Source organism: Stegastes partitus, unplaced genomic scaffold (genome assembly GCF_000690725.1).
Source record: "Stegastes partitus isolate 25-593 unplaced genomic scaffold, Stegastes_partitus-1.0.2 Scaffold621, whole genome shotgun sequence".
Lineage (NCBI taxonomy): Eukaryota > Metazoa > Chordata > Actinopteri > Pomacentridae > Stegastes > Stegastes partitus.
This window is the reverse complement of record NW_007578352.1, coordinates 82195-154283: the sequence shown is the minus strand read 5'-3', so window position 1 is coordinate 154283 and position 72089 is coordinate 82195. Positions and strand designations below refer to the sequence as shown.

At 40.2% G+C, this 72089-nt stretch overlaps 3 protein-coding genes across 4 annotated transcripts in view; 1 reads left to right on the top strand and 2 right to left on the bottom strand.

The window, feature by feature from the left end:
• LOC103362993 (serine/threonine-protein kinase pdik1l) overlaps window positions 1–4522 on the bottom strand; it is a 12399-nt gene extending 7877 nt beyond the window's left edge. The window contains exons 1-2 of the mRNA XM_008289558.1: window positions 4420–4522; window positions 2107–2866 (exon numbers count right to left, since the gene is read on the bottom strand). Of these exons, the coding sequence (XP_008287780.1) occupies window positions 2107–2838 (732 nt within the window). The 5' untranslated portion in view covers window positions 2839–2866; window positions 4420–4522. The remainder of the gene's footprint in view (window positions 1–2106; window positions 2867–4419) is intronic.
• A 23914-nt stretch (window positions 4523–28436) lies between these two features.
• pnocb (prepronociceptin b) lies at window positions 28437–37229 on the top strand. Its single transcript, XM_008289556.1, has 2 exons — window positions 28437–28574; window positions 36354–37229. The coding sequence occupies exons 1-2, from the start codon at window positions 28437–28439 to the stop codon at window positions 36966–36968; spliced, it is 753 nt and encodes a 250-aa protein (XP_008287778.1). The 3' UTR covers window positions 36969–37229.
• A 2308-nt stretch (window positions 37230–39537) lies between these two features.
• znf395b (zinc finger protein 395b) lies at window positions 39538–55416 on the bottom strand. Of its 2 annotated transcripts, none has more exons than XM_008289554.1 (10): window positions 55207–55416; window positions 51929–52101; window positions 51186–51340; window positions 50996–51108; window positions 49142–49341; window positions 48884–48984; window positions 47115–47409; window positions 42054–42149; window positions 41425–41531; window positions 39538–40423 (listed from the first exon to the last, which is right to left on the bottom strand). In XM_008289554.1, the coding sequence occupies exons 2-10, from the start codon at window positions 52052–52054 to the stop codon at window positions 40312–40314; spliced, it is 1305 nt and encodes a 434-aa protein (XP_008287776.1). In that variant the 5' UTR covers window positions 52055–52101; window positions 55207–55416; the 3' UTR covers window positions 39538–40311. The 2 variants fall into 2 exon arrangements, with proteins under 2 accessions (XP_008287776.1, XP_008287777.1); XM_008289555.1 differs by having other exon boundaries at window positions 47115–47406.
• Window positions 55417–72089: the final 16673 nt, after the last annotated feature.

The window sequence follows — 72089 nt, the reverse complement described above, 5'->3', positions numbered from 1 at the left end:
TATTGCCCAAAAATGAAGCATGAGAGTTTTTCAGCGTGCGGTTTGCTGGGAGCAGAGCTGGGCTTCATTTACACAAGCACAACAGACACTTTTGTTTAGCAAATATGAAGAAATCCATAGATTTTTGTTAAATAAGGGAACATTGCCTTTACTCAGTTTGCACACGGATCGATCACGCTTACTGCCGTGTGTAGTCACCCAACTAAAAGCATATTCTCAGCCAAGAAAAACCACAATATCAATATGCGGGAAACACAGTAAAGCTGAAAGAATTTGTGAATCAAAAAGTCAGCTGGCAGTAAATTAATCAGTGGTTATTTGATGGTTTTTCTTAAACTCAACACACAAACAAGTGACAAATTAAAGAAAAAAACTGCATGAACGAGTGCAGAAACAATAAATGCAGATGTGGCTAATGTAGAAATACTGACCAGACCCAGCTCATTCTGATTCTGCCTCAAGATGGTAAGAGGAAAAGATCTAAGTGACTTCAGAAGAGGGTTTGTTGTTGGGGAAGCGATAACAGGGGCTTACGACACAAAGACTGACTAGTGTTTCAACAGGAAACGTGACTAAACTGACATCTGCATCTCGATCTCCGGTAAAGACGTGAGTAAATGGGGTCAGAAATTGCGGTTCGCGGCACACGTTCGGTGATTGTGGCGCTTGAGAATCAATGAGAAAAACAGAAACAGCAAATCATTCTCAGGTGAGTGAGAATGTCAACACAAGATGTGATCAGACTGTCAACAGAGGAACAATCCGGGAAGGTGGCAGTGCAAACCTTTCATTACAAACATGAACGCAGAATTACTGAGAGTTCAGTGGTGCCAAAATCACTGGGGCCACAGAAATATAGGAAGAAAAAAAAAAGTGATAATGGCCAGATGAGTCATCCTGCAGATGCTGGGGGGGGGCGTTTTACTGGCACTGCTCGGTCCAGTTGTCCCCTTAGAGGGAAGCGTCACTGCCAAATAATGCAAAGTTATTCAAAGGGATCACCTTAAGCTATGATGGAAATCCTGACGAGGGTAGTTTCTTACAGGCTGACAGCGCCTCCGTTCACAGTGCACGAGGGGTCACTGAATGATTTGATGAGGACATAAATGACGTGAATCCTGTGTTATGGTCCTCACAGTCACCAGAGACCTGTAGAGGAGTGTGGTGGTCCAGCTACTTATTAAGACACTTGACGTAGTTTTTTTCCATTTAATTTGTCACCCATCTGTTTGTCAACTTGGTTTTTGTGCATTTAATAGATTAACAAATTAAAGAAAACATTAAAAAGATTACTGAATGACAGAAACAGTCCTTAGTTGCAGCCCTATCACACATATTTTGTGAATTTGACACAGCAGGACTCCTTTTTTAAGCATACCACTACTAAAACTAGATTAGCATAAGAAAAAAACAAAGAAATGGAGTTTGGTGTCATTAATTGACTATAAATTTCCAGGTTTAAGTGCTTAGAGTTGCAACAACTGGTCAGCTGAGTAGAACTTAATCTGTATTCCCAATGTATTTATTGTGAGATATTTTCTTTTTGAGTTTTTGTTGCAAAAACATTGTAGCTCAAGTGTCAAAACCTGCAACACAGCAGATTGTGTCTCTTTGGGTTTGACAATCTACTTTCTGACATTTTCCAGATAAAATGCCTTTGTAAGTGTTCACTGTGACGACTAAGATGAATGCTTGCGTAGGCAAATGTACATTTGGTGTATTTTTGTATTTAGCCGCTTAACTACAAGATTTACGTAAACACCACGCATGAGGACTTCTTGCTTCTTGACGACAGTGTTGTGACAGATATTTTCTCCACAGCTGCTCTGTGCTTTGAGTAATCAGAGCAACCATATGTTAATAGTTCAGATACACAGGGATAAACACAGCATTTTCTTTTTTCAATTGCTTTTTCATATTTCACTCTATTATAATGTTTATTGTGTCTCAGGCTCACTGCTGCTGTGAAAGCTAAACGCCTCCTGAGAGAATAAAATAACTATCAATTACTGGTGTGTCTTCAGACTCCAACAGTGTGAGTTTTCCATCAAGTTTGGTGCCGTCTGATGTGAGATAAACAATGACACATCATAACAAGCTGCCTACCTTGACAACAGGGCCCTTTGGCGTCACACAGACCAGCACATTGTCAGGCTTTAGGTCTCGGTGGGTGATGCCGAGGCTGTGCAGGAAGGAAACTGCGCTGCAGAGCTGTCGTACCACGCTGTGGTTACGCTGGCCATCTGGGGGCCTGGAGAGCAGATACTGATTTAAATCACCTCCATCGCAGTATTCCATCACCAGCCACAGGGCCAAGCAGCGCAGAGGTCCGGGCTGCTCTTCCTCGCTCTGCGCTGGTCTCTTCCTGGCTCTGTTTGAAGGTCTTTGTGGGGTTGTGGAGTCAGAATTTGATTTCTCCTGAAGCTTTGCTCTGGCCTGGACAGTGTTGGTCCTGTCCTGAAGTCTAGAGGCAGAATTAGTCCTCCTCTTGGTGTCAGACTGGACATTATTTGTTTCCTCGCTTTGTGGTGCTCTAACCACACTGCCCTTCAGCACACTCTCAACCAGACGCAGAGGCAGTTTTCCAGGTTTTAGGGGCTTCAGGCTCCGAGGTCCTGTCTGCTGGAGGCAGCTGTGGAGTGCAATGACATTAACATGGTTCTTGGCTGTGGCTCTCATGGCCCACAGCTCCTGCAGGTAGAGCTCAATGCACTCCGGGTTGCTGCAGGGGAGGCGCTTGATAGCCACCTTCTGTCCTGTTTTGGCCATACGGCCCTCAAACACCACACCGTAACTGCCTCGTCCCACCTCCCTCTCCAAGGTGTAGAGCTCCTCCATCTCTCAAAGGAGCGGGAGCCTGATGTGACTGCAAACAAAAATAAAATGATTACTGTTGGCACAATAAAAACGACATGTAGCGCAGTCACATACAGGATACAATAGAAGTGAGTGTGCAATATCACTTAAATGTCAAAAATTCTATCACCTTATAGTAACTGAATTACTTTAAAAATAAACGTAAGGAATTTGTTCTTGTAAAAAATTAAAAACTAACAGTTTAAACATACTATATTGAAAATGCAGGCCATGCAGTAGGGACAGTGTTACTTTTATTACTGAGATTCAAATCTTGTATTTTTCATTACTTTGTATGTCCCCCTTTATTTTGGATGCCATTGATGTTCTATTGGATGTAATATAGGCAACATATTCAACCAGGTCAGTGTGCTTTGAATCCCCAACACGCTGGAATATTTCTCTTCCGCATTTCAGTTTATCCACGTACTTCATGGTGCATTTATAAGTGTCATCACCTGTTGCACTCATGTAGTCCCATATTACCACACCTCCACCTCTGTGCTCCACAACTGGGACTATGTATTCACTGTGGTAGTCCTGACTAGGTTCACGCCAAACATGCTGGATGCAATCAGAGCCAAACAAATAAACCTTGGTCTCATCTGACTAAAGAATATGCTACTTCTCAGGCCTCTTTTCATGCATTTTAGCACAGTTTAATGTTTCAGTTTGGTGCCTGAGAGCAAGCAAGGGTTTTTTTTCCCCTTGTCTTGCATGCCGTCTATAGAGGTTTGCATTATGCAATGTCTGTCTGAGCTGTCACAGAAACACTGATTTTTATTGACAACCCCTGCACTATGTCTGAAGCACTCGCTCGTTTGTTTGTCAAAGTTAAATTGTGCAAGAACTGAGCTGTCCTTGTTATCATTTTAGGAGTACGACCACTGCAGCTGTGATTAATGACACTGTGCCTCATTGTTTAGCTCCTGATTGCAGCTGCAACTGTGTTTTGACTGATATTTACTTGGTAGCCAATCATCCTGTAGTCTTTTGCAGCTTTGTAAAGTTTCACAGTATCATTTTTTTCGTTCTTCTGGTACTTCTTTTGCATGTGGAGCCAAGATGCAGGCATACAAATAGTGTGTGAAGAAGTCTGTTTACTTTTAAGGCATTGAATTTCTACTTTGGGGCCTATATATTTTCAATACATCCCTTCTAAGGAATATGTTTTGATCGTTAATAAGATCAAATACTCTAATAGTCAGCTTAGAGACAGTGTAATTACTAAGAGGTGATGTAATTTTGAATTATTTGCCATTCGAGTGTCAGGAGAGCTCAGCTGGGATTTGCAACAGGAACGTTGCACAACCTACACTGAATGTGCTAAAACTGACTTTTTGCTAACGTGTGTAGCTGTCACTGCACATAACAATGAAGCTGACATACACATATGTTGCATACACACAGTTTAGAGTACAAACAATGACTTAAATGTTCAAACTGACTCTCGACAATGCATGAACTTAGATAACCCACTGAGCGTCCGTAACATGGCGCTGCCTGTCGTTTAAAAAAGGAAGCGAAACACAAAGCGAAACGTTATTCTTATTTCCAACTTACCTACAAGACTTCAGGTTATATTACCAGCCACAGCTCGACTTGAATCTATATGACTGACAAATCGCGTCGCCCCATATTCAACGAATCAAGCTTCTTTTTTTTTTTTGAAAAATTGTCGACCAAACAACTGAGGGGAAACTGGGGGCAGAGGGGGCAGACTTCCGTGTCTACATTCGGAACGTCCCGCTTTGTTCTTACGTGCATCGTGATTGGCTGCGAAAGTTCAGCCGCGCGTTGTAATTGGTCGAGAGCAGAGCGTGTAACGTGATTCGAATTGTCCAAGCTAATAACAGTTAGCACCAAGCGAGCACAAGCAGACTAAGGAAGTTGATTCAAACCAGCCATTAGTGTCAAAACAAGGTACGGAAAAGGAAGAGTAGTTTCGGGGGGATGAAAACAATCGACGAAACGTTTATTAATATATTTCAGCACCAGAAAGTCACATTAATGATAAAATACAATGCTAAATGACGCAGTTATTAAACAAGTTTCAAAATAACCAAAACATTAGGGGCTTAGTTCAGCAGCCTTTGCAGATATTTGCTCCATTTTCACGTTAGTTTACAAAAATAATATTATTAAACGTAAGCGACTGTGCTCTATAAGCATTGTAAAGCCATATCACTTTATTTTGATGCCTAACCCACGTTAATATCACAGTGAGTGTAAACTAGCTAGAACAGTAGTTCTCAATCTGTGTGTTTTAGGATTAGTCCTATTTACAATTATTCACACAAATACAATCATTTGTAAAGCTGGGCCTCAGAAACACTGGTTTTAATACGTTTTATTTTATAATAACTTGGATGCCCAGTCTGTTAAACAGGCCAGGAGAGGAGATGCAGGTGCTGCTGAGGAGGAAAAGTTCACCTATAAAGTCCCATATCACAATACTCTAAGTTATAAACTAACAATAATAAAACAACACCTTCCATCTGTGTTGCTGAGAAAAACAAATCTACCCATAGTAAAATGACAACTATAGCAGCATTCAATATATCAGTAAAATGTTTTTTTATTTTTTTATTGCTACTCAGCAACCTGTTGCCCTATTTTTTAGAGATTAGAGAGATAATGATCTTTATATAGTTATATGGGAAACATCTATGCACACGATAATATCACTTCTGCAAACACACTGCTGCAAGACTGAAACTGAGAAGTGTCTGTGGTAAAACACGTGACATGACAGACTTAGGTAAACAAATCAGACTTTTATGAACAGTAAAATAATATCCCACTGTTTGGATTAACTGTACTAACAACACCACTGATAATAACCATGAAAGCAGACTTTTATTCCCCCTGTAGGGGGGAATAAAAGTTTAAATTGATTTGATATAGAAAGAATACCTTATTGCAGGTGTCTTTTTTGGTAGTCCTCCTTTTTCAGTACCAACAAGCAAAACAAAAGGTTTTTTTGGCTATATTGAGAAGAACTATCAGTCATTTTGACCCTGAAATATTAAAATTTTGGTGAAAATTAGGGGCTGCAAGTTGGCACAGTTGGTTAGCACTGTTGCCTCACAGCAAGAAGGTCGCTGGTTTGTGTCCCGGTGGGGGCACCGGGATCTTTCTGTGTGAAGTTTGTATGTTCTCCCCGTGCAGCGTGGGTCTCTCTGTGCAGTCTCTCCGGGTTCCTCCCACAGTCCACAGACATGTTGAGGTTAATTGGTGATTCTAAATTGTCCGTAGGTGTGAATGTGAGTGTGCTTGGTTGTCTGTCTCTAAGTGTAGCCCTGTGATAGACTGGCGACCTGTCCAGGGTGTCCCCTGCCTTCACCCTGAGTCAGCTGGGATAGGCTCCAGCCCCCCGTGACCCTAGTGAGGACTAAGCGGTGTATAGATAATGGATGGATGGTAAAAATTGATCTGATAACAATAAAAACTAAAAAAAAAAGACTGCCTCATTTTGCAGTCCTAACTTGTATGAATAAGATTTTTTTTCAGAAAACAGTATAGAAGTGCTGAGAATATATTTTTAAACTGATAAAATCTTTCATTGGGTTAATATTCACTTTTACTGATTAAATCCACGACTGAATTATGCCGTTTTTAAGCAGCAAGGTTCATAATAGTCTTGAAAACATTGACTTTTTTTTATCCCTGCAGTTACAAATAGCCAAGTAAGTTTGTGAAATTTCTCGTATTTGTATTTAAAATAGATGTCACAGAACAAAACTTTATATTTTTGTCATGTTTTTGCCAAATATCAGGCCCCTTTGGCTTCGTAGATTCGGCCTTTAACTTTGGATTAAATTGATCTGAAAAGGAAAGAAAACCTGCCCGGAAGTGTTTTGTCTTTTTTGCTGGTCCTCGCTTTTCGGGGCCGGCAAACATTTTGTGAAAAACAAGCTAAAAGTGCTGAGAATACATTACTTTTTTTTTTTTTTCAAAGCAAAAAAAATGAAATTGTAATGTATTTTCAATACTTCTACCATGAATGCCTCACTTTTTTTGTGTGAATCTGAATAAGTATTCTATCACCGGCTGTGACACCTTTGTACGAGCTATTTAATGTGACAAAAAAAGCACCAAAAGTACAAAAAAAACACACCACACCAAACGTCCCCTTTTTGCTGCAGTCCCATTTAATCACAAAAGACCCTGTGAACAAAACACACACCTATACACACCGACACAATGAGTGGGTGCTGCATCAGTATCGACTGTTTTTCGGTGGAGGAACGGCAACGGTGGTGATGACAGATAACAGCATTCGTGTGTTTGTTCTTCTGAGGGAATATAATAGGAAACATGGTGATTCATTGCACTGAAGCACACAGTGAAAGAAAAGAGCTGCTTTGAAACGTGTGCTTATGTGATCCATAGCTTTTTTTTTTTTTTTTTTTTTAATCAACGGTGCCAATCAAGAGCATTCTTCATTACTTGAAGGAAGATGGAGTCAGTCACACTTCACTTGTTTTTATCTTGGTGCGAATGCCCTTTATTCTATTATCATATGTCACTTGCGTTGACAGATATTTGGATGCAAGAGTTGTGGTTGAAGAATTTACTAGGTGGTGTTACGTTGGACAAAAGAACCCGAATTGAATTTCCCGACAAATTCAATAAAGCTTTCCAGGCCCCCCAAAAAGATGTTAATGAGTCCAATAAGAATTATAGTTTTAATCACCTCTGTTTTCATACTAATGGTGTTTCGGTGGTGCTAATTAAGGAGTCCACCAACAGGAGGGGCAAGAGTAATTATTTTCTTGATTGAGGTCAGAACCCTTGCATTTAATCCCGAGGTCTATCCCGAGCTTCCCCACACACACACACAGAGTAAACATCTTCTCCGCATCCCGTACTCAATTTCACAGCAGTCACTCTAACAAATGATTTTCTTCCTCAGTAAATCCACCTTTTCATTGGAAACACTGCCGCCCGTCCTCATGTCTTTGTTGTCTTTACATATAAAGACACGTGGGACACATTTCATGGTGTCCATTCTCTACAGGTTTTATGAGAAATAAAGCGCCTCTCTGGCTTCTAAAACCTCCTCTAGTGACACTGAAAAGAAAATATCTGACGGGGAGTTACGCAACAAGATCGATATACAAACGCATGACATACTGCTGCATGTCTCGCCGAATGCTTACACCCCGAAATAAAAGTTTTCCAGCGTGTTTTGGTGCTTGACGCTGCAGATTTTTCCGAGCTAAGGTGTAATTTTTCTTCTTCTGCGCAAAATTAAGGGGGCTTTTGGGATGGAAATGTAATTCTTTTCCAGGCAAAAATTCATCTTCAGGCGCAATGTTAATAACAATCAGTTGTGTCTTGACAGGTGGAAGCAGCAAGCCGCCATAAAGCACCGCCGAGTGCCCCTCGGTTTCACATCATTGGGTTTCATTGTGCGGGAGGACGGTAAAACACCTCAGCTGGATGAGATGGAGAGCTCGGCTTGGAATGAGCAGCGGACTTCAGCCAGACGCCGGTCAGTTTTTTTGGTTGCAGCTATCTGTGAGAGTTAGACGAACTCTTTTGGCAAGGAGAACATGAGACATCAGTCAGCAATTTTTTCATCCCTAAAAACCACTTTGAGCTATAAAATCAAATCATTAGTGCAGGAAGTAAGAATATAAGTTGGTGTCCCAGCCATTAAATCAAGAAATGACACACTTTATATGCAGATTTAAGTATTTAGGCATTTTAAAAAATTGGGGAAAATACGACCAAGTGATGATTTCTTGATATTGGAAAACAGAGTTCATTATCAGGGGCTCCTTTGAGACACATAATGCATAGATAAGCTCTGCTTTTATGTCAGCTATGATTTCTCTAATACCTCATAAAAGGTGTTGTTTCTTTCTTATTAAAGCATTTATTCATCATTCTCTGTTTCATGGTCAAAAAATGAATATTATCGATTGTTTATCACGTCTCCATTGATACAAATCAATTCATTTTCATCACAACAAATTAACCCTCATTGGACTATTCACTGCGATGCTCTCTATAGCTTTAACATTGTAATATGGCTGTTTTTCCAAACCAATTATACATTTCTATAGAGGGTTATTTATGTAGCTAATCCTAGTGGAGTACTATTGAGTGATGAAAGCAGTGTTTGTTCAGTACTGGAGCTGGTTTGGCTTGTATCCAATGCAGAAGTATTTTTTCCATATTTACAAAAGCAACAATATTATCCTCTGTAAAAAGTGGTACTAGAAACCATTTTGTTTGTCATATAATAATAATAATATTAATTTATAGAGATCTTTTCAAAGCTACAAAATAAAACAGACAGGTCATTTAATTTGTAGATGCATTTGAAGACATGCTTTCCATAAAACACTTCAGAAATTACACCATTTATCAGAGCCAGAACCTGTATAAACAAAATGACTCAACTTTCCTTGAACCACTCATCTGTGACACGTCATCCCATCTGGAAACTTAACCAAATCTAAGTTTAGAATTGTGATATTTCATCTACGTTTATTCAATGTTTGTCATGTAAAAACTGCCCAAAATAACCTGTTTGTACAAGATTTTGTACTAAGGAGATACTTCTTTGCTCCATAGCACAACCGTGAAGCCACAAACTGACTCAGCTGTGAACAAAAGTAGCGTGACAAAAATTATTTTTGGCCAAACTGTTGGAGAGCAGGTTGGAGATAAGTATGGAAACAAATCCAAAATGGAAGTCGTAAAATATCTCTAATGTGTCACCATTTTTTTTACTTGTGTTGGTAACACTTGGAAAAATGTTGCTGATTTCAGGTTTTTATATTTTTGTAAGTTAAATCTTTCAAATTTAGTTTAGTTTCTTCTGATTTATGGCTCTACGGCTTTGTTATACTGCGCTGAAGACATTTCTGAGTTCTCTGTACTTCTAATCGTTGTTATGCTGTTCCCATAGATGTACACGACTTTACATTGCAAAAAAAATGAGCCCACAGTGAGTAAAAATGTGACACGTGCAAAACAAGTGCTTGGGGTTCAGAGATTTAAAGATACAACATAAAAACACAGGCTGTTGCATAAAAAACCCATACAGTGTCATAAAGGCGAAAGCATTATTAAGATAAATAACTGACAGTTTAAAGAAAATTGAAAGGCTCTCTGATAAATGTATATTTAAAGAAGGGACTCAAAACAGACATAAGACCTTTCTTGAGGAACTCAAAGTATATAGTAAGAGGTCAAAAAGATATAGCTAGACAAGAGGCCATAGCAGGACTTAAAAGTAATCAGTAAAATCTTAGAATCTATCCTAAAACATGCTAGGACCCAGTTTGAAGAGGCTTAAACAGGCATGATGTGATTATCCCTATTGGTTTTGGCTAACAGTCTGGCAACTGAGTTCTGTACTGAGGGAAGTCAATCAATGGATTTTTAGTTCACACATGTATAAAGACCGTTGCATCAATCCAGGTGTGATGAGATAAGAGCATGTAAAATGGTCTCTGTGTCTTTAAAAGTTAAGATAGATCACTGTTTTCAAACATTTTTAAGAATGTTGTGCTGCTCAAAACTTAGATTATTGTCAAATCAGACATTAAAATAAAGATTGATATGATCCAAAAGGGAACCAGCTGGTGGCTTCGATCCAGCTATGGCAGTGTGTGTTTTGTAATGTGAATGGCAAAACGCAAAACAACAGCATGAAAACAGCTTCTGAAAATGAAATGCTGTACGTGAGAAGACATATGAAGTGGCTCTTATCTGATGAATCCTTCACATCTCCATTTTTTTTATGAACATGAAATTATTATATTCAGCTGATTTTATTGGCCTCATTTAAAAACAACAACAACAACAAGGTTTTAATGCATTCTGGTGCCGAGTTGAGCGTGACCCTTTTTGTCATCGAGGTAATCGCCGCCTCTCGGCCACCAGAGGAGGCATTTATGTGAACTGGACAGCCGGTGGATAGCGACGATATCAATGACAGACAGGCCTCGCAACGGCTGCTTGTTCTTCTGGGCTCCTTATCTCGGCCCCACCGAGGGCTCCGTCTATGGACCCAATTCATCCATCACTATCAGGCCTCACACAGGTTCAGGGCCAGCGTTCGCTCTTTCACGGCGAGCTGAGGGTAGCAGCGGCTGATGAGAGGGGAGTTGAACTTGAAGTGTTGAACTTTAAGACTGAAAAAAGCGGGTTTCAGCTACGGCTTCTGTTGTTATCAGAGACATAACCATTGGGGAAATTGGTGGTCGCCATTAAACGTAAGTGTGCAGCTGATCTGAAATATCTCAGCAATCATAGGATCAGTTGCCTTCAAGGTTTTGTTCCTTGTCCACAGAGGATGAATCCTAATGGAAGAGCTTCAGATTTTTAATCAGGGCTATTAGTGAATATCTTGACAACTATCGCATAGATACAGAAATCCTGCTGACTTTGGTTGGGCTGGACTCTAAAAAAAACAGTCAAAGGGCCCATGTTAATAGATAATAATTCAAATGTTGAAGTTACAAACATTATTTGGATGGTAGAGTTGACATAATAATCTTGGTAATTGCATCAACATAACATTATGTGTAATTTAAACTTCTACATTAGCTAATTCAAAACTACATTCTAGTTGAAGTAACTTCATGACATGAAGTAGAAAGCAAAAAAAAAAAGAAATGAGAGGTGAAAAACCTTCAAGAACCCAAAATAGAAGTCCAGGATAGGATAGCAGTGACCTGGATGACTGAGAATCTACACAGACTTAATGATATTGACTTGGTAACCTAATTATTTTTCATCTTGAGTTCAGGATTTAAAGTCTCCTAAAAAGCACTGGAGTAAGTTAATGTGTTAAATTTATCAGCCTGTAATCTTGTTCATGATTATAGTAATTAAGTACTTAAATATCCTTTTAAATACTGTGAAAATATGAGTTGGAAAAGGTGCTTTTTTTTTTTAAAGTAACCAACCTAAAGCTTGCGTTTATGCTGCCAATCATTTTTGATTGTGGAGGAAAAGCTAATCCCCCCTTGAACATACTTTGATTAGAAGTTGTCATAATTTAGAAAAATAAAATAAAAAAAGAAGAATTCCGCTTACAGTTGAGTTTCTTTTTTTCTTGACCCTAAACATACTTTAGAACTTAGTCTCCAGGTCAGCTGTTTAGTCAGTATGCTCTTATTTGACCTAATTCTCTAATGGCTTAGATGGAACTGCACACTGTCGATTTCTTTAGAATGCACAGATTTATGAAGTCCTCATCTTCTGCATGCATCCTTCCCTCCTCGCTGCAGCTCGAGCACACCAGCTCACCTGTGACTCTGCTCAGACTTTGTAAAGCTACTCTTGTAATGCTCCAGTAATTTAGTTTCCAACCATGTTGGAATCAGAAAGTGATTCTGAAGAACAGTGACATGGAAAGCTCCACATTTTTAAGCTGACGAAATCACTCCTTTATGTTCATGTCAGAATCTGAATCTGTGTTTCTGAGGCTGTCGTTGGTACGCAGCGGTTTCAATGCTATTACCTGGTTTTCGCACTCATGACAAGTCTTCTAGCATATAAAAGCACATATAGACACGTTGATAAGGTAAAACCAACGTACATTTTCCCCAGAGGATGTGTTTACATCAGTGACTTCATCCACAGTTGCGGCCCCCTGTGCTGTTTCTAATACGGGGCTATTTTCCGCTCTGAATCCCTCCTTAGTGTTTACATTCTGTTATTCGTCACACATCCTCTGCCTCTTATCAGCCTCTTTTTCATTTTCCCGCATGTTCCTCCTTCTTGTTCCATCACCATCACCTTAATCAAACACTCAACATGTGCTTTTAGATTGTCGCCTACAAGTGGAAACCCCCCCAGTAGCTCAGGACAGGTCCAGCTGTCCATCCCCCAAATCTGCTGCATGACTCATACTAACCTGTCTGCAGACGCAGGCTGGCTGCAGCTCCGTCCATTGACTGCACTGCTTTACATTGTTCATTGTTTCATTAACAAGCATAATAAAGTCCCCTAATCAGGTGTGCCCTCACTACCAACAACAAAAGGTTTGTTTTTTTACCCTTTTCTGGCACCAAACAACCTTATCGACCCCTGATCATCTCCATGGTGCTGTATTTTTTTTCACACTTGTGCCCAACTTGCATTTCTGAAGTAAACATCTGAGTCAAAGTGCCATTGTCTCCTTGACGTTGGTGGCGGGTCGGCGTCGAGGTTGCGGGTTTGGACACCTCAGACACGGGGCTTTCTGAATCAATCCCACGGTGGATGATGCGTATTTTTAGAGCCCCATTAGTTGGCTCAACGAAGACGAAATCGGTGGCGTAGGCAATGCCTCCTACGTCAGCGCGGGCCGGCGGTTTGTGTGTCTGCCCGGGGTTGGTGCGTAACCGAATGGGGGAATCCACCCCTCTCTCTCTCTTCTCTATGGCGATGTGAATGGTGATATACAGGGGAAGGGAGGGGGGGAGAGAACTGGAGGGTTGAGCCAGGAGGGAAGGGGTGTGCCATTATAAGAAGCCTCAGAGGAGTGCATGTGTTCAGTTGTTGAAACCCTGAGCCTAAGGATACGAGCCGAGACTCCAAACTCCCCTGTAGCCACAGAAGGAAGGACTCTGAGAGATTTCTATACGTCACGCTCACAGGTAAGGAAGTTTTTTTATCATGTGAATGTGAGCTTACCTGTGCAGGGAGATTCTGCTGTTTGCTTGGAATTAATAGGATGGAAAAAAGACACTTATTTAAAGATGAGAAAATAGTTAATTAAGGAAGGACTTGTTGTCTCTAGTATGCACAATCCACTGACTAATAAATCCAAAGGGAATAGTGTTGTTTAAGTACAACTACTGTAAGGATTTTTGGCTCTTTAATTCTCCTTTTTTATCTGTCATTTCTGCTTTATCTCTGTCTGGCTGTGTGTGATTTTGGATTTTGACCCCAGAGGTAATTCTGTAAATAACCTTCCTCACCTGGAGTGATCTTTTTTTTTTTTTTCCATCACTCTGTTTGTGTCCCTGCGGCTCTGAAGGCACCACAGTCGCCGTCAGCACCTGATTACTACTTAATTAACAAGACAGAAAGTCCCAGATCCTGCTGAGGAAGCAGTTAGTCACTCAGCTGCACTTTGTATTGGGCTAAAATGTACCTGACATTATTTTACACAGCTAGAACACATGTAAGGGTATGTAATACACACAAGAATTTCAAAATCAATTCACATTGATTATAAATGCACATAGAAAAATTGATTTAAGATTCATTCCTCCAGCCTGTCTAGTTTTCCCTATTTTTTATTTTTTATTTTTAACGAATTGGACAAAACAGCACTGGCAGAAGTCAATGCATGTCAATGAGCTGTGCACTCTGCTTCTCCGAAAGCAGCTTATTTATGGTTTGCTCTTCTGATTGATCATGGAGTATCGTACGTCAGGTTGAATACATCACACAAAAGCTTCAAAGACACATTGACAAAAGCTATTTTACTGTTTCTGGCACAGCTCCAGTGTCAACCTGTAGTAGGGAGGAAAAAGCCCAGAGAAGTGAATCAGCTGAAAGCTGTTATTATGCTAAGCGCATGATAATGATGATTTTAATTATAATGGTAATGAATGTGCATAATCTTTTCCCATTATCAGTAAAGACGATACTCGCGGAGACAGGGAGAAAATGGGTGCTTAATGTGCCATTTCCAGATAAATGACTTCACACCAGGGAAATGTTTTATGAAGAGTGGAATGTTTACAGGACGAAGATGAAGACAGTATTTTAGAGGTATGTTAGGACAGGCTAATGGGACTGATGTGTTCACGTTGTGGATTCAATCAGGTAGTTTACCATTTTTGGTGTTTTGCTTTGTGTCAATTTTGTATAAAAAAAATTGCATCCTTTCCTGTTAAAAATGGCTCCCAAAAATCTACATTTGTCCTAACATATTTGCTTGTTTTAGGAATTTAAAACAGATTTTAAAAAGAGTCCATGAAAAGTAATCTCATTTGTAAATCTGATCCCATATTGCTTCTCGTTCTCAAACAGGTTTAATCTACCTCGTGTTCTTGCCAAAGCATGTCACGATTTCATTTGCAATTTATTTATTCTGTCTCCAAAAAAAGAAAACAAGTTTCTTTGCCAGTGCATCACAAGCATTTTGTCTGTAATCAGCTGAAAAAAAAAAAAAAGCTTTTAGGATTTCTGCTGCCTACACTGAGATTGAACTGATTACACTGTTTGCAGGGTTTTAGGGGCGTCTCTGTAAATATTCATCCAGACCTCTTGCGGTGCGCTACATATACAAATCTTTATTCGTGATCAAAGAGTGGTTTTTTTTTTTTTTTCATGTGGAATAAGAATACCAGATATCCCCTTCAAGTGTCGCCCCCCCCCTCCTTCCCTGCGCTCAAGTATTTTGCAGTTCAACACTTTTTTCTTTTTTCTTTTTTTTCGGCCTTGCTGTCGTCACCTCAATAAAAGTAAGGAGCTTGTCTGGCTGCGCTAGATTGCTTTCCCCTGGCTCCATGTCCAATGGATTCGTGCAGGTGTCATCGCAGCTTAACAGCAACCAGATCAATGATAACACCATGTCAGCTGCCTAACACGCTGCAGAGTTTCAGCCGTACAGTCGTGGCTGGTGGGGAGGTAGCACGGCAGAACTGAGTGCATCATTAAGGGCGTAATGTCCCTGCTGTGTGAAAACCTTTTGTTTTCCGAAAGTCAAGAGCCGATTCCGCTTGGCATGATTTGCCTTGATTGTTATTTTTCTTCCACGTCAGTGCGTGTCATTTCTTTATCAGGTCATATAGAAGCATCGGAGCTAACAAAAAAAAACCTCAACTTCATCCACAACTTTGAGGAATGACACAGGAACAAAGTGTCCAAAAGCACTTTGCTGCAAACTCAAGCAGCCGTCTCCCACGCATCTAATCCTGCATCAAGCTGGGTGACAGTTTATCAGCCAAACGGATGGCCGACGTGTCTGCACTGCGCTGGGATCATATTATTTTGGGGCTATTAAAGCAGCTTCGCGGGGGCTAAATGAGATGATCTCTGGATGATGCAGGACATATCAGACGCTGGGAATGATTGCAGAGGAAGATGTCACCCAGTTGAGTGTCTGCCCTCAGGTGCTAATATGTTCCCAATTAAAAGAAGCCCTGCTAGTGCAATTGATGGAAACAGTTGTAATGACATGCTCAATTGATCTGATATGATGGCACCTCGACAGAAACCGAATTTGAGCATAAAAAGTATCACAGTTCCTCTTAATATTTGTGATAAATGTGCATAGGAGGGTGTTACGAGGAGACAAATGGGCTGCAGTTGATCTTGTTCATGCTCAATTTGCGTCCTCTGCAGTCTACATGAGATAAGATTCCCTGGAGAATCAAAGCACACCAAGATAAAGTCGTGTTGTTTTCCAGCAGCAGGAGTTTGGATTCTTCCGTAGGAGCAGATATTAGGACAAAAAGGAGTTCGAAAGATAAAGGAATTGCATGTAATGGCGTGTTATCACACTCTCTGCGTGCTATAGAGCGTCATCACGACTTGGACGCCCTTTACTCTTGACCTCTTTCCCTTTATATTCCTCATAACCTGTCAATTCCACCCATCTGTGTGACAATAACGAGGCTTGAACGGAGGCCAGGTAATGGGATGCAATCATGAAATCTGCTGCAGCTGTGGCAGAAACACCTAAATCGGATTAAGCGCATTCTCTCAGATTAGTCATTTCAGGATCCGTCCTGCGAAGAAGGGCAACGCACCTTCCCCTGCTCCCGGTCGTCTGAACTCCCCCGCTGAGTCGCTCGCTGTTTATCTGAGGCTGCACAGGCTGGATTTACGCCGCAGACGATCCCGCGGTTGTGTGTAAATCCGCCACAAACTGAAGGTTTTTTGGAAGAGTAACTTGTTATCAGTGTTTTGACAGAGCAGCGGTGGCCATATTTGGTGTCGATATCAGGGGTATTGTGTGATTCATGTGGGGTTTTTAGGGGGGGGAGTTTTGGTGGGGAGGCGGGGATTATGAGTTTGGAGATGGACCAGTGCAGCGGAATGACAAAATAATTCAAGGGAGCATCAGTTTTGATGAATAATTAATCGTGAAAGTAATTTATTGAGTAAATATTTGGTGGTTTCACTTCTCGCGTATGCAAATGTAGTACTTTTCTCCATTTCATATCACTGTAAGTTGCACTTCTTTAGCTTCTGCGCTGTTCAAGTAGTTGGATGATGTGTCTTTGAGCTCCAGGAGATTATTCTGGGGTTTTATAGGCCAAATGATGGATGAAGTAAATTAATTAAAAACTTGCAGAACATCATGTATTTCATTAGAGTTGCGATTTTAAATAAGTTTAAGGCTGTTTGCAGGCAATCAGTGGCTTATGAAAGATTGGTTTGAAAGCGGAAATGGTCTAAGATACAGACGTTGACCACAACCCATGCAAGATTAACAGCCCTGAGCAGTTTGTTGTTTTAGTAATAGTAGCAGTGATAAAACTGGAAGAGATTTTTCTTGTGTGCCTTTATGTCAGCAGTAGTCTGCTGGTAAGAGATGCAATGAGCTGATGCCAATCACAGCCTGCATCTGATAGCAGAGAACAGGAACAGGACAGCAGTCAGGAAAACAGACGAGGGTTGAAGTCAAATAGGCTTATTTGTTTTGGAAAGTTCCTAACTGAGTGGTCTGAAAACTGAAGTCAGAGTTATAGATGTATTCTCTCTAGTGGCCAGCAGGGGGCGACTCCTCTGGTTGTAAAAAGAAGCTTGACTATATAGAAGTCTATGAGAAAATAATCGTACTTCTCACTTGATCTGTTACCTCAGGAAACATTTTGCCAATGAGTTTGTGGTCTCAGCGCTAGTTTCGAGACTTCTTTAAAAATTAAAAATAAAATAAAAAAGAGCATCTTGTAGTTATTGGTCCTATTTAGAGTCCTAGACAACAAACACAGACAACAAATTGGGGGATATTTCAGGACAGTTTGCTGTCAGATCCACGTCACATAACATTACAACCGCTCTGTCTACCTTTTATGTACAGTCACTGGTTAATACGAGTATTTGAGGGATCAGGAACAACTAAAATCATTGTACTGCTTAAGTCAACAGAAAAAGCCATGTTGGCAGGTTGTTTTTCAAACTCAGATTAAAGGGTGGGTGCTTACTTTTTTGTTATAAATAGCCAAAAGTGTTGTGGTTTTTGAGAAACCCTTAGGAATGACTCTCATACAATTATACCTGTCATTCTTTTCCCCAGTTAGGCATTGCTTTGTTTCATGTGAGAAAAAAAGACATGCGAATTGTATGGAGGTGGTCAGGGCCGATGGTGGGTGTGCAAAGCTCAAGACTTTGACACCCCAGGGTTTGTGAACAGAGTGCCATGCGTGATTGGGTTTCGTGTGTTTGGTTAAATGTAGATATGAAACATGTGTCCTGAAAGTCACTATGAACATTTTCTGTTTTAACCAAAGACCAAAATCATTCCCTAACTTTAACTAAGTGTTGAGAGTGCCATTCAAACCATTTAAAGGGGCTTTGCTTCAAGCGGATATCGTAAATGTGGATAATTAGAAAAAACAGTTATAACACGTTGAAGAGGAACATTTTGCAGCTTGGTGAATAGATTTACTATTGTTTCTTTTTTGTGATAAAAAAAAAGGGACTCAGGTGGCATTTTATTTCAGTCCTAATGTGTTAGCTTTAGCTAATTAGTAGCTGACAATTCACTTACTTTCAAGGAGACATTTTCCTGCTGCAATTCAGTTCACCCAAATTGAAGAAGAAAAACACATTTTCCTTGTTATCTCTTGTGGCATCTCACCATCTCAGGTTCTCAGATATCCATCTTTAATGACTCCTGCCCAATACAAAGGAGGTGAATGGAAAACGATTTGTTGTTGTCACAGCAAAGACGTTTTTCCAAAAAACAAAATCAACAGCAACATTTTGTTTCAGAAGAATGCCTCTTTTACACTGGATAATTCACAAAACACTTTCCACCTGAACTACTTTCTATCAAAGAAATAAAGCTCCTTTGTTTGTGAATAATCTTGAGGAATTCAGATGTAGCTTCTGAACAAAGATGCTGCTGTTGAATTTGCCTCAATTGGAGGCTAGAAAATAAAATCAGCTTTCTGAAAACCAAAGCGATGTTCTGTGTGTGGAGAACACTGGAGATGAAGTGTAAATGCACTCTCTTTTGTTATTTGAGCAAAACAACCCTTTAAAAGAATGGATTTTCTCTATTGATTGGTCCGAGGGATCCTGAGAAATGCACCTGAATTAGATTGAAGAAACTATGAATTTGGAAGCAGTAATACGGGGCCTGTCTTTGTCTTTCTCTGCTCTCCGTTCACACACTAAACTGCGCTTTAGTGGCCCATTATCTCAGATCAACGCATTTTCCACAAGCGATTACAGAGCGTAAGGTGATAAAACACTCATGAATCTCAGGATATTAATCGAGTGCCATTAATGGTCCATGAGATGTAATAGGTAGAACAGGAATTTTAATCATCTTCCCCTTTACAAAGTGACCACATCGACATGCCATCCATCTTTGGTGGCTCCTGGGTTCTACATTGGCCTTAATGAAGGGGAGTTAAGATCTCCAAACCAATGGGAGAGACTGGAAACGTATGCAGTGTGTCACTACGGATAAAAGGTCTCAACCGCGATTCACAAATGTGGAAATGGAGAACACTGGGAGGTGAGTGCCGGAAGAAAGGAAGTGTCGAAGAGAGCGACAGGAATAGGATGGTAGGCTCAAAAGAGGGACCAAGAAGGAACCCGAGAGAGAGACCCTCAGGTTATCTATGCATTAGCAGACGCCTTTGTGCTTTTCAGACAACTAATGGATGAGATAGAGTGAGTCAGAGCTTTGTCAGAGACAAGCTTTTCTTCTTTCCCCCACTCACATTCGTGACACCTTGGCCCCCTCTCCACCCTTCATTAATGCTGCTAATGCTAATTCATCCCATCGTTAGTTTCGTTAATTCACTTCACTCTGCAACTTTGTACACGATGTACAGGCTGCTTATGTCCCGCTCTCATAAAAAGAGGCAAAAAGGCCTTTTTTTAAGGACTGCACAAACAATATTATGGGTAGGAGGAATCTAAAATTACATTTGTTATTAAAAAGCAAGATCCTTTCTTGTTATTTATAATTTCTTGGTACCATCTTCTTGAGAGAATATCCTTTTTCCTTTTTAGAGTAAAGTTGATAAGGGAAGAATAAAATAAAGAAACATGTCCATGATAAGAAAAAGTATTGGTGTCTTAAATTTAACTTATCATAGAGAGTTTTGTCATTCTTTGTACCCTCTCCTTAGAAAAAGAAAAACTAAATCTTCTTCCTTCGCTCTAATATGTCAAAACAGTATATCCATGGCAAATGCAAGAACATGGCAAAAAATAAATAGCCGCTTGGCCTATTTTTGAGGAAAAAAATGCTAATTAACTGGTCTATAATTTAGTTTAAATAAAGCCCCATTGCATTTGACCAAACACACATTTATGCACAATCCATTTTTATAAAGGAAATAGAATTAGGAATTTAAAAAGCGATCTCTTTCCTTGTTATTCATGTTTTTGTACAGGGGCAGAATTTCTGTTCTTTGCACATGACCAAACACATTCATCGGTTAGTTGTTTGATCCATACATTTTCAGAAAACGATGAAAAGTATTGATCAGTGTTTCTCAAAGTCCAATATAACATCCTGAAATCTTTAGTTTACTGTCATAAAGGAGAAAACAAAAACCAGAACATATAAACATTTCAGAGGCTTGAATCAAAGGATTTGTCCTTTTTTCCCCTCAAATGGATTATTTAGGTATTACAATAGCTGTTAATTAATTTAATAATTGACAACTAATTGATTGATTGCTTCACTTCTGTATGACTTTTTTTCCTTTACACAATAAATCTTACAAGGGAAGAGCAAAAATAATGAAAGTAAGGGATAAGAAAAAGTTTAAAAGCTTCTTTTGTGAAACATGTATCTCACTTTCCTTCAACAAAAGAAAAAATTCTCCCTCCTCCGGCCTCCCGACTGCCCCTAATAACTTTCATTCAATCTCTAAAGGGACAGTAAACGGGCGGAACATTACTCCAGATTCTCTTCCACTTGTCTTTTTTTTTTTTTTTAGTTCTATAGGTACAAGAGTTGTACCCAGATAACAAAACCAAATGCATTACAGAAGTGGTTCTTTCATCAGTGTTCTGATTGCCTCCTTGCTGATTCATAGCGGAAAAAAAACATTTCTCTTGAACGCACAAAACATTCTCAGGGTCTTAGTTAACTCTAATGGAAGCACAAGATAATATATTTGTTTTTAGAAAGAACCTGGTAAAAGCATTCGTTTCCTGCAAGATGGACGGACTCATCTGAAGGCAGAGGGACGTCAGGCCTTTTGTTATTGTCCACTTTCTTTTTAGCTTTCATGCCGCCGTTCATTAAGCGGGGCAAGGTTGTGTATACTTTCATACGATGGAGATTTATTTTCTAATGCAGCTCTCCCTGCGATGTGCCTCCTGGCTCCTGGATGGATTATTCTGCCCCCGGGGGGAAACAGCCTGCTGTTGTACGGGGCGTCCCCTCCCAGCGATCACCACTTTATCCTTGTACAGTACATCATATATCAGTCCCCTGCACCCAGTCAACTGCCTGCTCTGTCAGATAGATTATGCAAATGATATGAAATGATAAAGTTAACCGAAATAGTATGCAAATTTATAGGCGAGGGTGGCTAAAATGGACCAGTGGCGATATGAAGACCGAGAGCAGAATCATTACTGGGAATAGAGCAGAGAGAGGAGTGTGAAGGTTCATGGCTCACAGTGTCACACATATTGAGATGGAAGTTATTGAGATGTGGAAAAGTTGTGACTCCCGTGGCCTCTGGTTGCCAGGAGCTCCTGGGCATGACGAAGGGTCTGCTTGCTGATCCATGTATTCCAGGAAAAGACGGACAACCAAAACATTTTCTAAATGTCAGCCTTTACAGATTAATAATTACCTCCGTCTTTTAATATTTACTGAAAATTACATTTTGGATGAATGAATGTCCTTTTGAGAGGTCCACAACTACTTGTTCCCATATCTGTGCCCATCACATCCCTACATTTCCACTAAACGAAGACTTTATATTACAAATAACAATTTTAGACCAAGTTACTAGCAATCCTATAACATTGTAGTTCAGGATTTCTTGTCTTTATCACACTTTATCTGAGTTTTAATCCAGCCAGCAGGCCTTTTTGCTGCATGTCATCCCCTTTCTCTCCCTAGTTTCTTGTCTCTCTGCAGCTGTTGTTGCTTCAGAAATAATATTTAAAACAAAATAAGCCTCTTACACCAAGTTGTGTTAGGACGTTATAGTCCAGGTTTTCTTTAAGGTTCTGTAAGAGCCAAAACTGCTAAATTCAGAGTTTCCAAAATTGTCAATAGTTTATGGTATTTTGAGTACAGCTTTTCTTTATACCAAGATAATGCAGCAAGCTCCAGACAGATTATAGAAAATTGGCAAATATCAGATGTTACTGATGTATTTCATCTTAACAAGACTGAAGTTGAATGTATATTCTGTCCGAACTTCATGTCTGATAGCATCACAAAGTCCTTCCGTCCCTTCTCATCCCTCCCAAGTTGAATTGGACATTTTTATGTTGAACATTTACTTCCATGACATGACTGCTCTTCTCTCAGTCATGAGAGCAGAGCGTAGTATTTTAACTCGTCTTTCTGATTCTCCTTTTTCACATGTTACTCAACTGTTTGTTGCACTTTTCATGTTTTAAATCCAGTGCAACACTGTTGATGTCTCTGTGGAGAGATTGTTAGAAAATGTTTACATCCATCCTCATTTCAAAGTGACAGTTTTCTCCATCACCTGTCTGCAGCTGTATTTCTATCCAGGTGTTTTTTCTGCACATTTTCAACTTGCGCATAAAAACACTGGGAAGGAAAAAACACAGAAGCTTTCAAAAAATTAAATCAAAATAACTTTACAAAAGTTTTTTATGATCAAGAAAGGTGGAGAAATCGTTGTATCAGATAACAGTTAAATGTGTAATGGAAACAGGTTTAGCGAACAAATGAAATTAATTGTCACTCAAGTTTCTGCTGTTAATATAATTCCTCCAAGAGCAAATTTTGATTGATCAAAACTCTCCATCATTAAGCTTTCTGTCACATTCGTACTGTCATGGTTCGTTTTCCTTCATTTTATGTTTGGTTGATGCTCTTTTAACGAAGTCATCTAGCGCCACCTACAGCTTATCTAGCTGTACCAGCTCTTATTAATTTGTGTAGCAGTAGTGGATTGAAATAATTTTCATCTTTTCAGAATGGTTCAGAATGATCATAAACACATTTGATTTTCAATGTGGTTTGATTACATGTCTAACAAACTTCTTTTAAAGGACCATAATCCTGCCAACTAGCTAACCAAGTTTTCTGCACGTAATGCCAAAGTCAGCATGCTCCTATTTTCACCGTCTTAGTTTTTACCATGCAGGAGCTGTAAAGACACATTACAACTGAGGCTGATGGGGATTAGTTTTGTAGGTATTTGGGCAAAATGAGGGACATTATTTTCTGTAAATGTCAAGGCAGCCCATCCAGCAGCTAAATGAACAGTATTTCTGTAAATCTCACGTGTGTGAACCTGTTACGCTAGAGCAAAGTCAGAGAAATGAATCCTCTTGGGACCATGAATTACATACCAATCCATCAGATAGTTGCATAATAGATCATTCACTTCAGTTCACCAACAGACTGACGCTGATGCTGCTGATAAAACTAAGAACAGAGCAAGCAAACATTCAAATATCAGATGCTGCCTGCATGTTAAGTAACCCAGTAACACAGTGTCCCAACTCAAAGATAAAAACCTCTTCCCGTGATGACCAAGTGCTCTTCATTTGTAGTTTCCAAGACCCAAACTCTAATCACCGTTTGACTTGAACATTTATCATCAGCTAAAACGATTTTCTCACTGCTCTTGAGTGAGCAGAGTTCACTTAATTATGAAAGATAATTATGTATTAAATCTACATTACTTGCATCGCATGCTGTGGTCCCTTCATCATTTGAACGGACAGTTTTATGGTGACATTTTACCAAGCAATTGGTGACCATAAAGCAAAAACATGGTCATTTATAGTAAATCACATCACTGTATAGGCAGAGGTTTTATTTGGTTTCTAACATGTTAATTTATTCTCTGCATAAAGGAATGCAGTTTCTCCTCACACAGATAAACTTCCAGTGTGCGTTTCCACTTGGCTGAACTGAATCTGCACAGGCTGAGATATGACCTGCTGCTGACAGAAACTGATGCCTGTCATATGTACGTCATCATGCCAGGATGGTAGCTCAGGAATACAGTCTGAAAGTAGCAATTCAGTAGGAATCAGGGCTGAAACTATTGAATATTTCCATTGTTGGTTCATCTGTTGATTAATCGATTAGTTGTTTGGTTTATAAATTGTCTCAAAATGCAAAAAAAAAATTGTCAATCAGTGGTTCCTAAAGCCCAAGATGACATCGTAAAATGTCTTATTTTGTCCACAAGATACTCAGTTTAGTGTCACAGAGAAGGAAAGAAACCAGAACACATTTAAGAATCAGAGGATTTGTACTTTTTTGGGAGGGAATACTCTAATCTATTAGCAAAATAGTTGCAGATTGACTTGATAGTTGACACCTGATTGATTATAGTAATGTGGGAATACTAGAAAACCCCACACTTATATCCAATGCCTGTTCACTCCACTCTAAACCTGTTCAGTGCACCAAGTCAAAGCAGGCCACTCTGTGTTAATGGCACAAATTACTGAGCAGTTAAGAGTAAAGCGTGCCAACAACAGGTGTACCGACAGATGTGTTGTGGCCGATACAAATCATCACAGGCTGCTCACGATTATACCCGCCATAAACATCTCCAGGCTGCAGATTGATGACGGTGAAACCTGTTAGATCTTAATATCCATGTCAATTGTTTCCCAATAACAATAATGGCTTCTTTTCAAAGTGGCAGCAGGCAGCGTCTTGGTAACTCATTCCCCCTTTGGAGCCTTTAAAAAGATCAAAATCATTCTGCAGCCGCTTCACGCACAGCCAGATGCGACAAAACAAAACAAATCAGCAGGGTAGCGAGTTTTAACTCGTTCTGAAAATTTGCTTAAAGCCCTGAAAGCTGAGTATTTCTGTACAACATTAACATCAACAATTTACGTTTTGGTATCCACATAGAAATACCCACAAATATATATTTTTTAAATCTATTTTGGCAGAAAATGTGGCCATTTCTCCAAGTACAAAGCTTCCAGAGAAAATGCATTTTCAGGGCCTTTTCAAATCAGCCTGAAATGAAATGAGTCAACCCATAGCTTCATAAAAAGGTTCGGAAGGTTTATCTTCTAAAAAGTAAATCGTCCCTAAAAACATAATGAAAACACTGACAAACTGGAAATGAAAGTTCTGAAGCTTTATGAAGATGTATTAGGTGTCTGCAGGACACTAATGATGCACTGTTTACCTCTGATGTTCAGATACTGGCATTGTTTAGCTAAAAGCCTAAATCGCACTATTTTGAAGTGAACCTCTGAATGTGTGGAGGGAAACAAAAGCACGTCCGCGGTCCAACGACTAAAACATGAACATTGCGCGACTTTTTTCATCAATAATGGCGTTTTCAAAAACGTCCGACCACGGCTTCAAATGCCAGTTCATGTTGGTACACTCTGGTGGAATATTATCAATGTGTGAAAGCAGCATCTTTGTCATAGTGAAGCACATCCAGGGCCGCCACTTACTGGTGTGCTCATTTGTTCAACTTCCTTATGAAGGGCCACTTAAGGGAGAACAACCACAATATGAAATGGGCTTAGTCAGCAGGCTAGCAAATGATCGCCGCACAAAACAAACAGGTCCCTTAATGATTTCCCATTGAGCCATTTATAAGTTTGTAAATGGGCCGCAGTCGCACATGACCCGCTTCATGTGCCGCTGACGACGAGCGCTAATGTGACAAATGGTCACGGTGTGCCGGTTTTCACCCGTTTGTTTCTTTATTTTTGCCTCGGCACAACGCCCCCGCGCTCTTCACTGTCAAAGATTTTCATTCAGTTGCGTCAATACGCTGTCCTGGCCGTGGGATAACTGTGCTGTCAGTATGTGTGTCACTGCTGCCACTCGTCTCAGGCCTGTCGCAACCCGTCAGCGAGACACTAACATCCCTGATGCATTACGCTGCATGCAGCCTTTTCTTATCACTGTGCTTTTAAACATGGACTCCTTTTATACACTTCTTACCTTAATGTTTTATCTGGCTTTCTTTTATCTTCACTCATTCTTCTGCTTTTTTTATTTGTAGATATTGTAGAAATGGAGCTTTTTAAATTCCCACCTAGTTTAGCAGGGTGGCATCTACAGGACCAATCGATACCATAGAACCCCCCTTAACCTGTAAGACATTCTGGTGATGTGAACAGAATTTAATTAAAACCATCTTCTTAATATTGTGGAGGCCTTCCAGGGAATGCTCAACCAGATTTGGATCTGAGGGGTTTGGAGACCGGACCAAAGTCTTGGGCTCTTTGTCGTGTTCCTCGAACTGTTCCCGAGTGGTTTTTGCAGGGTTGTGGATGCATCGTCCTGCTGGGGGAGGCCACTGGTGTTAGGGAGCGCTTTTGCCGTGGGGATGTTTGTGTTCTATAACAATAGCAGTGCTTCCATCACGTAACATTTTGAAGTGTTGCATTGGAAAGAGTTCACATGAATTCATAGGAACTTCTCAAACTTTGCAAAAACGTTTTGCATGAGGTGTTTTTTGATGCTCCTAATGGGAGATGGAAACACCGTCTTCAGATTGGTTTTGACGTAGTGAACAATTTACTCATCTTTGTCTCAGGACAGCTTGAAACATTAACGATACCAGCTGACACGAGACTCGATTACAACAATTGCTAACAACTCCTGAAGATTTCTCGTCATTTTTTTTCTTGTAGATTGGCCAAATTTTTTTCTCCTGTCATTTAGTGGTTATCAAAGAACTGGTTGTGTTTCTGGCTTCCTCTACTCTGTTTACTACAACCATATGTAACGTAGCCTATACCTCCACCTTCTGATCACACATGACAGTCTGGTTTAGTCTCTCTCCAAAAAAGCCTAATTTGTAGTTTCTTTTTATGAGACTTTTCAAAAACATTTGCTTCATATTCGCTTGACAGTTGAATGGAAACACTGGTAATGTTTAGGTTATGTCAAAATATCCTGCCTTTGACAAGATTGTTTGAGTTTTGCCACCTTTAGTTTACATTTTTTTGTTCATTGTCGCTGCTTTTATGAATGTCATTTCTGGCTTTCAGCACGTTTTCAGTTTTCAACACGGATAACTACTTGCCGACTAGTAGCAGACAAACAAATGTAGCAAAGAGCTGAACATAGTGAAAAATTTAGTAGCTAAAGAACCTGATATTTTCCTCAGGAGTTGGTAATACCTATAAAAGAGAGGGCAGGTAGACAAAAACATGTTTCTCTGTGTCTGAAAGATGTGTAAATTATAGCTATATCAGTGTTTAGAGCTTGTTTCCACTACTTCTAAGTGGACAAAAAAACTGTTTTAAGTATCTCAAAAGGTTAAGGATAAAGAACTATTATATAAAGAAACTATTTTCCAAACTCTCCTAATTCAGTTCACACAACACAACAGACTTAAGCCCAGCATGTTGGTTCATAAACCTGCAGATATCAAATGTTTCTGTTCAGGCCACGAGCTCTGAGCAAAAAAGCAATCTCCGACATTCTGAGAGCCTCTTTTTTTTCTGTGTTATCTCTGCTTTATTGCGCGATATGGCGCTGAGTGACAGGATAGATGGGGGTCAGGGAGTGCAGGTCAAGTAACAAACACTGTGCACCTGGTTCACGCGTTTGTGGATAGAGCCTGAGTCGCCAGGATCCTCTGGAGTTTATTCGTCCTTCCAGTCCTTCAGCTTACAGACACACATCGCCACCGCTAGTCTATTATCTAATTGAAACTGGCATGTTTTATTCCAGCTTTGACACTAATGCCCTGCATTTCTGGCCTCCTCCCTCCTTACATCTCTTATCAGACTGGGTAAAATTGTGGCGTGTGGATTCTTGCTGCCACAGGATACGACCCTCGCTGTGGTTTAAAGCTAATCTCTACAGCCATATATCAGCTCTTACAAATCTCCAACCTCCGCTCTATGATTTCAATCCAGCCCTCCAGCCTGCAGAGGATGATTCCTGCCCACTGGAAAATACCCATTTTCTCATTTATTGCCTCAGGTTGTGCTCTCTCTCTCTGTGTGTCTTTTTCCATCCCACCTACACCGTCCATCCCCTGGTGTTGGCTGAACGCTCTCCCACCACCAACACTGACTGCCCAAATCCAGCTAATTGTCCATATGAATTGGAATTGATGCAATGTTGCCATCACTGTGTCTCCTCTCCCCCCGTCTTCCCCTGTAGGCTGGACCCACATCCCACAGGTTTTACCTCCCAGATTCTCCAGCTGTTGACTCCTCATTCTAAACTCTTCTACCTGCTGGGCTCCTGTTCATCCCTGAGCGTCTGGGTGTGCTGAGCGATGAAGATCCCTCTGTGGTGCCTGGTGGTGCTGCTGGCGTGTCTCTTCAGCCCTGGACGCAGTGACTGTCAGGGGGAATGTGTGGCCTGCGGTCTGCTCCTGCAGCAGCAGCACCTGCAACAAGCCTTCAACACCATGGTGAGTACGTGTGCGTGTCATTGTTAGTCTACATGAGTCACTGTCGATAAGGACGTCCGCTATGTGCCTCGTCAACACTGTGTTGTGTTTGTCTGTGTGGATCCAGCTGCGACACACCTTCAGCGCCCTAATAGAGGTTTGTTAGTTCTTGTCAGTCTTGATAAAGGTAATTTGTGTAGTTTGAAAATTGTGCCTGCATTCTGTTTGCTAGTGTATAATTACTTTAATTATATTTTGGCCCATCACGGTGGTCTAGGAGCTCATTGTGAATACCAATTAACTTTTCCTGTGTGCTTCTAACTGTATAAACAGTTTTCTAGGGAGAGACCAAATAAGGTAAGAATATAAAATGAAGAGAAGAGGCAAACATTTTCACTAGAGTCATGCAAAGTTTTTTTCTGTATCTGACGCCACACTGTGTAAACTTTGGTGCCCCCGAGTGGCAGCATTCAAAATGTACTTTACTTTAATGTTGTTTAGTTAAAAATCTCAATTCTGTTATGGTTAGAAAAGGGTTCAATTTAACAAACTGTGCACAAACATTTTTTTTGCTGCTTAACAGCTGACAAGTTCTCAACCACTGAATACTCGCTTTAAAGGACAGTAATCAGCTAATGTGACCAATACACACACTTTGACCAGTGACCACCTTAAAATGCTGCTTCATTCAAATGACACGAGAAACACAGATGACAAGAGAAAGACAAGCTGGATGCTGGTAGGTCAGTTAGTGCAGGGCAACCACAACTCCACCATTAGTTGTCTTAGAAGCCGGTTTAGACACAATGGTACGACAATATCCTACAAGCAAGATAGACAACCTCATGAACTCTGCACTCGGCTGATGATTGGCACGACACGATGCAAACTGATGATGTAATTTCACCAGTTTTCCAGTCCCATATATGTAATTCTGCTATTAAGGTTACGCACAAAGTGGCACTTTTTTGCCATTGTTTCATTTGGTGAAATATACAACAAGATGTGTTATTTAAAAACAATTAAACATCAGATTAGACGTAATGGTGAACTTTAGCTCTATCGGCATCAGGTGTACCAGACTTTTAAATCTGGAGTGTGTGGCTACATTCAGCGCTGGTGCACCGTAGCTTTAACGGGTTTAGATAAGATTTAACAGATGAGGTTTTTTTTTTTTTTTTTTTTTTACATCTGATTAGATTTTTTTTACGTCTTTTGTGGGGAACAAAGGGATGTTCCTGCAAAAATTATGACATTTTTTGCTACGTCTTTAGAAGTTGTTCGTTTAACTGGTTACAAGAAACCTTAAAGTTTTGTTTAATTGCATGTTATGAGTGCAAAAGGAACATCTGAACTAAACTGCGTGCCAATCAATCCAGTAGATGTCGGGACATTTCACTAAAAACTAAGATTTTAGTCTTGAGGTGGCACTTGGTCCACTTTTAAGAGTGGACCAAAGTGGTGGACAGACCAACAGATGCAAACAGGTTTTTGGGCTGTAACCATACCCAATGACAGCTTGTTGGTTAGGTTTTCCAGAGTAACTTGACTTGAGAAATTATTAATGATAACAGTTTGATCCGTCTTGTAACTTCAGAGCACAGTGTTATCAGGGTGACCCCCTAACTGCTGCAGGGAGTCGAGCAAAAGCAAAACAGTAGATAAAGTAGACGCAGGGCTGCTTTGAAGAGTCAAAATGTTGGGGATACGTGGTTTCAGTCAGACAACACTGGTGTTATTTGTAAGTATGAGCATCTGCTGTTCTTGTGCAACGCTTCGTGACCGACATGAAACGGCAGCCTCTGCACCAGGAGGCCGCTCGCTCTCCGGACTCAAAGCAAAACTTCAGCACAATCTCATTTCCAAGCAGTCCGAGCCACGTCAGCAGGTAAAAATAGTCCGTGGGCGTCCGTGAATAGCTGTAGGATGGCTAATTTAGCTGATAATGATGCAGAGAAAGACAGCTGGGACCTTTTTGGAAGTTGTAATGGAACTATGTAATTGACTGCTGCTCGGTATCATGAGCCCCGGCTTATATCGGTGACTGACACATTTTATCAGCTCCTCATTGTGTGAGCCGCCTTCCCATTGAGCCACAGATGGAATCCACTGAGCAATTCCATTGTTTCCCACCACAGACTGAAAGAGTGTGTGTGTGTGTGAGGCTGCCGGTGTTTGTTATAATGTCAGGATCCACTGATTTATTCCTGCAGACACCTACACACTCGTGCATGCGTCCATACAGGGACGTAGACTTACAGCATCCTAGCTTTTTTCTCAGTGCATTCATTACCTGATGCTATTCTCTAAGTTAAATGGCAGCTTTTATTTACATTTGTGCAAATTATGGATGATGAGGCTATTATTTACACAACTGTAAGGAGTCATTCCGTCTCAAATGATCCAATTTTTAACAATCTCTGATTTGCCTGAAATGCTTATTTAAAAAGATATCTATGAATCTTTTTGTAGTCATTTTGGATCTCATAATGGCCGTTTTATGTCTGTATTGCAGCTGTTTATCCATTTCTGTGTCCATTTGTGTGTTACTTTGTAGTCGTTTCCCTCTATTTGTACCTGCTTTGCCTCTCTGTGGCTGCTTGATTGACGATGCAACAAGAAATACCAAACAGAAGCTCAAACGGTGGCTCCCCCAGGCCGGCATGTTTCATCAGAGCTGCTTGTCAGGCGGTTGAATAGCGTTGGAGTTCCCCTCCTTCTACGCTCTTTCTGATGTCAGAATTGAGGGTCTGTGTCTGATCGTTTTCGTGTCTTGACAGTCGCTGCACACAGTGATTGGTGAGGGAGCCAGAGTTTGAACTTCCACACTGTCAGTGTCTTCTAGTACAAACAAATAACTGCTATTGGCTCCATATTTAAATTATTATCATGTCTTGCTATTTCTATACAAGATACAGCTTTTCCCTCCACTTTCCAGCGTGGCAACATGTGGAAACATTAGGTGTCAACCACATTTTGGAGCCAATTATTGGTATCATTACTTTTTATGGAAACAGTTCCCGATACAATAAATTAACTTACATAAGCTTTCTCTATTTGAAGTCGCTACTCTGATCTCAATGAATGTTCCCTATCCATAAAAAAACAACTTGTCCTTATTCTTTATAGTTTTAAGGGTTTTCCTGGTATATGCATACCAAAGCACTGTTTAGACTAACGACTTGAATTATGCAGTTAGTAATTGTATTGATAACTTTACACTAATGCCCTGAGTAAGGCCATATTTACTCTTTTTTTAACATTAAGGTAAGATTTTTCCTTTTTTTCAGAAACATATTTAATAGACAACAATTTTTCATGCATGACTGCCTTTGAGTGAATGTTTTAGATCCATAGGGCACATAAATTGTCTTTATTGTTTTAGTGGTATTTTATTAGATTTTTTAATCTTAAACAGAGGTGGTTGGTCTCAATTCTGCAAACAAACAAAGAACACGAAGGTTCCTGTGATCTGGGATTGTTATTTATGGCATCTTTCTGCAATTGACAGTAGTGTTTCAACAGTAAACCTCTTATTCTACTGTAGAGTAAGTATTTGTTTGGGTGAATTACACTTGTACTGCTGTAAAAATACTGGAAATCACAGCTGCCAGTATTTTAATGTACTTTTACAGGATGATTTGTTCTTGCAATGACATCACTTGACTCTGCACCAGTGCCTGCTCAGCTGTGATACAAACTCTGCTACATGTGCTGCAGACAGTGCCGAAAGTGTTGTAGAAAAACGGAGCTGCATGACGTGATGACACCATTTCTAAATTAGCCCCAAGATTCTTTTTCTTCGTTATGTTCTGTAAAGAAAAGTGTTCATATCAGTCCATATAGTGATATTTCTGCGATAGACCAATATCAGCTGATACTGGTATATTGGTCAGGCTGTGTTTTCTACCCTATAACACAACATTAACTTCTTTAAACCTTCGTGTTGTGTTTAAGGGCCAACCCTGACCCGCCGCCTCTAAAATAAAGCCCGTGAAGCAAACTCATCTTGGAGAATCCTGACGACCGTTTTATCCCGTCGTCCTCGCCAGTATATAAAAGCCTGACGCCGTGCATGCTCGCTCACACATCCCCTCTCACTCATAAACTCCTTTAGATTGCCCCATTGATCTGACGTGGAGAATCCCCTGGTGTGCTCATTTCATTTACGATGGATAATTAATTTCCGTTGATAGATTCACAGCGGAACTCCCTCTTCTCTCATTCCTTTGATGTGAGCAGGTTTTCTGATAACAATGCAATTTATCTCATTTGAAGTGAGATTTGACGAGTAAATTGGATTTGCTTCGTTCCTCAAACTGAAATTTAACTCGGAGGGCACGGGAGTTTAAGAGAAAGGAGAGATGCGGATGCATAAATCTCACCACTGTGGCAGCTGTAGCCTATTTTCATTTATTGTGTCGAAAGAAATAATAATGCGCTGCACTTTTCCACATTTAAGGATATAGATGAGAAATTCAATCTTATTTTGAGTTAGCAGGTGAAATATCAGCAGCATATTTCGCTAATATGACAAAAACAATGAAAAATGTTGCTGTCACTGCTAAAGTAAAGGCTTTATTAGAATTAACAATGTGCTCCAAATGCTCTTCATAAGTCCTTCCCTCCGTGCTGCAAAAGTTGTGGTCCATCAAAAGTGGCGAGGCATGGAAAGCTAGACTGTCAAGTGTGATGATAATAAGACAGGAAAGTCATTAAAACTGTAGAAGTCAGTGATTCAGCACTGACAAAGTTCATTCTGCATCAAAAGTTCAATCTCAAACCACGATATCATCATTTCAGGAGCACTTCAGGAGCAAAAACATAGTTATCAGAAGTAGAAGAGCCAATCGAAAATAAGTAGTTATTAGAGAAGGACGTCATTTACCGGCTGTCCTTCAACCTAGTTTGTAATTTCTTCCAATTTTGTGCTGTCAGTCACTTTGCAATAGTAGATGTCACATTTGTCAAGCGATGGACATCTCATCGTGGCACATAACTTTCCATATATGCTGAACACAGCAGGAACATGGCCCATTAACTCTCATGACACAGAGGGGATCCGGGTTAAATGACTTCTGCTCAGCTGGTTATACAGCAAAGTAGGACGGAAGTGTGATTGCATGATATGAATGTATGGCATATGGAGGATTTATACATATGAGGTATGTGCTTTATTGCTTCCTTTTTTGTGTAACCTCGTCTATTTTCGCTGGTTGGCAGATCATTGATAGAAAAATGCCTACAGGTGGTGTCATCGGCGGCATTAAAGCTGCACTGGTCAACATTTTTACATGAAAACTTAAAAAGGGCAACGTATAATATAAAAGCTGTCGTACAGTTCCCTCAAATGAACTCAAATGTTTGTCTGTGTCGGCTGGATGTGTAAAACGTTTTGCTAACACATTAGCAATACCCACTTTATAAGGTCATAGGTATTCCAGGTTCTGGATAAAGCTGAACAATTAGTTGATTTCAAAGTAATGCAATTCGTAAATTACAAAGCCTGCAATTCCTGTGAGGTGAATATTGAATTACAAAACTAATGTTGTAGTTCAAGTTTATTTAAAAAAGCTGATTGAAACCTTTATGGGTTGTTATTGCTGCCTATTGATCAATACTATATGATTCAGGCTACGCCGTGTGGTTTGACCGACACAAGCCCAGCTTTATTAGATGCTTTTTCCAAATAATTTAGGAGTTGTTCTAGATGAAATTAAAGAGGTTGCACTCGTGCTGACATCTAGAATAGATTGTTGTCCGCCATAAAGGACTATAGCTGATTTTATTTACATCTATATCATAACGTGCCATTAAACAAAACTTTGAGGTTTCTTGTAACCAGTTAATCTTAACTTCTAGCAAAATATGTCATCATTTTTGCAGGAACATCACTTTATTCCCAACAAGAGACGTAAAAAATCTAATCAGATGTCAAAATAACTGATCACATATCCTGCCAGGCTGCTGTGTTGTGCTAAGCAGTATTCTGGTTTATAATATAAAAAAGCAACTAGTGAGATATCAGAGGGAAGATATATATTCTCCCATCCAGAACAACCTGTATATGCACATTCAGTTCTGACTAGACAGTCGGTTGTGTGTGTTAGAGACGCACTTTCAACAGCTAGAAGACCTCGATGCGACAGGCTGTTCTCTGAAATGTCAAATGCTGCTTTCTGCTCTGCGATCCTCTTTGCTACACTCTTTCTTAGCGGTGCTCTTGTAATGATTTATGGTTCTCTCTAAGGAAAGAAAAATGATTTATTGTAGGAAGGTGAGGTATTTCAAGCCTCATTCACTTTGAATACGAGTCTTTGCCGTCGCCACCACGTCTGTCTGCGTTGCCTTCCGTCTTAGTGTTGCTGCTGCTGGGGATTGAACTCTTGGGATTATTTGTCTTTTATTGTGTTGCCATAATGAGATATTGGACTCACTACTCTCCAATCACTATAGAGCAGTAAGAGCTGGGTAGTAGTGGATTACCTGTAATCAGGATTATGTAATCAGGCTATAATCAGCCCAGATTACTTTTGAAAAAATGTAGAATTAGAATATACTTACTCCTCCCAGGTTTGTTTGTGACTTTGCTAATATTTATCATAAATGATCATTTATGGATAATGGAGCTTTTATTCTTTTTTATTTACGCCATACAAAGATGGCCATTGTTATTAAGTGTTTGTCTTGTGGTACAACAGCGAAAAACACTCAGTGTGGCCTTTGATTAAAAAAAACCCAGAATTTCAGAATCGCACATGTTGTAGAACACACACAGTACATCTGTACTTTGTGCCAGCACTGTGTTTGTACAGTTAATTTGAATTGACCAACTTTAAATGCAACTTTAAAGAAAAAAAAAGAATATTTGTGGAAAGCAAAATCTTGTGGCTGCCTCCATTTTTAAGATATTTTTATTCAGACACATGTTTTTTAAATTGCATTAGATGCCTCAACAAGCTCCAAGAATGCAATGAGACAGATGACTCCATGACAGACAAAAGTATACTTTAATCTGCACCACGTGATGCCAGTCCCAATTAACTAGGTAAAGCAACATATTTACCCTACCTAGTTAATTGGTGGGAGTTTCAAGTTAACCATACGATGTGGGGGAATACTGGGTTTAAATGTGCATTTCATCCTTGACAGAATTGTGTCCGTTTTAGACGTGTTTAATTGTTTTCTGACCCATGAGAAGTCTTGTGCTGAAGAAACGTCTCCTAATATGAAAATGTCTCAGTGCACCTCATGCATTAGTAAAGAACCTCTGAGAAATTTCTTTTATCATTTTGAGTTTGGACCAGCAGGAAAAACTGCTCAGAAAGCTCAGCCCTGAAAATGACTAAGACACAACCAACTATAAGGAGCAAAATTATGATGATAATAATGATGATGATACTAATTATAAGAACTAACATTTTTAAAGTGATCTGAGAGCAGGTAGCTGTTTGACTCAGGTCAGCTCTCACTCAGTTTGTCGACCTGGTTGTCGTTGCTGAAAACTTTAAAACTAATTTTACTGTGAATGTTCTTTTTGCAAGTCTTTAAATGAATTTTAGGCATTCAGCTCCAAGAGAACAATGTAATTACACCGGTGGCTCCGTGACAAGAATATACTTGAAGCTGCATCCCGTGAAGCCAAATTGTTAAAGGTGAAGCTGTTGGGAAAAGGTGAAGCAGCAAGAATACCTGCTAAGGAAACTCAGCCCTAGAAATTAGTTTAAAAAAAATAAAGACACGATCACTGTTTTCTGTGGTGACTGATCTTAAACGTCGCTGTTTCTCGTCCCTCTGCAGGTATGTTTGCTGGAGTGTGAGGGTCACGTCTCCTCCTCGCTCACATGGGAGGTGTGCAAACGTGCCGTGAAGCTGTCGCACCATCCTGCACTTCCGGAGGACGGCGCTCTGTTCAAGAGGACGGGAGAGGAGCTGGAGCTGACCTCTCTGGACCTGAACTCTGACAGTGAACTGCTGCAGTCTGCAGCCGCAGAACGTTTCCAGGACGAGGACCAGACGCCCTTCGAGCAGCGCAGCGTCCAGTATGACTCATCGCTGCTGGAGTCCTCCGAGGAGGGGGAGGGTCCGGACGGAGAGAGGCAGCCGAGGGAGGAGAGGAACGTGGAGCTGGGAGGGGACGAGGACGACAGCTCGGAGGGCATCACCTTATCCAAACGCTTTGGCGGCTTCCAGAGGGGGCGCCACGGATACAGGAAGCTGATTGGCTCGCCCGTGAGGCCCCTACAAAAGCGCTACGGAGGCTTCATAGGCGTCCGGAAATCTGCACGCAAATGGAACAGTCAGAAACGGGTGAACCAGCTGCTGAGGCAGTACCTGGGCATGAGGAGCAGCCGCAGCGGCAGGTTCAACAACAACAACCCCGTGACTCGGGTTTGGAGGCAAAACAAACTGTAACGTGCCCCTGTTGCCCCCCCTCCTTACACGACCGATCCCATCCCAGTTACCTCAACCCCGTCAACCGTTTTCTGTTGTTTTTTTTCCCCAGCAGCTCGCTCCAGTTTGAACTGTGATGTCACCATTGTCATGAGAAGAACAGACTCCTCCGCCATCTCGCTGCACCTCTCTTTGTGTCTCTGAGTAACAAAGAATGTTTTGACCGTGATGTCCTTCTTCTTAAGCATATTTACATGCCATTCTGTGAAATAAAAAGAATTAGAGAAGTGCAATTGAATATATTTTTGTGTGTCGGTATAAATAAAAGGGGCCAAATGAGATTGGAAAACTGGTTTACTGCAAGGTTTTTCTGACCTTTGGGTGTGACATTTAAAATGAATGCACTTTCATGCGTGGATAAGACTTAAAGTCGTGGCTTCAGCAGATTTTTGCACTCTGTGGGTTGTATTTGTGTGACCACTACACTTTTAAAACAGCATTTGCAGATTTGGGATTAAACAGATCACATAAATTAACTATTTGTCTTCACCTGAACTCTACCTGCAAAGCTTCCCGCATGTCAGAGCAGAAACTAGGAGCAGAATTGAATTAGAAGTGGAACGGCACTGTGTAAATATAGTCGGACTGTGGGTTTGCTGAAGCACAAACTGTTAATTACTGGTATAAGAATCCAATTTTCTGCTTAAGAAACTCAATTAATTAAACACAACGGAGGTAAAATTGGTTCTCCGAAGTTTTTAAATTCGACAAAACTCTGCATCATTTCTTTAAAAAAGCCTCGTCCCTATTGCTTCATTAGCACTTGTTTTTCTACTGTGTTCTGATTTTGGCCATTAAGTTGAGTTTTGTTTTTTTTCTTAAATGCAAACCTGAGTTTTTCTTGAGGACCAGCAGATTAGTTGCCTTTTGGGCTCCTCTTAGTAGAACAATACTGTCCTCTAGTGTTTGAAGAGCAAACGTGCTGCCCTCAGAACAGTTTTATTATGTCCTAGGGAGTATTTTATATAATTCTTTGGATTGATGAACATTTGGAAGACTAACAAATTCGACAAATTCCTAAAAGAATACTAAAACAACACTGTCCAGTGTCCTGCATTCTCACAGTGTTAGTAGTTTCTGTATGAAAGCTTATAATTCATCCTTCTCCCCTCTGTTTTTGATGAGTTTTTCCCCATCTGAATTAAAAATCTAAAAATAGAGGGTGTCATATGCTGTATATTCTGACTGTGAAGCCCTGTGAGGCAAATTTGGGATTCGTGATATTAGACTTTATAAATAAAATTGACATCATATTTGGCAGCCGTCTAAGGAACTGTGTGAAAATGACTGAGATGGGGAGGAGGGGTTAAACCCGCTTCGCATCTCATTGAAAATAGTTTTTAAACTCAAAACAAATAAATAAATAGGTGCAATTACTATTAATAACTCAAACAAGAAATGCGTTAAGACTTGTTTCTAAACAATATACTTATATTTAAAGTCAGTGATACAGCATTTAGAGCCATCTGATGTTCTGTAATGTGTTAAACAAAATTAACTCTAACAAGATCAGAACTATCTTTAATTTTTCTATAGCGTAAATAGAATAATAAATGTTGACTATCGCCATTAATGCACAAATCAGAAGCAAATATATTAAATATAAACAACAATACTAATTGTAAGTTGCTCAGTGTTACAAAGACTAAAAGAGATTATTTCTGCAACTGAATAAGTTTTTTGGATGCAGACAGACTGAAAGTTCAGAATATCTTTGTCCCACATTTAGATTCCAGATGTTAAAATTAAAAGCTAAAAACAATATTTAGTACAAATATGCTGCGTGAAATGGTCAAATCATTTCCCTACAGTCCCTAACTAACCAGCAATTATGGAAATGAGGGAGCAATAATTTAAAGTGTTTCTATGGCAGATCTCAGGAGTAAAAAGAAACTAATCCCCAGTCTGTCCTCGAACGTTACTCCGCCCGGGGCAAAGCTTTTCATGTCAGTTTAGTCCAATTGCACTAAAGTGCATGAAGCTGAAAACTGCCGGGGTCACTCGGTGTGCGTTGGAAAAAGGAGGTCTAATGGCATCGGTCCTAGAATCCACCATCTTAATGTACCGTTTAAGAGCAGAGGGATGGAGTGAACTGTGCATGTCAGCTGTGCTCATTATCACACCGAAAAAGATGTTTTCTGCTTGGGTGGGGAAAGAAAAAAAAAAAAAAAGATGCTAATTTTTTTGCCGTTGAGATATTTTCCTCCAACTCGCAGGTCACGTCCATGATTTTTGAATCTTAATAGTGTTGAAGTGTTTACTAGTGTTTGATTAAATGTAATAATTTATGCATATGAGAGTGCGTCTGACTGCAGAGAGGGTGTAAATGTGCACATGCATGTGTGTGTTTCTCTGTCAAACTCAACACAGAAAATGGATCTTGTGAATACGATGTAATTTTCAGACCACATTTCGAACATTATGCCATTGTTTTTGGTCTTCATACAAAAGTGTGTAGAGAGAAAACCACAATAAAATAGTTTGCTATTTCTTCCGTGGACTGTCATGCAGAAGAACAACAGAAAGCGTCTCAAATTCTCAGTGCTTTTTTTTAATGTGTTTGACAATATAATTCCTCTTTTTTTATTGCTATTACAAACTCATTCCCCCTAACGCTAGTCCCATTGCCATGACTCCATAGCTTCACGGATAAAAACCATTAACACTGGTCGTGTGCCAACACATGGGCAGGAAGGAAATCCATTTCATGGAAGGAACTTGGTTGAGTCAAACCAAATGTAGCTTATTCTTGTGAGTTTATATTCCAACAAAGTGCCAAAGAACATGAAAATAAAAAATAAAACAGTCTGCCCGATACGAGGGCCGAACGAGACGATAAAAAAAGGTATAAAATACTCGTACGTAACTCAAAGCACACAATATAATGTACATCATAACCACTGTGTAACCACCGGAAGAGAAGATTGGAATAAAGAAAACAGCCAAGTAGCAGTCTAATACAGTGGAGCTACAGGGGCAGTAATATGACCTTTGGATAAAGTAGGAGAGTACTGGAGGCTTAGCACATCACATGGTCAAAGTCAGTCAACAGTTAGCACCATCGCAGACTTCAGTTTTCAGGATCAAGTTACAAAGATACAGAAAAGTCCATTTGCATTCCTTTAGGAAAGAAACAAAACAGGTTGAAAGTTTAAAAAAAAAACAAAAAAAAAAACACATGTAAAAGAACTTGTTTTTCTCGATGGCTCTCGGGCCCTGATTTATATTCTCTGTTTGATAAAAGTCTCTGTTACCACTCATCCATCCGTCTGTGTCTCTCACGCTCTCTCGCTCTCAGCTGGTTTTAGTCGGGGAAGCGCTGGCAGGCTTTTTTCCAGCGGCAAGCGGTGCACCACTGATCCTTACGCTCCACTCCGTAAACCTTGCGGCACTTCTTGGCCTCCCCGCGACCCTTTCTGCAAAAATGAGCAGATTGAGAGGATGACAAGTGAGGCGAGACGCGCTCAATGTGGTCCGACTTTATGAAAACGCAGAGATGATTTAAGAAATTGCTTGAAAATAAGGCTTGGAAATGTGGATTTTAAGGCATGACCAAGGTGGGTAAGAAAATGAGAACCAAGAGGAGACAGATATTGGACTGGAATCAAAGCAAAAAGCTTCAGTGCAACAATTGATTAGTTGTTTGATATTTAAAATTCCAGAAAATGGTGAAAAATGACGATGTTTGTTTCCCAAAACCCAAGATGACGTCCTCAAATGTGTTGTTTGGTCTACAAACCAAAGATATTCAGTTTGCTGTCATAGAAGAGTAAAGAAACCAGGAAATATTGACATTTAAGAAGCCTCGAAAAAAAAAAAAAGAAAGAAGGTATTTGTTCCCTAAAGCCCAAAACAACATCTTCAAATGTTTTGTCCACAATCCCAAAATATCAGTTTGTTGTCATAGAGGAGGAAAGAAACCAGAAAGTACTGACATATAAGAAGTCTGAATCAGAGAATTTGTACTTTTTTTTTCTTAAAAAACTGATTAATCAACTTAAAATAAGTTGCAAACTAATGTAATGCTTGACAACTACATGTTTACTCATTATAGCTCTAATAGAGAACCTGATTTCACATCCCAGCTAATCGATTATTAAATTAATTATTGGAGTTCTATTATGCGTGGCGCCAAATTAATACAGATTTAGTCAAAAAGCTTAATTTAAAAGATTATTCAAGGAGGGTGCATCAATCCAGAGGCCAAAAAAAATGTCTATCTGTTCAATTATGGTTGATTAATGACTGAAATCTACTGAACTGGAGGTCTCCAGAGTTGTTTGGGACATTCTCTTTAGCCTCAGCTGCATTTACTGCCAAAGCACTTCAGCAGGTTAATGTGCTAAACTAACATGAGCCATAAACGTCAGCACATGTGGCTGCAGATTTGGTTTGGTGCATAGCAGGCCTTCCTCACCTGAAGGAGCAGTGGTTGCGGGAAGGCGACGCGCTCATCGGCTGCAGCCTGTTCTGTTGGAGCCACTGTTCCCCGACGCTGACGGACCGGCAGCGAGGTTTCACCATCTGAGGAGGGGAAAAAAAACAACAAAGATTAAATACAGCAGCAGCCTGGAACAGAAGAAGCAGAATGTGATCAGTGTACGTGACAGAGATAACTTCACTGTTCTGCATTTTCCTGCATGTGGAGTTTCCTCAATGCAAGTTTATGAAATTCATGAGTGTTTTCTGCAACTCCACAGTCCCTTTATTTTCACTGTGTCCTTCATTTATAATAGAATTTTTTATTGCTTTGCGTGTTGATGGTGCTCTTTGTACAATTAAAGTATTTTTGTGTCTATGAAAAGCGCTATACAAATAAATGAATTGATCCGTGGCAGAGATGGAGGCTACACGGTCTGTAGGGGGCAGTATACTCCATCAGAAGTGTCTTGTCTTGGACAGACTGTGTGAGAAAATGTGTTGCTCTCAATATTTTAGATGACATCATGTCTCTGTGACAGCCAGGTTTTCGCTGCATGGTTTCTAGTATAAATCACCCTTAAGTCGACAAATATAAAGACAGACACGATGGAGCAGAAGACCCACCGGAGGGTTTGTGTGTCCAGAGACGGAGGTGGAGGGGGTCCAGCCCTGGCTGCCGGGGCTTCTGGGGGCCACAGATACCTGGACAGGGCTACAGGCCTGCAGGAAGTAGGAAACACGAGACATTACTCATCATATCTGCAAGCCAACAATCTGTTTCACATAAAAATGCATTTCCATAGGTTTGTTTGGATGCATGAGGGCAGCAGGAACATGCAATGAGCCATTATCACAGACATGGAGCCACATTAGTGTTCATGTGGAGTCATATTTCTGACCACCTAGTGAATCTAATAATTGGCTCCGGAGCTGCTAAAAGCTTTGCTGTGTTTGCAAGATAACCTTAGAACCAAAACAGCAAAGACTCATGGTGAAAAACCAACAATGGACTGACAGACGCTAAATGCTCTGCAGAGCACATATGGCACCTCTTATATTACACATACAGCAGTCACTTGATCCAGTGTTAAAGTAATATTCATATTAAAGCTGCTTTATGGATTTCAAACTTGTTTTTTGTTGCCTGATTAACAGAAATGAGGCACTTAACTAAAAGTAACGGATAAGCAGTTGAAATGGGCGGCCAAAAGGAGTGTTTTAATGTTTAAAACAGAGAAGTAACACTGAAAAAGTGAATCAATAGTGGAAATAGCTTCCTTATAGTATTGCTAACAGATAAACTGCAGTACAGATAAATACAGTCGTGACTCGATAATCCGACACTGAATATAAAACCTTCTTTTATGTCGGATAGCAAGGCGGTCGGATTGTCAAGACGGAGGTCGAGATACAAGGAGGGCTTGATGCTGGAAGGGCAATTTGTTGTTAATTATTGTTCATAGTTGTTATAATAACTAGTAGGGCTGGTCCGAACAGCACTTTCTGGTCTCTGGATTTTTAGGCCCAATTAGTGATGAATATCAGAATATTCGGCGCGGTTGGGGGGACCACTTCCACTCCGGGGGTGCGCTACGACTGGGTGGAAGTGGTTGGAACCATCGGCGGCTGCGGCGCCACCGCCATCATCGCCACCATCCGTGTTTGCTTTCGTAAAGCATGCTCGCTGCGTGTGACGTCGTCGTGTCCTATTCTACGCATGCGGGACACTTCTGGGTCGTATGAAGTTCACACACAGATCACATACAAGTTGCATTTAATTAGAAATGTGAACGAACTCCCAAAAAATCGGATTTCACAAAAAAATCCAAATTGAGCGTTGACTGTTCAATAGTTAAGTGTTAAATTGGATCCAATTTAAAATGAGTTCAAATGAAAGACATTTGGACGTGAGGGGTGGTGTTGATGAAGGGGTTCATGAATCCATGTGACAGGCCTGTGGGGGTTCATCAGATGAAAAGTGATGGGAACCACCGACATGTTATTTTGTAAGCCAACTTACACTGGCCTCTAGAAGCATGACTATCAGCACTCACATTCCTACACTTGATACAAGAATTTGTTCTCCTTCTAGCGGCTAAATTGCCGAAACGTAACAAAAACAATCAATCTGAGCCTTTTTATTGCAACGCTGTAACAAACAACTAAAAATCCCACACTTGAAATGTTTTCCTGTGAAGTTGCTCCCACTCCCTCTGCCCTATTTCTGCTCCCTGTGCAGCCCTAAACTGTCTGAACAAAGCATTCCTAACATCCCATCCCACAGTGTGGACACAAGGAGATGCTGAGGACAGAAAATATCTGCAGAAAGAAAACACAGTGATGTGTCCACTGCATTAATCCAAGCAGTGACTGTTTCTCCATAAGTAAAAAAACCCTGAATGTGTGGGTTTAACACTGCGGCCAGGCGTTTGAAGCCGCCATGACACCCAGAAACACACACACTGCATCACCGGCAGCACTGACCCACGATTCAACCCACAGAATTTCTGCATGCCATTTACAAACATTTTTGCACAAACTCTAATCTTAAACTGTAAATTGAATTAATCCAAAGCGGACAATGATGTGGGCACATCGAGTCCGAACTGCTGTACGACGGCGCTGGAAGAATTCTTGCAGCGATTTTCTGCCTTTTGCAGGCTGCTGAGAGTCTAGTCTGCCTGGGAGAGCGAGCAAGCCGACAGCTTACTCTCTCACTGTCACAAAGCATCCATTTACAGGCCCGGCAGTACAGGGTAAATGCAGGTCACCAGTGAAATGTGCTGCTTTGTGATGCATAAACAAAGTTGTAGCTCATTGGCTCTTTGGAGGGGGGGATCTGCTCGGGGGCGCTGGGCGAGGAGGACCTCTGAAACAACACCATGACCAAGTAACATGACACTCGTGCGCAGGAACTCCAGTAAAATGAAGCTAATGTCCGAGCTGTGGCATTTCACAGAAAGGAGATTCTAGATACTTGCATTTCTGTTTTCATGCACAGCCTGTTTCCACGGAAAACAGAAACTCATTGATATTCAGTCCTGCATGAGAAAGAGGGAAAACTTGATGTTTGGAAGGTAAATTCTTGTCCTCACACACTAAAATCTACGCCTAACATTTAATAATTCATGCTAACAAGGGCCGTGCTGTCTCCTTTCATTGCCCTCAAACAATTTCATTCCCCAAAACATCAGCGTCTTGCAGAGAACTCAAATTCTGGGAAGTAAACAAGCATTTATTGAATAACTAAAAAGCTCCACATGTGCCAAAGCTCCACATGATCTGGAAAATTCCCTGAAGTTAGACAAATTCTCAGAGGGATTTTCTTGTCACGTTTGAACAGCGTGCACACAGAAAATCAGAAAACACTAAAAAAATAATAATTAATTCGGACTAATTCAAATATTATAGATGGGTGAGTGCCAGTCCAGCTTTTACGTCTAGTTGAGCTCAACTAGAGCCACCCACACCTAACTACTGATCATCAGGTCAGCCATGGGGCACAGAAAAGTAATGATAAAAACATACTGGTGGTCTGCAGAAGCCAATGTCATATCTAAGTAGTATGGAAAATTTTAAGGAAGATATTACAATATTTGTAAATTTGGTGTAAATAAGCCATATAATGATCAATATTTGAAAATAATCACAACTATTTCTATTGCTAGTTTTCTCAAATTCCCTCAAGACTGCTTAAAATCATATTTTAACATTTTTGGAGACACATTTTTTTAAAGTTCTTGGAGAAGATCGATACCAAACTTGTGTCTGTTAAAAAAATTAAGCAACCAGTTAGCTTAGCTTAGCTTAGCATAACATCACATATAAATGTACTAATGTTATATTTTGCTTGTTTATAGTGCAGAGGACTCCAGTGAATAACACATTGTGGTTTTCTACTTTCTATCTGAGGGACTGTTTCTTAGCTGGGACCAGTGACCCTCTAGGTCAGGGGTCGGCAACCCGCGGCTCCGGAGCCGCATGTGGCCCTTTCATACCTCCGCTGCAGCTCCTTGTGGCTTTAGAAAATAAATAATGAGTATTTTAGTGTTAAATAAATGTATTTTATTTTAGTTCGTTAGTTTTTAAAATGTATTTCTAAATTTGAAGATTTTTTGTTTACTTGTAACATTAAAATAAAACGTGTTTAATTTGTTTGTCGTTCAAAATTTGCGTCACAACTGCCGACGTGCGACACCGGCAGCACGTGCAGTGTTGCCAACTTGATGACTCACAGGCGGTCAGGAGTCTGGGCAGCAGTCTCAGCTGCAGTCAGCAGGACAACCGGATGCCATTTTTACTTTGCCACAGGTGGGTAATTTAAGATCGGCTTTTTATTTCATACATGAAGGAGGACTCAAACAGACATTGAGTATTTTATTTGAAAATAACCTTCATCCCAGCGTCTTTTTTCTTTTTTTGGAGTTCAAAATGTTTTTGTTGCAGAAATAAAATTTTGTTTTCTCTGTAGCAGTTCATTAATTTCATAAATGCAACACACTATAGTTTCTTTTATATATAGTATAACGGTAAAAACAAGACATGTTATCTCTATTTTAGATGTCAAAAGGGTTTTGTGGCTCCCGGTGTTTTCTTTTCCATGGGAAATGGCTCTTTGAGTGTTTAAGGTTGCCGACCCCTGCTCTAGGCTTGTTTTCCTGTCTCCATTTTTAATGCTAAGCTAAGCTACCGTTTAAATTTGAGAATATTTCATCAAGACTGTTTTAAATATTATTTTGAATTTTTTGGAAATGCATCTATTTAGTTCATTGTGAAAAGTTACATACAGATCTCCTGTCTTCCTGTAAAAATCAAGCCACCATCAGCAACTGTTAGCTTAGCTTAGCATAAAGCCTGAAAACAGGGGAAATAGCTAGCTTGGCTCTGCCAGAACTTCACAAATCATCTACACTACCTCTAAATCACACCAATTAATATTTTATCATATACTCTTCTTATTGTGTACAAGAACTCCAGCGAAAGAGCATTCTGTGTTTTCATACTTTTTTATGTAGAGAACTACTATTTCTAGTCTTTATGCTAAGTTAAGCTAGTGTTTACATTTGAGAGGTGAGATCTTCTCATCTTAATCTGTTTCCAAAAATACGTCCTATTTGTACACAAAACTTAAAAAAAAAAACACAAAAAAACACAATATGCAGCGATACACATTTCATGCAGGACTGTCTTTTCAAACACTTTGACATATATTTTAGGATTATGTGATCTCCAGACTGAAGACTAACACCACTATTGTCATCCTTCCACTCTCCATTTCAGGTTTGATTATAGGAGTTTGCTTTTAAATGCTTTTAATGAGTTGGCACCACCTTACACAGCAGAATTCTTGTATCATTATACAAAAATCAGTTCAGAAACTTTCAAGTCATGCTAAAGACCCACCTCTAACTGTTACTGGCATTCAATACAAGTAGAGACCTCATCTTTTATTCATATTACTTTACTGCCTTCTTTTATTTGTCTTTTACTGTGATTTGTTGTGTTGTACGGTCTGATATTTTAACTGCACAGCACCGCTCTTGTCTTTCTGTTTTTACATGAGCCATACAAATGAATGTGACTCCAAATGATTCAGATCAGTCGAGAGGATTTTACTGAGAATCAAACCATATTAGACGTTAATGTTTTGTTTTGCTAGACTGAGAGCAACGCTGCAGCACCCACCTGATAGAGATGCTCTGAGTGGATCTGCCAGAAGCTGCTGGGGGCCGACTGGCTGAGCGGACTGGGCCTGCTCGGTCCTGGCCCGGAGCTGGAGTTGGACCTGGGCCTGTGAGCTGGAGGGATCTGCAGCTCTGAGCCTGGAGGAGAACCGCAGGAGGCCCAGCTGAGATGAGAGGACGGGGCCGGGCCCAGAGCCTGCTGGGCAGGAGCTGGACCGGAGCTGGCATCCACCGTCTCACAGGAGATCTTGGTGTAGTAGAAGTCCTCCTCTCTCTGGGATTGATCCGACCCACTGCTGCGTGTTTGGGCAGAGCGGACACAAACAGGAAAACAGTGAGTTTCCAGCGTGATTGAAAGCAGCACTCACTGCGGCCCAGATAGAAACTCTCACGTCCCCCAAACCAAGTCAGAGCTCTTCCACAACCTGAAATTTTTATTCCCCTCCTGTTTTTTTAATGTTGTTTTGCAGCTGAGAAATGTTCTAAAGGGCTAAACTGTCTGGTTTCCACTCCAGCTCAGACTACAATGGATGAGTGGGCAAACAGTGCACACGCAATCCCAAAAATCTAGACTGTGGTACCTCAGCACATACCTGAGGCTGCCAGTGATAAAATTTACCCATTCGCCTTATTAAATCACGTCACCTTCCTTATTTTTAGTGCACCATTAAAACTGCATGCTGTGGTGGATACGACATGAGAATCTTGCAGGTACTGAGCAGTACTGTTGAGTATTGAAGCTAAATACTTGCATTGGTGTTAGAGTTTTGTTGATTAGTTGATTACTGTAAACACATACTTCCAGATTTAGATAGAAACACTCACCAATGTGTTTTGTTAGTACTCTTACTGCTCGTGATTGGACATTTATTATTTATATATATATTTTTTTCCTTATTAATTAAAAGAAGAGTTTTATGGAAAATGCTTGTCAAAGTAAGGGACTGTATGAAAATGTGTAGTAAAGACGGGAGAACCTCAGAAAATGCCAAAATGACACTATTTATTAAAACTGTAAAAACAGAAATAAAAATACATTTTCCAGCTGAACTGCTCATGTGTAACTTGCTGTTTGGTGGGAAAACTTAACCTGAAAATTGTGGTATTTCGATAAAACCACTTTATCCTACCCGTCATGTTAGAAAACAAACAGTTTGCACCAGATTCTGTAATAAACAAAAAATTGTGCACTCCTAGAAGCCATGTGTGACTCAGCTGCCACAACTGGTCACGTGACAAAAATACTGGTACTTCTTGGGTTTAACTGCAGGCAGTGTTAACACAGAGCAGATAGGAGAAAAGTATGAAAATGAAAAATATCTATAATATATACAGTCACTATTCTTTTCCCAAAATTGGTTACAACTGAGGAAAAATGTTTTATATGCTGATTCCAAGTTTTTTAAAAGCAATAATCATAGAAAATCATATTTAGTTTTTTTTTTTTTAAATGATTTATGGCATTGCAGCTTTGTTATACTGCACATTTTGGAGCTCTCTCTACTTCTAGACATGGTTGTGCTGTTTCCATAAAGGTGCAGGACTTTATCCAGAAATGAGCCCACAGTGATGATGGACATGTGCAGAAACTGCCTGGAGTTCAGCGGGTTAATTAAAACAGAAAACACCCCTCCCCATCCCAATAATTTTCTCGCAGTCCCCAGTTCATCAAAACAAGCACTTTAGCATGTCGGTGCCGGTGTTTCTCATCCCTAATAAGAACAAAACTGATTATACATGCAAATGAAAGCATTCAAGACGTCAGCTCACCCCAGATGCAGCACTCGGATGTGTCTCTTTATTCCCACCGAAGACGTGAGCACTTTGCCACAACTGGGCCACAGACATTTGTACACACCTCTGAACGAGCTCTGGGAGGGAAAAAAAAAACACAACAGAGGTCAAGTGGAGGAGAGAGGAGAAGGGAAAGAAAACAAAAAGAAACACAGAGTCTTTAATATTACACTTCCACCGTACGGTGCAGCAGCGTCACCACTTCAGTCTTTTGATTTACAGCTGTGTATGTACCCGTGGCTTTTTGGCAGTAAGCTCCTCTCCCTGCTCCAGCTCCATGTGCAGGCCTTCGTCGGGGCTGCTGTCCATCTCGGTGACGGACGGCGAGGGGGCGGGGCTCCCGTTGCCGTGGTCCCAGCTCCAGTAGCCGCTGCTGCCGCTGTCGGAGAGCTCGCCGCCGCCGCACTCCATGTCAGCCGAGGACGACGAGGCAGCTGGAGGAGGATACGGCACGGTTATTAATGCAGGGCTCAATTCTGCACAGTCTGTAAAAAAACACAAGTATACCTTATGGTCTAGATGACAAATATTCTTTGTTCCTTTTCAGGGAGGACAGTAGTGACTTTGTGCTGCCCGTCCTACAGAGAACGGCAGGTGTTCCTCGTTGGTGCCAATGTGGTTTCGTGCATCTATTATCTGAGATATTTAATTTCGGCATCAACTCCCTCTTTGCTCTATTCCCTGTTTACTGACATTTTGTTTATCGCTTTGCCAAAAAAAAAAATTAAAAATAGCAGCAAATCGAGTTTTCACTGGGGCAAACGTGTTTACTTTTGTCGAGGTTAGTAATTAGGGAAAGTAAACTCCTATCAAAGGATAGACTTGGGAATACAGCAGTTATCAATGATGGTAAATAAAGAAGTGAATTCAAGTTCTGAGCTTTAGATAGCAGAACAGATCACATGGCTTAAGTGCAGCCAGTTTCTTGTACAGTAAATAATGCAATTCTTGTCTTAAAGTTCAGCTGTGTACGTTTTTTTGACAAGAAAGAAGTTTCTCATTCAGTCTGATGCGACCAGCAGCTCATTATGACTAATTCTTGCTAATGATAATAAACTTTACTCAAGCATTGCTGTGTACTTGATGGACACTGACGGTTTTCTTCTTGTGCTACTGTTATACAAAATTTTAGCATTCATATAGTTTAATAATCCAAATTATAAATATTATATTACAAGTTATTTTTTAGGAACCGACAATATTATTTAAAAAATAAAATAACCCAACTCCCTTAAATATTATGTTTAAGAAGCTATAATATTATATGAATAAATAAAATCACCCAACTAGCTTAAATGCTATGTTTAACAACCTACAATATTACATACAAAAACTAAATAACTAACTAGCTCAAAAGTTATTTTTAAGAAACTACAATATAAAAAAAACTACATAACCCAGCTAGCTTAAATGTTATATTTAACAACCTACAATACTACATACAACACTAAATTAAACCGAACTAGCGGAAAAGCTATTTTTAAGAAACTACAATATAAAAAACTACATAACCCAGCTAGCTTAAATGCAAAGGTAAACAACCTACAACATCATCTTAAAAAAACAAAATAACTTGACTGGCTTAAATGTTATGTTTAGGAACCTACAATATTATATAAAAAAATAAATCACCCAACTAGCTTGAATGCTATAGCTAAGAACCTACAATATTATGTACCAAAACAAAACAACCTGACTAGCTTCAATGCTATTTTTAAGAATCTACAATATTACATAAAAAATAAAATAACCTGACAAGCTTAAATGTTATGCTGAACAACCTACAATATTATCTAAAAAAAATAAATCAAAATAATCCCATTAGCTTAAATGCTAAGGTTTGCAACTTACATTATTACATTCTCTTGAAATTACCCGATTAATTTATAAAATACTAACATACTAAACTGCTTTATTATGAAACAGAAAAGATAACAACCCACCCGTAGAGTTTTGCACAACCTGGCAACCCAAAAATTTACTTTTAATGTTATTTTGAATGATCTCCAAAGCATTATTAACCACCATAAAGGGCTCAGTTATAAGCTCTTTGTAAATGATGCCGTATGTGAGGCTGAGCGGACAGACCTGGTCCTGGATCTGTCTGTGGGGGGCTCTGGACCACTGGATTGCAGGACAGACTGGTCAGAACCATTGCTGCCATGATCTCGTCCATCTCCACGGACTCTGGGCTGCGAAAACTGGGGGCAACATAAAGAAATGTCGTCAGACTCCGGTTAGACAGCATTGCTGCGCTTCTACCTGCACCTCCCCTCACCTGTACGGAGCCTCTCCGGTCGCCGACACGCTGCCCAGGTGCATCGTGGGTCCCACGTTTTGCAGCGGAGCGGCCATGTTGCTCCAGCCGGACGTCCTGCTCTTGTGACTCTCTCCGAAGGCTTTCTCAGCGTGGACGCAGCTCTGAGCGTACACCTTGGGAGAGACGTAATGACATAATGAGCTCCTAGTCTGGAGAAGTTGTCAGCTTAGCGTCTCGCTCTGCTTCACTTCAGCATCAACCTTCCACTCAGTAAATCAGCGGACACACACACTCCGTTCAGGCCTTATTTGGGTTAAGCTGTTTACACGAGTCTTTGATACCCTGCAACCGAGCCTCGCCGCTGCTGCGAATAAAGCAGTTAAGAGAATATTTCCTGTCCATCTGTGGCGTCCTGCCTGCAGACAGCGCAATCTGCCAGAGAAACAGTATGAAAAGCGAGCGGCTGCCAGCCTCTGACCGGGCAGCACGCTGAGTCTGACACAGGGGAAAGAAACAATGATCCCGTTTGTGGGAGTGCTTTGTTTTTCTCGGTAAGGGTTTGAACTTGGGGTGGGGGTGTGTGTGGCCTTTTTGCTTTACTGTAATGTTCTTCTCATGAAAACGCACCAGTACTACCCTGCAAACCTGGATTGGAGACGCTGAAATCAGGAGTAAGCAGTAACTGTTAGAGAATAGATAAAATCTACTAAGAAAGCGATTCAGTCGTCTCAGTGAGCCTGAATGGGAACGTCGCCCCTCACCAGAGTCTGCTGCACGTCGGGCCGGTTGCTGTTGTGCGTGGTTGTCGAGGCCTGTTGTCCCGTCGGGCAGCCTGCCGTCCCGCCTGGCCCGACTCCAGCTCTGTCCTCGGGTCCCATAGCTGCCATGGTGCTGCTGCACACAGTGAAGGGACTCAGCACAGTGTCACACTCCCCTGCAGACAAGACGACATGAGGTTTGAAAATATTTCATTACAGTGTTCCCACAGTACTGCAGGATCCCTAAAACTGCCTGTTAAAGTATTTAGTGCTGCACTTTGGTTCCGTGCCCCTTTAAACTGTCGCTTTATATCACCTAATATTCTTAAAAAATTCCTCCAGAGGTAACGTTTACTGTAGTATCTGCACAGCTTCCTTCTTGAAAACACTCAGCGATGAAGGCCCGTCGTTATTTTCGCCTCAGGAGAATTTGCTCCTAATGAGCCGTGCCATCAAATAATAAATATTGTGCCTTCTCTGGTGAATAAATATGTTGATCTGAACAGACGGCAGCTTTGCAGACAAGTGACTGTTGGCAAACAGTCATTCCATCTTGCATCTCTCTGCCTGACAGTGCAGAGCAGCAGCACCACGGGAGATTTGAAAATTATTGCAGGAATTTGAAGGGAAACAGAGGCTTGAACGGATTTGCATAGACGGAGGCCGCGCCGAAATCTCGCCTAAGTTTTGTTGTCTTCTCTGGTGAAGTACGTGACTGATAACGCGTTGCACAGACATAATCTGACGTTCGGGTACATTCACTGTGGCCTGTCGCCCACAGAGGTAAAATGGGGCCAATGCTGCGTTCACTGCACGTAGGAATAATCCTGATGGGATGTTGGAGTGATTTGTTGTGTTTCTCTGCTGGGTATTATGGAATTTTCAGGCTGCCTTACGCAATGACAGGAATTTTCTACGTTCACAAAACATTAAAGAGAAAAAGAAAACTAACAATAAAATGATCAACAGAAAATGACTCCTCAAAATGTTCATAGATAAATAATCTTTATATTTACAGTGTTTTCAGAACAAAATAAGCAACTACAAGGTCTCTCCAAAATTGTGAGGGATATTTTTCATATCTTTCTTTAAACTAATTGATTGAAAAACTATTACACAGATTAAAAAAAAACAATAATAAGAATAATTGAATGCACTACAGATAGGAAGCGGTTACTCTATGAATTACTCAATAGCTAGAACGTTACGCCTCAAATTCTGACTACAGATTAATCATGTTCAACGTTTATTTTTTTCTATTTTAGGTTATCAGATGATTATTTGCAGGTTTTACACTGTTTACAGGCCCAAATAAGCAACTATCAGGACACAGGAATACTGTGAGGGACATTTTTCATCATTATTTAGAAAAAAAAGAAAGGTAAACAGTTCAAAAATAGTAGCTTAAGTGCTATAAAGTAATGTTCATCACAATAAAGGCATATTTGGACGGATATGGCAGATTAAACATATTAATTATAAATAAATAAAATGCACCACAGCTCAGAGACAGTTCACTGATTTTTCAATTAGCCTATCAACATAAAATTACTTCTCAAATACTTCTAATAGATTAATCAGACCATGGCAACTATAAGGGCTCTGAAATTTGCAGGAGATGTTATTATTATGTTTTTAACTATCCATCCATTTTCTATACACCGCTTAATCCTCATTAGGGTCGTGGGGGGCTGGAGTCTATCCCAGCTGACTCAGGGTGAAGGCAGGGGACACCCTGGACAGGTCACCAGTCTATCACAGGGCTACACTTAGAGACAGACAACCAAGCACACTCACATTCACACCTACGTACAATTTAGAATCACCAGTTAACCTCAACATGTTTTTGGACTTTGTGGGAGGAGAGAGAACATGTAAACTCCACACAGAAAGATTCCGGTGCCCCCACCCCGACCTTCTTGCTGTGAGGCAACAGTGCTACCAACTGCACCACCTTGCAGCCTGTTTTTAACTATTTCATTTTTTAAAATATAACACAGATCAAAAACAGCAGCTTAAGTGAACTTGTTTCATATTTTCAGATTAATGTTGTAATGTTTTGCTCTTAGACTGCGTTAAGATGAAATCAGCAACATTTTCATTATTTAAAAAAAAAAAAAATCAATCACAAAATATTAAACTGATCAAAAATGACCACATTAGGTAGTAAAAATGAATATTAATAATAATAATTTTATCATTTATTTTATTTTCATCTATATTTCTGTTGATGAATATTATTAACAACATACAGCACAGCACTTTGCTGTCCAATAAATCAGTACCTAAACACATCTGTGCTTTAAATCCTATTTATACTGTTTTATATTGAATAACATATTGTTTATTGTACTGCTGTGTCAAAAAAAAATGCTGTGGATAAGAGGACTTTGCAATTATTATTATTAAAGATTTTCATACAGGCGTGGAAGTTGTTTACTCCATGAAACGTGCTCCTAACGCTATTTTCGACTATAAAAGCTCCACTCTCCCATTCCCTTTCCGCGCACCCAAACGCAGCGCAAAGCCCGATTTTCCCCACCTTTCCGCCAATCAGCGCCGAGCTTCAGTAGTAAACAAGCGGCACCGTGTGGGCGGGACGCGGCCGCTGATTGGCTGCGCTCTGGTTTCTCCGGTACACACCCCCTTTCTGACAACGTGTTCGGACACGAGTTTCGCCGGGAGGGACTGAGCTGGACGAGGGAATACAGCTGAAAATAACCTTCCGTTTAATACAAAGTAGCGTAAAAGCGCATCGAAAAAGCCAAATTCCGCATAAGACGCACGGTGCAGAGACGGATATAAGCGTGAAGCCGCAGCGTGTGGCAAACGGCGCTGTTAAAATGCACAACAGCGACGAGAAAGTGTCATAAATAACGTCAGATAAATGCAGTTTAGCTCCTATTTTAGATGCGTAAAAACGCGCATTTTAATACAAGGCGGTAAAATCCTTCAGTCCTCGTATGTGGGCTGCTGCAGTTTGATGCACACGATGCTAGGAGCTGGAAATGAAGCAGTTTTCACAAATAAAATACAAAACCGATGTGTCTTATAGCTGCGGCTAATACGCGTTTTAGGAAACTCTCGGTTTATCATCCCTCGGCTACATCACTGATCTCCACCCGGCAACGCAGATTGAGATCCGGAGAAACACCCCCCTCCCTCCCTCCCTCCTCCAAGCTCACACCGCTCAAAGAAAAACAACCTTTTTTTTCGCGGTGTTTTCTGCAACACAAACGCGTTTCCGGATCGCATAAACGGCGTATTTTTTTCGTACTCACTCCGTCGGCTGGAAAGCAAAACCTCCTTCCCGGTCCGAGCTGCAGCAGCGGGGTCCGTCGCTTGCCTTGGCTTGTCCCGCCGCTCGCCGGCTCCTGATCAGTCTGCCGGAGGAAAAAGGGGGTTGGTCGGTCGGTCGGATACGCGCCTACGTGTGTCTGCTTGGTGGACCAATGCCGGGGGTGACAGCTGGGCAGAGCGCAGAGATATCAGCCCGCAGCGCGCCGTGCACAAAAGGATGATCTAGGTGAGGGGTTACCAGAGCAGCAGCAGCAGCAGCAGCAGCAGCAGCATCCACTCTCTGTCTGTCTGTCTGTCTGCCTGCCTGTCTGCCTGGCTGGATGTCTGTCTGAAGCCCCCACAAACGTGTGTGTTTGTGCATCCGATGAGCCTCTATCACATGAGCATCAGAAATGAATCCTGCTCTCATGAATGCAGCAACAACACATGCAATTTTTTTTGTTGTTGCATAAATATGCACTGATTTTTTATTTATTTTTGGCTCTGCATTTTGAAGATGCTACACAAATAGTAAATAAAATATCATTTCATATCAGCAAAATGGATAAAACGTGCACTCGGTCGTCGCTATCCGCTCTTGCAAGTCTCCACACAACATTTTAATATATGTGGATGTTTCCTTTGGGTCGAACAATCTGCCATTAATCCAATTTAGAGCGAGAACTGTCACTTTAATCAGCGATCAGACTCCTTAAAGCACCATCAACTCACTCACTCAAATGAAAAACAGCTCAAAAATCTACCATAATCAAACCGCTGACACCATTGCATGCAGTGTATCAACCCCCAACATCACATGATAAATTGCCTGCATAGAGATCAAACAGTGTTTTCAGTGTGCATGTGTGTTGCAGAGCCTGTGTGTGTGTGTGTGCGCGTGTGTGTGTGTGTGTGTGTCACCACTGTGCGTGCATGTTTCTGTGTGTTTGAGAGACCGGATTAGTGTCGGCTGTCTGCACCCTCTCCACCAGACATCCAGTCAGCAGGGATTTTAGGGTCTGAGCGCCGACACAGTCAGAGAGAGAGTAACCCGGGCCTATAGTCTCAATCTGACTCCTAAACCAGACAGAATTCCTTCCTTTCTTATTTCACTCATTAATGACACCGGGTAGCTTTTACAGGCTGCCGGCAACCGACTCGACTGGTTAGACCGACGACATAGCGAGAGTTACTGAGCAGACATTTACACCAACTCTGGGGCAGTAGTTTTAACAGGACAATGTGCTATTGTGCAATGAGTATAAGAGCAGCAGTCGGTTGAGATAAGAGGTGGAAGTCGAGCTGAGAAAGTGACTGAAACCCAATTTCAGTTCATTACAAAATGAGGCACTTTGTAATAAATAAAACGCTAAGAGATGATGTTCAGCAAGTATTATGTTTAAAATGTCCACTTTGTTAGATTAGCATGTTGCTAAGCAATGAGAAGCCATCTGTGCCAAAACTGAATACTTCTCCTGCACACATACTTTCATGCATGTGTACATATATGCATGCATATACGCACATGTATATGCATGACAGTATTCATGCATATATATTTACAGTGCCTATGAAAAGTAGTTACCCCCATGACAAATGTTCCCTTTCTTTGCTTTTTAACAATGTAGCATAGTCAATTTAATTTGGCCTTTCAAACAAAAAATTACAAAAAAAAGAGTCGTTCATGTCAAAGTGACAACAGATTTCTATTAAGTAATTTGGAAATCTTGGAAAACTCTGTTCCATACATGAACAATAGGTTGCATCTACGTCAGGGGTGTCAAACTCCGGTCCTCGAGGGCCGCAATCCTGCATGTTTTAGATGTTTTCCTCTTCCAACACACCTGATTCCAATGATCAGCTCATCATCAAGCTCTGCAGAAGCCTGATAACGATCCTGATCATTTGACTCAGGTGTGTTGGAAGAGGGAAGCATCTAAAACATGCAGGATTGCGGCCCTCGAGGACCAGGATTCGACACCCCTGATCTACGTATTCTGTGCATCCACACTACTGCAGTTCATGCACAACACTGCCCTTGCTCTTGTGTGAACACATTTTGGGCTGCTTGCAGATGTGTGCAGAAGGGTCAATGCAGATTCTCGTGGCCTTTGGGAGATTAACTAACGTGGACTCTTGTATACTTGTGATTCAGTTCAGTCGTGGCCCAGACAGCTTCTCATACTTAACACACTGCACAGCTGAGGCTGATGGGAAATGACCAAATTTAGAGCTGGTCATGCTGTTACATTAAAAGTCGGGGAATCACCAGTGTCATTATGCTCAGCCTTAATTGGACATGAATGCGCAAAACAAAACTACAAATGTCAATCTCGTGATGTACGAGAAGGAAATTCCCCCCAACATCATTTGGATGCATCACCTGGGAACCACGAATATGTGACTTTTTGTGCCAGTCTAATAGATGTTGATAGAATTCACTTGATAAATGATGGGGGTCATTAAATGTCTTTAGGGTTCATCCTCTGGGGACCACTTATATCTGTAGTATATATAATAGAAATTCATTGAATAAGTACTGAGAAATTTGCTTAAAATCAAATGTCAAAATCATGGTAGAGGACAAGTCAGGGCATCATCAAAGATATTGAATTCATCCTCAGAGAAATATGAATGCTCCAAAGACATTAGTTATTAGTTTGTTGGGAAAACAGAGTGGGAAGAGTTTTGCAAACACCTTGGAGATCATAGAGGTTCTGATAGGAACTATTGGAGTGTAGGCCGACTTATATACTTACACAAAACAATGTGGGAAACAAGGCATAAGAACTTAATTTTAAATTGTAGGTATTTAAATAACAATCAAAGCTAATGTTTGGAGCAAAAGTCCTTAGTTGTAGCAAATGTAGAGCTCAACACCCAAGACTCAGCAGGTAATCAGGTGAGTGTAGGTGTAGTTTAATCCAGCAGATGTTTACAGAGATGAGCAAACCCTCTGTGATGTCACCCCAACAACTTCTGTTTAATTATTTCTTATTGGCCTGAGATTTTTAATTGTTTAAAATATGGATATCGTTTAGGATATTTATGCAGTTTCAGCTGAATGTTTTCAATCCTTTCAGAGATTTTTTTTTAAACAAATGTTTATAATATTTATACAAATATCATAAAAATGAAAAAGTTATTTTGTTGAGCTTTCATAAGAATTAGGCAGGTATGATAGGTGGCACCACAGAAGCTTAAGTAGTGGTAGATAGTCTCATCCAAGCAGAATGTAGAGTTCTGGAGGTTTAATATAAGAAATAATTTAATAGGCATATATTTTTATTTTCTGATCCTTAGTTTTGGAGACTTATTACAATTTAAACTGGTGAGTTGTACAAAGATTCAGTGTTGTCATGAAGAGGGTTATTATACAGACCAAAGCTGTTTTTTGTACCGTTCTTTACACTTTCTGCTGTAAAGTTGGACATGTTAACATGTGGGTCTGTGGGGATTGACTCACTTTTGGAGTCAGCCTCATGTGGTCATCTGAGGAACTGCAGTTTATGGCATTTTTCTTTAGCCTTCATTTTGTAGCTTCTGGAGTTTGCTGCCCGGTTTCATCAGATTCCACCGAAATATGTGACATCAGTTTTCCCTGCTGAGTCCTGCCCACTTCATACCAGCGCGAATCCAACGAAAACACAAATACAGAAATACCTCGTGTGAAGTAAACCAAAACTGTCTAAACTCGAGCTGGAGAGTGAGTTTTCATCTAGAACCACATTGCTTGTCGAAAGAAGCTGACACAATAGGTTTTAAGGGTTTTTTTTTTTTTAGTGTACTGTGGCAAGAAAAGCAGTATCACTGACTTCATTGTTGTCTCACTTGGGTGTGTTTTATTTAGGCAGTTCAGTGGATAATATGGCAACGGATGGCATGACAACAGGCATTACAAGAATGACGACTCCACCCTGCTTTGAGGTCGTGAGACCTTTAGTTCCCTTTCAGTTCGGCCACTCCTGTCTTATCACCATAACTCCGTTTGTTTATAATAAAGGTAATGGTACAGCACAGACTTTGTTCACACTGACTGGAGCAGACAAAGAGGAACCCAAAAGAACAACTAAAAACAGAAATCCCTTCATTGGAAACTAAAGGTTAGAAAAATCCCTTCTTATCATAATTTATCAATGTCAACACATTCAGCACATAACTAACGTCTCTTGCTTTATCGTCTTCTGTGACTTCTACCCTAAACTCCCTTGTGATGAGCTTGACATTTTGACCAAGAGTTAGACGGGAATACTGATACCAGGTTAATAAATTAAAAGCTACAGTCACCAGCTGGTTGCTTTAGCTTAGCATAAACACTGGAAATGAGTGGAAATGGTTAGCCCATGTCTCTACAAGGGTAAAAAAAAAAAAAAAAACATCTACCAGCACCTCAAATGGTCATCTTAGTTAAATCCAAAGAGTTACGTGTCATTTTTCTGGAGGCGTGCAGTGACTTCTTTGTCAATTATGTAGCAATGATAAGACTCCATGGGGTAACTGCAGGCCATGAAGTAATGAAAGCACTGTAATCTACAAAACATGTAAGGCAAATATCTTGGTGTTGTGGTGAAAAGGAAGCTCTTGATTTTCCAGTCTGTTTACATTCCAACCCTTACCAACAGTCCTGACCTTTGGGTAGTGACTGAAAGAATGAGGTCACAGATACAAGCAGCCGAAATGGCTTCCTGTCGTAGGGTGGCTGGGCTCAGCATGGAGACGGGGTGAGGAGCTTGGACTTCTGGAGGGAGTTTGAAGTCCAAAAGGAGCCAACTGAGGTGTTTGGGTATCTTAATCCTTCCTTTGGAGGTTTTCCAGGCAGATCCAATGGGAAAGAGACCCCAAGGTAGACCCAGAAGTTGCTGGAGGGATTACATATCTCATCTGGCCTGGGAACACCTCAGGATCCGCCCGGAGAAACTAGAAAACTTTGCTATAAATACGGACATCTGGAATAACCGACTGTGACCCAACCTTAGATCAGCGAAAGTAAATAGTCTGTAACCTGCTATTTTTTTGCTGCTTGTCTTGGCTAGGATGATCTTGTAAAAGCCATTTTTAATTTGGTTAAATTAAAAACAAAAATCCCTAATGTTAAGCTAATATGTCCTAATTTATGGGTTCATATGAGAATCTCAGGGTTCATATGAGGGTTGCATCAATCTTCTCATCTAACTCTCAACCACAAAGTATAATTCCCTCGATATAAAAAGTAAACACAGTCTGTAGTAAATAAGCTAAAAAAAAAAATTCACTGTTTTGGTCCATAAATTGTTGTCTTACAATGTATTATACTCAAAGAAGAGCTTCATGACAGTTACATAATCTGATCAGCTCTCTGCACTGGATGTATTTCACAGTGGAAAGTAGTCGTTTCCTAACTGGGTATTAATTCATCTGCATCCTAGAGAAAGCAGGGCATCCTTTCATACTAGTCACACATCACAACTGTTAAAAATCAACATGAATAAGCACCAGTCAGGGGGTACATTAACACACCAGCCACACCAGAGTTCAATTAGCTCAAGAACTAGACAAGTAAGTAATCAACCCCTTTAATAAGAGTTTGCTGAGTTTAGATTCTCGCAGTGAAATCAACCCAGATGGTTGTACATATTTGTGTGTGATCAATGTACGTATACTATGTCGGGAATGACAGAAAAGTTCTTGTCAGATAGATGCAGAATACAAAAGTAAGAGAGGACTTCAAAAGAAAAAAAGGTTCCTCCTCTAAAACTCTATCCAGATAAGTGAAAGCTCGTCGTGATGAAGACAAGGTGTGGATAGTAGCTCGAGCTGGCAGACGACGAGGCCAACTTTCCCTCCTACCCTTCCTCTCTTTTTCCGTCCATCTGTCCATTTGGTACAAAGTCAAGTGTGTAAAACCAGGGTTTCTGTGCAATGGGATGTTGAGCATGATTTGTCCTCCTTCACGCGTCTTTGTCTTGAGAAAGTGGGAGCGTCTGTTTTCTGTGGTGCGGTTGTCATGTTAGCGTTCAGGGCTGTGGCCGGTTACTGGGTTGCTGCGTGGGTCCTCTCTAGCGTGTTGGGCGGCATGGCTCTGTGGTCTCTCCATGACGTAGTCCCCGGGTCTTGAACTTTACATTAAAAAAAAAAAACGTAAGTGAAATGTAAATGTTTAAATTGAAATTTCATTCAGTTTACGGAGAACTCACCAGCAATTCCTCCTGACTTTGTACCAGCGGTCCCATTGGATCCTCCCATTCCTCCATCAGTCTGTCACAGAGAAAGACAAAAATCATTATAAGTATGGCAAGCTGTTAAAATATTTAATAGCTGAGTCTGACTATCCGGAATCATAATTACAGATACCAACAAGGTCTTTGACTAGTCGTTATCAAACGCTGACTCATCAGAATTTTGAGTTAGGACAGCTATAACGCAACTCTGACTAGTTAAAATAACAGGAGTAGCTTTAATTCTGACTTAATCTGACTCGTCAAAACAATAGTTGCAAATATCAAAAATGTCATTACTGTTGTAGGAATTGTTGTGCATGACCCTGCTAATATGAGGATATTAAGTGTGAAATAGAAAGCACTCGTCACTTGAAGAAAACAAGAGCTTTGTTCATTTGAGATTTATGGTTGAAATTCTCGAGAAGGCTGCTCTGACATGGTGGTAAAACAACTTGTCACGTGGATACAGCTGCAGTTTCATATTACGTTTGAAAAGCAAGACAACTCCGACTTGCACAACTTCTAACGTTACCACAAATGTCATTTGGTAAAATCTGTAATTACACTTGGACGAGGCAGGATTGACATATCTGCGACGTATTTCCGACTAGTCGTAATTCTGATTTGAGAGATCTACAATGTAATTCTGACTAAAAGAAAGGATGATCTAGATATCTTGGTTTTAGGGGAATTCGAGATACTTTGAACCAGAACACAATTTAAACTGGAATTAATATTAGTCATAATTTATTTGAAGATATTCACAATTTACATTTTGGATGTGCGCAGCTGAATTGTACACTGACTGAAGGGCAAACGTGATGTCTGGTACTGTGGATATCTGAAATGTTCTTTTTGACTTAAAATACGGGATATCTGCAAAACATATTCACTCAAGCATTTAAATGTTAAAACAGCCTGCCACATATATCCTTAATATGTAAGGACATTAAGGACCTGTCTATACAGCAGGCTGCTGTGTGTAGATGTTAAATATTAAGCTACGCCTGGCAACTGTTCAGTTTCTTTTTGCTGCTCACAACAGAGAGTCAAAGGTTTTTGTACAGCTCATGTTAAGTTAGGTAGCTAGCTTGTAGCTCTGCAGTTGTCAAGAGTAAATGACAGGCAGCAGGTGAGGCTGTTTGAAGTCTTCAAGTTAAACTTTAAAGCCCATATTGTCACTGTGTGTAGTTCGTAAAAGTTCTAAATTTAGATTTTCGGGACACAGTGGTCAGGGCAGGAGATCCTAATGTAAATGTTTGTTCATGCTGCAGGCCTGGTTGCATTAAGGGTTGTCACTGTCATTCACCTCCTCTGAATATCATTAGTATATTCACCTCTGCAATAATACATTGCATTATAGACTGATGTTGGGTATACTATAGTAATGTCCCACAATCTAATGTGATATCCTTATAAACATGGAAGTAATTGGTCATTCTTCTATAGAAAACTGGACATGTTTGCTTAAGTCGACCTATTTTTAATCTGTTTAAAATGAAAGTTTTGACAGTTTTGTATGATTCTATTGCTGTAGAAGCAAAATTGTGAATATTTTGACTCATTATTAGAGGTTCTTAGTTTAAGAAAATAACTGCAATTTGAATCACAATTGTAATTAGAGTCATTTTAGGTTGAGTTGGTATAACAACTGCTTATCTTGAGTGAGGGGGTGTTTTGGTAATGATATTTTTATGGTAAAATCATGAAATATACTATAAAAACTGCAAGTAGTGAAGTATACCTAATTACCAATTCAGTGATTTTTCTCTTTCTGTCTCATTGATTGTGATTTCTGCTGCATTCTGGCTATCAGTTGGGTCAATCAACATGTCAGTCCACATGATGTAGTATAAAACAATATCCTCAGTCCATTGCAGCATATTTTATTGTATTTTTAACATTTTAATTCCAGCATTTGGAGGTATCATGCATTAGCTGCACTTCACAAAGTAGCCAATAATCTCTTCCTGACGATGCATAAATCGTCTTAATCCTGTAATCCAGTGTTGAAAACACAATACATTTGCACAAAGATCTCATAGTGGTAGGTCCTGTCATCTTTTTACTATGCATACTGGCATTTTTTTATTTATTTATTTAGAGACATAATCTGCTCCCTCAGATGTCTAAAAACTTAAATTAAAAAAATTATATTACGGTAAACCTGAGATCCCTATTAGCTTCCATTTAGGCAATAACAATCTGAGTTATTTCTATACAATCACTTTGGGAGATTTCATTGTCAGCAGTGAAGTTCTGTTTTACCTTAACTGAATTTAAATCTATTACCCCACGCTAATTTTCTCCTCATATTGAAAATGTTGTACTCTTCAGACTATGAACATCTACAAGTGTTTCTTCCAAGCATCTGTTTTCATCACCAGCCTGTGTTTGATGCATTTCATTCACTTAATAGTTAGGTAGCAAATTCTTTTCACAGAGGCTGCACACATTTTTTTTTTTTTTGCAAAGACCTCGGCCTGATTTGCTGAGTAACTTTAAATGAATTAAATTAAATCACAAAATTAAGTGTTAGATAAAATGTATTAAAAATAACGGGTATTTTTGCTATTATTTTGTATGATGTAATGGAATTATAATATTGTTGTCATATCCAGAAAAATAATGTTCTTCATGCACTCATAGTATCCTGACAAATTATTTCTAATAGTCTTTGACCAAAACTCCATAAAATTAGAAATGTTCACTGATGGTATAATCCATTTTTATTTGTCTCCATGGTTCACATAGTCTCAATCTAATGACGCCAATAGCGGCTACAGAATCGTATCCTCCACTACCTTCCTGCAGATTGACGACAAACAGCCACTTATTGCTCCTAATTGGTAGCTAATGAACTGCAGTAGATGCTACATGCTACATTTAGTCACTGGAGGTTGTGTTGCATCAATGGAGTGTGGTCTTTAATGGAAGACGGATAGAAAGACAGGAAGATGAAAAACAAGGAGGCAGTTCGTACCGTTGTTCCGCTCACATCGTAGGCGTTGGTGGTGCCCCTGTGAATGACAAGAAAGTAAATGAGATGCCATCAAGTGTTATGATCGTATGTCATTTCTGTGTGTGCTCTGTGAGTATGCGGACAAAAGCGCCTACTGTCCCTTTTACGTATGTAATTTATGATATATGGCTCAAAACTCCATCCATTTGTCACCTGTTCTCTTTGTTGACTCTCTTCCGCCCTTAAGACTTATGGTCTTACGACTTAAGACTTAAGATAGTCCTAATTCATGCACATTCAGGTACACTGGTCACAGCTGTTCATAAATGTTGTTGTAAATATATTCTCTCCTGTGTGGAATCTTTGCTCCGTTCAATAATCTAGTGCAGTGTAGAGTGCATTCCTATTTTAGTTGTAGCCAATGACACTTCACTGGCTTGGCTGAGTTTAGGGTGGATGTCTTAATCAGGTGCTTAAGCTTGGGAAGGTTAGGCCAAACTCTAATAGCAATAATTTCAGACTTATTTGACATCTATGTAACTGGTTTAAAATTTGGTTCCTTTTTTAGAGATGTAAAAGTTGTCTCAACTTCGACTTGGTATAGGACCTGCTTTACAAAGACCCTTAGTGGCTTTCTATTTGCTTTGACAAGACTTGAGACTTGACTCAAACTTCCTTTGCCATGACAAAAACTTAACTTGGAACTTGCATTTACAAGACCTATATGTCAAGGAAAAGACATTTTTAAAAGACTGTATTTGAGCCATATGTGACAACTTGGATTTGCTTTGTTAAGAGCTAAAATTTTACCCTTGAACCCAATTTGACAAGCAATAAGACTTGCCTAAATCTTGAGTTGTCAAAGTTTAACACTGGAGTTTGATTTGGTTTTTGCAAGACTAGAAATGTCCATCCAGGACTTGAGACTTGACCAGGATTTCTCTCAACTGGGACTTGAGTTAGGCCTACACAAAAAAACTGTTCTGGTATAAAAACAAACACACTGAATTAATCGTTAGGAGTATATGTTTGTAATAATAAGCATTGTTTGTTTTATTTTAGGAATTGCTAGTCTATTGAAACTGTGAGATTGCAAATGAAAGTCACTCTTGTCCTATTCTTTGAAGTATTTGATACAACACTGCACTACATCTTTTCTTTGTTTAAACTACAGATCGTATATAAAAGACGGACATGGTCACTTTGATGTCACCCATTGCTTTCAGGACTACAGTGTTTGACCGACAACACAGTCACAAGGCAGCCATGCCCTAAAACATGCCTTGCTTAATCTTCTATTCAATTCTAAGTAGGTCGATAGTTACAAAATAAACATCATGCTGTATTGTAGGAGTCTCAAAACTAGCAAATGAGATTATAAACCCGTTCAGATAATGATTACTGAGGTAATAAATCAAGTGACAAGTAGAGTCAACTTCTAAATAAACTGACCTTTTTTTGCAACCAGAAGAGTCGCCCTCTGCTGGCTGGTAGAAAGAATGCAGCTTTAACCCACTTTCGCATTGGCATAACCTTTCATACTACGTCTGTCTTTCATCTATAATCTATAGTCTTAAGTCAATCAACGTAAATTGTCGGGTGATTCAGTGGCCAAGTGGATAGGTGACAAAGTGCCAGTTTAATCCTGGCCAGCTGGGTCATTGGCTGCCTGTCATTCTCCTGCTCTCTTCTCCTGTATTTCCTGTCTTCTCTTCACCATCTCTCTCAATAAAGACACAAAAATGCACCCACTCTGCCCCTAGCCAACAAACAAACAATCACACATTGGCACCAGTGTGTAAATATACAGACAATCCTCTGAGTTATGAGTTATTTTTCCTATCTACCGCTATAGTCTTATTCCAGTTTCATTCCTCCGAATGAAAAACAATCTGTGGAATGTGAAGAAGATAACACTGTTGCTTCGCCCCACAGTTCCTCTGTGTCACTGTCACTGGTATGTTTGGTGTGACAACTGCAGAAATGGGTGTACAAACATACATTCTGATGTCTATTAAAACGCCCTCTTCAGCGTGCATGCACACACACACACACAGATCTCATCGGGACCATCGGATCAGGCTTTTGAAGTAGAGAGATCCAAGCCCTGCCCATCTGGCTCAACTACCTCGGCTTTAAAATCATATTTGACTGCTTCCTCCTCTTCAAACAGCCAACACCCTTCATCAAAAACCACCCATCGGGTCTGACAAGTCTCTGCTCTGTGCTTTTGGAAAGTGATGAATAACAATTAAAGCCTTCTGGGGACTGAAAAATGAATCAGTCAACATACTGTGAGCCATTCCAAACAGGAGAAGACTTGTTTTAAACTGGGTGGCAGTGTAGGTCACGATTACTCATACGTTGGATGACAATGGTCCTTGAATTCGTTGAATTGTCTTTGAGTGACGGGTGACCGGGAGAGCATTTTAAATCGTTTAATATTTTATAGTATACTGTGGGAAAGCAGACATGATTTAACACAAATATAGCCACATTAAAGTCACATTTCATTGTCTCACCTGTTACACCTGGCACAAAGGGCGAGGAGGGTGATGCTGAGGACGAGGAATGCGATGAGGGAGATAATACCCACCTCTGGGGAGGAAAACCAACCCAGTGTGTTAACCATGCCAACTGGAGCCATTGTCCTAGTGCTCTAATGAATAAAAAGAAAATATAGACACTTTGTCAAAGCAAAATCCATGAACAAACACGACAGGTTCGGCTATAGGCTGTGTGAGATAATTCCCAACCACTCTTTCCATTAAAGACAATCCCAATGACGTGTTTTAAACACACAGCATCTTTTATACCGACATCGATTTTTAAAAAGAAAACCATAGTTCTACACAATAATACATAAAAAACATAACTTACACGTTGTGCTGCTTGGCTCTGCTGTAGCTCTGTCACCAACTGCTGTCAGTCATTCAAATGCCTCTGCTTTATGTGGCATTCAGACAAGTTAGGGAGGGGACTCTGGTATCCTGTCTGTCCTGAAGGAGGTGCTGACACAAGCCCATAAACAGCCCATTGTGTTGTTTATCATCTCCGAACTACATCTGCACCTGAGTGGCTCAGCACCTGACATGCCTGTGGCTTCCAGGAATGTCGGAATGCGCCTTTAAGACGGAAACAGTGGCACGATTACCTTAAAAAATGCTTGATCAGTGGAAAAAAATCTTTAATAAATCAATGCTAAAAGCTGTTTAAACTGACTTATAATTCACATTTTGAGTGGAACCTGAGAGGTGAACCAACCGCTGATGTTAATTCATGTGCAGATTGGTGGTTTCTGTCAGGGAAACGCTAATTAAGTATACATATGTGTTCAACCTATACCTCCCCCTAGCAGCCATTTACATGACTGCAGCAAATTGCCAGCTTTTCACAGGCCAAGGGCAACTTCATACTCATTTCTTTACACATTTTATTTATGTACTGCTAATGAGGAGGCTGTCATATGAGTCTTAGGTATCCGTTCACATTTTTAAATGATAGATATACTGTATATAACCAGGAAAGACACCCCATAAAATCGTTGTTGTAATACACGCTAGTTTCTCCGACTTGCTCTCTGCACTGACAGCTGATTGGCTCTGGCCACTGAAATTATTCTCACAAGGGAGGTATTAAAGCAAAAAAAAAAAAAAAAGGATCTTTGTTCTAATGCAGAGCACGACTTAGATCTGGATGCAGACCGGGACCGGACTAATTGGATTACTGAGCTTCCGAGGTGCAGTCTCACTTCTGCACATGGAAGTGAGGACGTTTGGGATGATCACTGTGAAAAGGTCAAGGGTACAGTCGAGAAACTGAGCGATAGTGTAGAGGTGAAAGGTCAAGCTGGGATGAATGGCAATGGAGTAAGATACAAGCATGTTTCCAGTGTGTACTTTGGGTGTAGGAGGTGGCATACCAGAGCATGGTGTACAATTACAGCGTGTGTTAATGTTAGTGGAGCGCATGTTTCCAGCCACTCCTCTATGATAATACTGTCAGCCAGAAAAGCTTTTTACATTTTTGGAATCTGCCCCTTCAGTGCAGGAAGCAGACCAAATAACCAATTCTCCACTCTTCTGTATTTAAATAAGCAAACACATGATTTCCACACATGAAGACTGCTGGTTAGCTCGATGAACCACACTTTTTTTTTTCTCTTTGCAATTGTAGTGTGTAAAACTACCGTTGGTATCTGTTAAACTTTCACTAAATTTTTCATATTATTATTTTTTTTAATAAAGTGTTAAAGAACAGGTGTGGCATTTTGGGAAACGTGCTTTCCTGTTTCCTTGTTGAGAGCAACATAAGAAACATAAGAAGATTAGTATGACGGTGTTAACGTTAGGAGACCATTAGCTAGATTACAGCTAAACCTCCAGAACTTCCAAAGTTCACTTGAATATGCCTGTTTTGTTCAATCTGTATAAGTAGATATACGTTTTGTTTTGGCAGACTAGCTTTGCCTCTTTGCTTTCAGTGAGGCTAAGCTAACTGTCTCTCGGTTTAGGTTTCATATTTAACAGACAGAGGTGAAAGTTATATTAATCTTCTCACCTTACTAATTAACACATTCTCCCCAAAAGTAGTTCACGCTTTAATAAAGTTCTGAATAGACATTTCTTTCTTTTGGACACCACGCTAGCTTATTCGTTTTGCTTTCAGTAAAGCTAAGCTAATGGTGTCTTAGTTTGGTTTCATATTTAATGGGTAGATATAAAATTTGTATCAGTTTTCTCATTTAACTCTCTGTGAAAGATGAATAAACATATTTCTTTTTTTAAAAAAAATAACATAGTTGCTGTGAAATTACATTTTAAAGATGCAGAGACAGTCACTTTCTCTGCAGGCCATGCGACCTGTTCCATTTGCATCCAGTTATGCTAAGCTAATGGTCTTCTGGCTCCAGTTGGATACATAATAGACAGATATAAGAATACACTTAATGATGAATAGATATAAATATATATGTCTTTGCTTTGCACCCTGGCCTAGCTTTGTCCTTTGCTTCTAGTTAGGCTAAGCTAACAGTCACTTAATTTCTCACTATAATACATATTATTGTAAGGTTTTGGCCTTACTGTGTGATGTGGCGTCACGTTGTAAATTAGTGCTGTGTAAGTAGAATTGAGTTGAACTGAATAGATGTAGACAAGTACAGAAAAGGCGAAGGTGGGGAAGAACTATATTGATGTACCAGAAAACACACGTCCCTATGTACCTCGCCACCCCTGATCCTGTACAAACATATCTCTTTGTTGGGAATGACAGACACCAAGCAGCACCCACGCCCATGACTTGTTTAACAGTCCCATTATGTCATAATCATCTCCTGAAGCCCAGCAGAACCGGCAATCTATACCTCTCTGCAATTTTCATTTGCTGCCTTTTCTGAGATCCGTGTGAGATTTTCTAAATGGCACAAAGCAAAATCAATAGCCGCTCTTCCACAGCGAGGGACAGGAAGCCGGCAGAAATCACGACCAATTTCAAACATCTGTAACATAATCCTGAAAGCACAATTTACTCATCAGGAATGAATCCAGCTAACAAATAAATTCTGTTTGAGGGCAAATTGGAAAAATAATAACCTTCCTGATGCTAGCTGAGTTTAACCCTGTCGATGAAAGTAGGATGTGTGTGTATGAAGCCAGTGTTGTCACAGAGTTCATTGACCCACAGCTGCCGGGACACTTGTTTTTTCATTTCCACTGTATATTAGAAAAAAAAACAACAACCTTAAAAAATTAAGCTTTATGAAGTAGTTTGACTGTCTTGCACGGAATTAAAAAATACTTTTCCAGACTCAGAATCGGCCTTTTTAGGGTGACTATACATGTCACTAAGCATGATCGGTCCATTTGCAGTCAAGGCAAAGCATCTGTGTTACCTTATTTGATATAAATCCGTGCAGCTATTTCTGAAGATGTGATGAACAGAAATGCCTGTTATGCCTGAATAAATGAAACCCCAATTAACGAAACTGCTCAAAAAGAAATCTATTTTTCTTTATTCTCAATTTTAAATAATGTGGTACTGATGACACTGACTAAAACATTTTGACCAGTTGCCAAAAATTCCTTAATGCAGGAAAAAAAAAAACTTTAAATAAGTTTGATACCATTCATGTGTCTTTTAGGTTTGAAACTACAGCTCACAGCCAGTTAACTTGACTTCCCACAATGATTGGCAACAATAAGAAACAACTCCAAAGGTTGAATAAATTCACCTAGCAGCACCTCTAAAAGTGTTTTCAGAAGACTATATGGCTTTTGAATGTGGCATAATTATATATAAAGCCCAAAAGTCAACAGAAACATACAAAAAAAAGCTATTAATAGTCATAAAGAAATATTTAGGTTGAATAATTCATTAATGATGATGTTGGGGCCTTAAGAATCTCCTTCAAAACGAGATCCAGACACACCACACTGCAGAGTACATATGAGACATATATGTTGCTGGCTAGCTTATTAATAAAGTCTATACAATCTGTACATTAGCTGTAGAAATGAACTTAACAATGCTCCAATTTGCTTCCCTTTAGATGTGAGCGCAGTTTAATTCTTAATAGTTGTGGTTGTTTGACGACCTCATACTAGTCACTGTACACTACAAGAAATGTTCCAGCATAGAACTATGTATAACACCACAACATTTCTGTCCCTGGGAACTAATACCTGTGTCAGGAGTGGCTTTTGCTTGTAATGCAGTATTTTCACAGCATGGTTTTGCTACTTTCACTCAAATAAACGATCTACATACTGTCTGCAATTCTACTTCTGGCAAGTCAAACTAGCCATCTCCCTCCACTTCTAATGTATGTTGGAAGCGAAGCCAGCAGACAGATATATGAGTTAGATCAGTTGATCAGGTGCTTTTCCCAAAACTGCTCCTTTATAATGAGCTCTGACTCACGCACTGATACTGGGCCTTGCTTGAAACCTGTCCCGGGGGAATTTACTTTACATCTTAGACACAGAAGGTGTGGCTCCAGCCTCAAAATGGTTCAATACATTGAGTCTCGCCTAACAGAGAACAGGTAGAACCACAGAGACACTGACAATAGCCTGGCTTCCTCAAACAGGGTCAACAAGATGTATTTGTGTTTAGCAAATACGTATAAACACCCATGACTCACTTTGTAGCCTCTTCTAAATACACAGGATTTGCAACTTTTTCCTTCTTTTTTTTTGTTTTGTAGATTCTGTTTACGTCCTCTCATGTTTTCCACGTCGACTTATTGTTGCATGGTGCTCGTCCTTGCTGGGTATCTGGCTGCAAATCTACTAAATATCATCATGAAACCTTTTTTTGTTGTTGTTGTTTTTGCATAAATACATATTAAGAAGACAGAAGAGAAAATAGTGATCACGACGTCCTCAGTGTCTGCTAAGTCAGATAGTGAAACAAAACACAGCAAAAAAAAAAAAGTGCAGTTGTTGCTTTTTGCCCCTGCAGGGCAGTGTTGTCCTCTGTCATCTTTTCCAGCCCACACACTTCACTGTGGATCTGCTGAGGGATTTCACCCACTTGGGAAACCGTTATGACTCCATCCCCCTGCCTGAGCATGAAAACTAGCCTCTTTGTTCACATAAATCTGGCCAGGCCTGTTCGGTGGACGGCATAATCCAGATTTCACTCTTGTTTTTTTGACACTGCTGCTCGCCTCGGACAGCACAGAGCCTCTGTGGCAAACAGAAATGTCAAATATTTAAAGCTC

What these genes read in the sequence shown, in the direction of transcription:
- znf395b (XM_008289554.1), bottom strand. Translation starts at nt 52,054, where the DNA reads ATGGCAGCTATGGGACCCGAGGACAGAGCTGGAGTCGGGCCAGGCGGG. An exon ending in TTACTGCCAAAAAGCCACGG is followed by an intron (nt 48,985 to 49,141) that starts GTACATACACAG and finishes TTTCCCTCCCAG; the next exon opens with AGCTCGTTCAGAGGTGTGTA. An exon ending in CTGGACACACAAACCCTCCG is followed by an intron (nt 41,532 to 42,053) that starts GTGGGTCTTCTG and finishes TCCCCTCCTCAG; the next exon opens with ATGGTGAAACCTCGCTGCCG.
- pnocb (XM_008289556.1), top strand. Translation starts at nt 28,437, where the DNA reads ATGAAGATCCCTCTGTGGTGCCTGGTGGTGCTGCTGGCGTGTCTCTTC. An exon ending in AACAAGCCTTCAACACCATG is followed by an intron (nt 28,575 to 36,353) that starts GTGAGTACGTGT and finishes GTCCCTCTGCAG; the next exon opens with GTATGTTTGCTGGAGTGTGA.